Source organism: Ursus americanus, chromosome 6 (assembly GCF_024610735.1).
Source record: "Ursus americanus isolate L20-20 chromosome 6, mUrsAme1.1.p, whole genome shotgun sequence".
NCBI classification, from domain to species: Eukaryota; Metazoa; Chordata; class Mammalia; order Carnivora; family Ursidae; genus Ursus; species Ursus americanus.
The window spans coordinates 2070004-2141376 of record NC_142132.1 but is presented as its reverse complement, the minus strand read 5'-3'; the positions used below and the strand labels follow the sequence as shown (position 1 = coordinate 2141376).

The 71373-nt window shown below is 54.6% G+C and overlaps 1 long non-coding RNA gene across 1 annotated transcript; it reads right to left on the bottom strand.

Moving 5' to 3' along the window:
- Nucleotides 1-34190: 34190 nt before the first annotated feature.
- LOC148109749 (uncharacterized) lies at nucleotides 34191-43666 on the bottom strand. Its single transcript, XR_015724658.1, has 3 exons — nucleotides 43587-43666; nucleotides 39665-39783; nucleotides 34191-34959 (listed from the first exon to the last, which is right to left on the bottom strand). It is a non-coding gene; the product is annotated as an uncharacterized LOC148109749 (long non-coding RNA).
- Nucleotides 43667-71373: the final 27707 nt, after the last annotated feature.

Sequence of the window (71373 nt, the reverse complement as noted above, 5' to 3'; positions counted from 1 at the left end):
CCCCACTTTGAGGACGGTGTTTGGCTGGGGCTCTGTGAAGGGTCCACGGTGAACGTCAATCCTCTTGCAGGTGTCAACCTGAGGTCTGTGCAGGGACGGACTGCCTAACGCAAGAATTATCTTCCAGGAGGCTTGTTTCTGCGGGAAAGGAGAAAGGCGAGGGGAACCAGAGCCGGGCGCCGCTGCGGGAAGGAGTCTGTGGACAGAGGTGCGGGGCAGGAATGACAATGGGGAGATGCTGCCGTCCCTGGAGCACAACTGGAGCAGGCTTGGGATGGGAAGGACGAGGCTCGCCCAGAAGGAGGGGGCAGAGGGCCCGGCAGGAGGGCCTGCGGTTAGATGCCAGGACACTGAGGGTCCCCAGAAGGAGCCCCATGAAGCCACACTTGCATTCATCATCCCACAGCCTGGCGGGGGGGGAACCCCAGCGGTATGCTCACATGCTCACGTCCTTTTTGTAAAATTTGTAAAAGTTCTGCCGCTCTCCCCGTGCCGTGTGACAGTGGTGGGTCAGATGTGCAGACTGCGGGATCCAGCTAAGGAAGAGTGAAATTGGAAATCACTAGCTTAATGAGGCATATTTGTGGACTTACAGTTAGCTTCTGTCCTGGTGCCCGGATGGCTTTGAGGAAGTGGACCTTTCCATGTAACGAGTGCTCAGGTACGCGGACACCAAGGTGCAGGGCCGGGGTTCAGGGCAGCGTCAACATGGCTCATGGCACCCAGCGCTGGCAGTCTGGTTCGTGGGAGAGGGGAAGATTAGAAATGTACAGAGACAGAAGCTGGTCTGGGGGTAAATCCCCCAACCACCATATGGGTAAAACTCTTAAGGTGAGAATCAGTTTTCATAGACACCTAGTGAAGAGGGGAGTTGTGTCTTGTCAGATTATCTTCACTCATTGAGAACACACAGTAAGAGTGTGCCGTAGAGATGTGTTCTCTATCGATGGATGGATGGATGGATGGATGGATGGATGGATGGATGGATAGATGGATGGATGGATGGATGGATGGATGGATGGATGGATGGATAGATGGATGGATGGATGGATGAATAGATGGATGGATGGATGGATGGATGGATGGATGGATGGATGGATGAATGGATGGATGGATGGATGAATATATGGATGGATGGATGGATAGATGGATGGATGGATAGATAGACTATATTTACTCTCTGTACGTATTCCATTTCATATAATTTCAATAAAAATAATTATGTACATAGTAGATATATACAAACCTATGTATGAATAGAAAAGTATAATTACTTTTGACTGAAATAACATGAAATATAATTTTTTTAAAGATTTTTATTTATTTATTTGACAGAGATAGAGACAGCCAGCGAGAGAGGGAACACAAGCAGGGGGAGTGGGAGAGGAAGAAGCAGGCTCATAGCAGAGGAGCCTGACGTGGGGCTCGATCCCATAACGCCGGGATCACGCCCTGAGCCGAAGGCAGAGGCTTAACTGCTGTGCCACCCAGGTGCTCCAACATGAAATATAATTTATCAAAATTCCGATTCTACAGGACATGAATTAGCAGGACTACACTCTACTTGTATAAAGCCTCATTATCAACCTAATACGTTATATTCATGCAGTCGTATAAAACCACTGGGAAAATAGTTATGTTCTCTGCTTATTGGACAATGGAAGGTTTATATCGGTGGAGAAAACATAAGACCCCGGCCACAGGAGTCAGTGACACACCAGCCAACAGTGTCAGTGGGTACTTGAGATTAGTGGCTGCGTGGGACGTGTGAATGCCCCAAAGTACCACAGTCTGCATGTGAAAGAAGCCTAAGGAGACTCCCTAATTGAACAACGGTCCTAAAAATGTACATGGCATCCCCAAGAAGTTGAGAAGCTCAAAGTAATGTTTCTAAACTACCATAAAAAAAGAAACAACAACTTTTGATCCACTGTGCGAGAGAGAAGACAGATTCATTTTTCTATTTCCGTAGAGAATGTCTTGTAAAGGCACGTCAGCTGACACGCAGGACTACGCACCAGAAATGCAGTGAAACTAAGAAGGACCATGTAGGTGTCAGGCAGCCAACACACGCATGACGGATATTTGGGGGAGAGCGTGGTGTTTGTGTTGTTACTGTTTTTAGATTTGTGATCTGTTGCCATTTGTCATTATACATACGCACTTCGGTACACACCTTATATTTGTAATTTATTGTCTTTCTAAGAGGCCTTTCTTTTTCCTCCCCTCCCCACTGCCTGGCAGGTGATATAGGGGCCAAGAAAGGACACAGCTTTTCCTGGGCAGTGAAAGGGCAGGACGCGTGGCTCAGACAAAGTGACGTGTTGCTGGTCCCGACTGGGTGGGGAAGGATGTGAAGACCAGCAGAAGGATGGAGGACCGCTGGCCCCAGTGGGACCCAAAGGGCAGGGTGGGAGCAAGGACAAGCAGACAGAGCTGCTAGGACGTGTGGGGCTCAGATTTCAGAGCTGCCAGTCCCCCCGAGACAGAAGTGGGTGCAGGTGGCTCGCGTGTGATGGATGGGACCATGGACAAGGCGCTGGGGCCAGGGTTAGGATGGCTCCCTCATAGGGACGGGGGCCCCCCGGATAAAGGTTGGAATTATGGCCAAGAAGAACAATGTCAGCCAAATTCTAAGGTCTTCAAGGTGACTGTGAGGAAGGGTGAAGCTTCTCATACGAGAACCTGAGATTCAAGCGGGCAGCAGAATTTTGTGGTTGCGTGACGTGGGAGAGCTGTCAGGAAGGAAACCAGACATTGTCTTCCCTCCTCTGAACTTGGACAAGCAGTGAAGGACTGTGGGAGATGCGCTGGTGTCGAGTCACCTGCTGGCAGCCCTACCGCGATTTTGGCCCTAGCAGTGGAGGGCAGGCGGTGCACGTGGTGAGGGAGGCTCGTTTGCGCCCTGAAGCACCGGGCACAGCGGTGGCTGAGGCCCCGGCATCAAGGGGACATCACCTCCGCTCCCCCCGAAGGGCAACCCCCCTCTGCTGGGTTCTTTCAACCCATGCACAGGGCCCTGCACTGCAGAACTGACCCCAGCACAGTCCACATCTCCCCGTCACTCTGCGGCATGGGGCGGACCCTGGATATGAGGCCGGTCCTAAGGACGGCCCAGCGCCTCTTGTCGGGCTCCCTGCCTGCATTTGCACAACAGGAAGGACACACCTGTTTTCACTTTAAGGAAAAGCAGGAACTTTAGATTAAAGGGTAAATTATCTTCCTGAAGAGTTTGTGTTCCATCTGCTTGTTGGAAAAGCCTGCTTCTGCTCCCTGAGCTGAGACAGAGCATTGCCAGGCCAGCCCCATGGTAATTCCGGTAATTCCATTAGCATCACACACACGGTAATGAGGCAGCTCCTGTCCCGGGTTGCGCCCCCACTGAGTTAATCTGCTCTCCTGCCAATAGAAGGACACAGCCAATGGGCCCAGCGGGGCTCAGGGGAAGGAGGGTGGGAAATAACCCTATTTCTTGATGACTTATCCCTTGTGCTTGGATGACTCCGGCTAAAGAGACCCTGTGGGTGCTGCCCTGAGCTGTGTGGGGGCCTGGTCTCCCCTTCCAGGGCTTTCCTCTGGCTCCTTTCTCAGAGCCTCTCCTGGTCTGATTTTTCGTAGCACTTCACAGAACAAAAGAAATTGGACACAATAGAAACAGCACGATATCTCGCACTTGGGATGTGATGATGTGTAGGGGCCCCGGGCGGGCGGCCCCAGCACCGGCCACTTGGGCAGGAAGACGATCCAGCAGCCGCAGGACCAGCTCTTTACCTCCCCCTCAACCTCCTAAGAAGAATTCCGATAGAGGACCTGCTCCGGGAGGAGTGTGGCTGGCGTGGGTGACCCGCACTGTGACGGGAACCAGGTCGGGGGAACGGGGGGTACCTAGGGCCTGTTGGATCCCAGTCCTCAGGGTCCCATGGCGTCTCGGCGGCCGCAGATGTCTGTGAACCAAACACTGACTTTCTCACCCTCCTGGGCATTGCGTTCCTTCCCTCTGACGTCCCAGCCCTTTCTCCTGAGCTCACGATGACACAGGGACCTCCTCGTGCCCAAGTGTCTCTGGAATTTCCACACTCATGCCATTACATTTGATTTCCTCCTGTGAATCTGTCTCATGTCAGTGTGACTCTAGTCTGGCCAGAAGGACCTAGAAGGGGACGGGGAGTCTTGCTCCCTGACAGATGCAAAACAGATACATCATTTTTTTAACATTTCTAATAGCCACTTAAAAAAAAAAGGAAAAAGAAATAGGGGAAACCAATTTCAATAATACTTAGTCCAGTTTATCTAGAATGTTCTTGTTAAAACACGTAATCAATATAAAAGTCACTAATAAAATGCTTTCCATGATTTTCATACAGAGCCTTTGGACTCTAACATGCATTCGAATTCCCTAACGCATCTCTGCCTCCCCTCCCTGCCCTGTCCCAGTGCCCCGCAGCCTCAGGTCAAGGCCTCACTCACCATGACCCTGTCCTCCGGAACCACTGACGCATCTTTCCCTCCTCAGAGTTCAGAGGGTAGATTGTGGGGTCAGAGCACCCAGGTCACACCCTCCCCTCCTCCTCATTGGCGGGTGACTTTGGGAAAGCTCCAAGGCTTGGTTTCTTCATCCATAAAAATAATGTCTCAGTAGTATTTCCTTCACGGGTACAACAGGTCATGGTACTTCTCAGAAGTGCTGAGTGAACACTCCCAGAGATCATGGTGTGTGGACACGTCTTGGGGTGGGGACTTCAGGACAGAGCCTTGTCTGGCCCCACACCCTAAACATCAGCACCACCTGCTACTTCTCTCCCTCCCACCCCACCCCCTCAGCCATCTTTCTCACCTGCTGGTCTCCTTCTCCACCAACATGATCTTTCCGTTTCTGCCCAAACCTCTCCTGAGCTTTCCGTCACCATATTGAATTCCTACAATTTTCCTTACTACCTCCTTATTAAGGTGCTCACTATAGCACCAAAAAGATCTTCCTCTTTTCTGAATTGCTCTGAAACTTGTTGATGGGATCCCACCACCAAATATTGAATCGTCTGTGCCACATTCTCTGTGTATTTTAAACACACGCATCTATTTCCAACAAGAGTGAAGGGTTCGCTACCTTCCGTATGTTCCAAGGACTCTAGCGGGTTCCATGTTACCAATTACTGAGGGGTAGAATGGATGATGTACACAGGGCTTGGCATCATGGTTTCATAAGTGTTTATTGTTCAGGAGAGATCTGGATCCCACGCTTTAGTCACTTGGAGCACATGAATCCAGACAACTGCTTCATTGGAGACAAAAATCGTCACAGGCGGATGCACGCTGCGGTTCTGGGGCTAGCAGTCTAGGGTTAGTGCAGGTGAAGGGCACGGTGCCCTTGCTTCAGACGCCAGCTGCAAGTTTAGGGGTCCCCAAAGCCCACCTGTATGTCCAACCAACAGGCTACAAATCTGAGTGTTTCATTACCTTCTCTGTTGCAATAATTCACTAGAGTGTCTGACTTGAAGAACTCAAGCAGGTGCCACACGGATGATCAGGTTTTGTTATAAAGGATACAGATCAGGAGCAGCGTCCTGAAGAGACACATGGACAAGGTCCGTCAAGGCCCCAAGCATGGAGCTCGTCCCATGGAATCAGGACATGCCAGCTTCCTGTCTGGTGATGAGGGTGGTGAGTTCACCAACCAGGAAACTCCCCTCAGCCCAGGTATCCAGAGTTTTTATTGGGGTTTTGTCACAGAGGCATGATTGGTTGAAACACTGGGCACAGGATGGAACCCCATCTCCAGAGCCCCTCCTTCTGCCCACATGGGGCAGCTGTCACTGGGTAGGAGCCCCAACCCCATCCTCATGTACTTGGTCTTCCAGCACGGCCAGCCCCACCCCGAGACTATCCAGGTCCCACCCCGAGTCACCTGGTTAGCAGGTGCTCAGATGTAGTCCCAGAGCCACCATGAATATCAAAGATGTCCACGCCTACCACTCGGAAACCCAAAGTGTCTGAAGCTCCCTCCCCACGCCCGGGGATAAAAAGCAGACCCATTATTTATTATGAACAGCCTGTTATTCAAAATGCATTGGAAATTGATTTCTTGTTCACTGTCATTTCTACTAAATCAAGAATTATTAAGTTCTCGGTTCTCTCTAAAATTATGAAATAAGTTTTCCACAGGAACCCACACTTCGTACGTATTAACGGCGATACTCCCAGAGTCATGGGGCGAGCGCAGTCCGCACAAGGCAATGGAAGGAGAGAACGCTGCACCGCTGACGCAGGTGAAAATAAGGAAACCCACACGCACGCTTGTTTACAACAAACACGATTAATCTGATACAGAAAACCCTCTCTGTGGATATATATTTTCCAGCCTGAAGGTACGAATTTTTCCCCGAACCGTGCGTCAGCCTGGGGAGAAGACGCGTCGGCACCGAGGGTAAGTAAGACTGTTCTCGCGGATTAGCGGGTGAGGTGGTGAGTCGGGAGGTCGTGGTGCTGTCTTTTCTCACCGCGACCACATTACAAGAAACGCGAAGGAGGGAAGAATGTGTGCTGGAAGTCTGCAGCTTTCCCCCAGATCGCTGCCGTTTATGGTCTTCTTGTTATTAGGATGGAAGGTTGAATCAAAAATCCTCTGTAACCTGGAGGCTTCCTGGCAGGGCGGGAGACTTCAGACCTGATGACTGTGATTCACGTGCGGAACGTCGGACGTGCTCCACAACTGCCTTCGCTTCTGCCCGAGGCTTCTGTTGACCACGTCCGGGACACAACACGGGGTTTTCAGATTCCGTGACACAGCCCTCTCCATTCACAACTTCTGCTTTTGAGAGAAAATAAATAAGTCACTTTCTGGAGGCTTCCGTTGATTCGAGCTCTGTTTCAGGCAAGTTTATCGAGGTGTACCAGCATCACGCAAAAGAAGAAAATGGGGGTGTCTGGGGGCTCAGTTGGACAAGTGTCTGCCTTCGGCTCAAGTCGTGATCTCAGGATTCTGGGAACGAGCCCCAGGTCAGGTATCAGATGACACTCAAACCCCATCAATAAGCTGGAAAATGTCTCGTCTGCGATCGTGGAATTATCACATTCATAAGAGGTAGACGTGGATTACCACCTTTCAAAAGAGTTTTGACGAGATGTGGAGGTAGGACATGAGATTTTCCTCCATGGAAATCCTCTGCTTCTTGGAGAATCTGGGCTTCACAGGAAGCTTCGCGTCGGGGAGAAGGAGGCGCAGGCCCCGGGGGCCATGTGACAGGGAAGACGTCCCTCATGGCTCAGCTCCGCCACTGGGTCTTGCTGACATGTGGGCGAGGCGAGCCCTGTGACTAGAGGCCCTACTGTCCCTGTGTTGGGTGCAGCTGGAGAGCTTTCTGGGGAAGAGAGGCTCGTCCTGCCGCGGACACCTCGGGGCTGCCTCTCACGCATTCCTGCAGGTGGAGTCCGGTGGAAACCAGTGGAAAGAGTTCTTTCTATTTCTCTTTGAAAAGGAATCTGAGGCCTCTTCCTGCACGATGGAATCGTTGTACTCTTCCCCGCGCATCCTCCAAAGACGACTAACAACCCAGACGCTATTTATGTTGCCCACAGGGAAGACTCTCCAGGAAAGAGAGGAAGGTGCCCTGGCCAGGCCTCTCAGGACCTAGGAAGCAGGCAGTGCTGAGCACTCTGGGGTTGCTTTCAGCCTCACACACTCCCACTTGGAGCTGAAGAAGCCGGGGTCCCACTTCTGCTTCCAGGCCAGGTGGGGAGCCTAGACGTCCATCCTCACTTGGCTGCAGGGAGGCTCCCCAGCCCCACCAGGGGTGTTACAGAAGGCCAAGTAGGGAGCCAGACTTCCAGCTCACGGGGCTGTCCCCAAGCCTGCCCCTCCGTAAGGTGTCAGCGGAGGCCATGCCTGGTTGCACCCCTTCCCGGCCCCTCCTCACTGGAGTGGTGCGGGAGGAGGTGTGCTGGGGAGGCAGGACTTTAGCCCCCACCAAAGTGTGGTCAGTGGGGGTCATGAGGATCCATCACAAGGGATTCCTCCCCATCCCAGCCACGGAGGAACCGTGAAGACCCAGCAGGAGCCAGAATCCCACGCCCCTCCAAGCCGTGGTAAGGACCCCACCTTATGCATGGATGGAGCCTGATGGGAAATGGACTTCGGTCCGCACCTGGCATGAACGAGCTGGTATCGCCTCCTTCTTAGCTGCTCGGGCAATGTCGGTGGAAACCAGCCAACGCGGAATATTTAAATAGTATCCAGAATCTCAAACATAATAGCCCAGTGGTCAGGCCAGTAGAAAACCATTCATCATACCAAGACCCAGGGATCTCTCAAACTGAATGAGAACACAAAATCAATAGATGCTGAGATTGAGGGGCACGATGTTCGCGTTATCGAAGATTTTCAGTCAGTTGTCGCAAATAGGCCTCGATGAGCTATTAGGAGCACACCTCAAACAAATGAAAGAAGAGGACATTTCAGCAAAGAAATGGGTGATTTATGGAAGAAACAAAGGGAAATTCTAGGACTGAAAAATACGAGACAAAGCGAAACTCTCAGCAGCATCAGGGAGGGGACGGAGGGACCATCAGGTTCTATCGTACCTAGAAGTTCTGTGCAACGCAAAAGCAAAACAGTGCAGTCATCTACAGTGAATGACAGAGAGAAAAGAGACAGGAGCCTTGCGCCTCGGGGCTCAGGACAGTAACAAAGCACCAGCTCGGGGAGGGCGAGCTGGAGAGGCGCTCAAAGGAAACAGGGCTGAAACTTCTCTAATCTGTCAAAAGACAAAACTGGAGATTTAAAACCCGAGCACATCTTGAATGGGAAAAACTGAAAGAAATACGCATCAAGACACGTCCTGGTCCAACTCAGCAAAATTGAAGGCCGTATTTTGGAAGCAGGGAAGGCCGGTGGACATTTTACACAGGAGGGCGTGGGAAGCCACTGGGATGAGCAGGGTTTTCCTCCAGAAGCACCGAGGCCACAGGACGTGGGTGTTAAGTTTTCCAAACCTGACAAGAAAGAACGGCCCACGCAGAATCCACTCCCAGCAAAAACATCCTTCGAGAATGAAAGGCAATGAGCACCTGTCCGTCCCAGGTGGTGGGACACGGAGAGTGTCACCCCAGCAGAAGGACTCAGCGATGTCCTCTAAACAGAAAGGGGATGACAAGAGAAGAGCGTGGGGTCCGGGGAAGGAGTCAGAACACGGCAGGGAGCATATCCGCACAGACGGCGGACTGTTTGGCAGTTTCTCTGTTATAAAAAGGAAGGCGAGAACTAAGTGTGTAGCTCCCACGTGACCCAGCGATTTCGCTCGGGGACGTCAATCCCAGAGGTCCCCGTGTAAGGCTGCACACGCACGTCCGTGGTTTCCCGACACGGACCCAGACAGGGGGCAGCCAGATGTGCCGGGTGGGCGAACCGCGGACACACCGTCCCCTCCGCACGCCGGGCACGTCAGCAGGGAGCTGGAACGCACTTTGCTGCACACAGCGGCCAGCGTGAATCCCCAGGAAATCCCGCTGAGTGGGAAAAGAACACCGACCCCCAAGGGCAGGTGCCGAGTGGTGCAGATTCTGGGCGGGGGGTTGCCAGGGGCTCGGGAGGGGCGTGTGGGGTTTGAAAGCCTCATGTGAGCTGGATCTTTATGGTGCAGGAACCGCTCTGCGTCTCAACTCCATCCACACTGGTGTCAATTATAATTGTGCAAGATGGGAGCTTTGGGAGAAACAGGCCCTCTGCGTATTCAATCTACCACTGCCTCGAATTAGAAAGCGGAACTGAACTCGGGGGGGGGTCTGTGTTATTCTGCCGAGCTCGGGCGAGGACCGTCCGCTGGCTCGCACACCCTCCCTCTGCACGCGCTTCTGAGACGTGGGTCCCCAGCCTCGCGCCGGCCAGGGAGGTGTCCTCACTGGTGAGCTCACTGACCGGTCCCCGCACTCAACTCCAGGAGCTCCCTGGCTCCTTGACAACAACAGCCAAAATTAAATTCTGGAAATGTATCACGAGTGGAGGTTTTCGAGAATCAGCGTTTTTAGCATTTACTGCTGTAAGATGAGAGGCCACAACAGCTGGATATCCGAAATGACAGGTCACCGTGCCCACGTGCTGCCTCCTGTCCGAGCCACGGGAGCCCAGCCAGGGGCCTTCTCATCCATGCCTCCTGCCGGGCACGCTTAACGTTCGCTTTCCTCTGTGATTTGCCCAACTAAGATTTGTGTCAGTTATTTTGCGTGAATTGGAAGTCCGTCTTGGCATGAGAAAACCGAGGCTTAAGGACATTTCGTACACGATGTCACCATTTGTCTTTATCATCAGGTCCATTTCCAGTACGACCAGGCACAACCGTGTGCAGACCACTCTGGGCGTGAGTCAGGGGACCAGGCATTCAGCCCGGTCTCAGACGCTCGCGCCAAGCAGAAGTGACTGGAGGACCACTGAACTCTGGGGCTGGAATGACGTCTTTTCTCAGATTTCCAAAAAGGAATTCTCTGTAGAGGATTTTTTAGACTTGCCTGAGTGTGATGTGCTTGGAAGGGAAAGGGGGCGAAGTGCTGACGCCCTTGGAGAACAGAAGCTATGTGTCGGGTTTGGGGCAAGTTTGTGCCCGGAGGCCCAGGCGTCCCCACTCACTGTGTCCCTAAGGCGCTGCCCTGGTCCCCAGCACTTCCTGGCCCACACGCGGCTCTCCGAGAAGCCCGCATTAGTCTCCCTGTAAAGTGACCCAGCTGTAAAATGACAGGAACTGGAATGGGACATCTGGGCGGCACTGTGGGTTAAGCGCCAAATCTTGATGCTGGCTCAGGTCATGGTCTCAGGGTCGTGGAATCAAGCCCTGCGTCGAGCTCCATGCCCAGCAAGGAGTGGACTTGAGATTCCCTCTCCCTCTGCCCTCCCTCCCCCAGCCTGACCCTGGGCACTCAGGGTGCCCTCTCCTCCTCCAGCTTGGTGGCCCCTTTCTGAGATCTCTGCTTCCATGTGTGGGAACACATGGTGCAGCCCACAGCAGCCCATGTCTCTGTCCATGCTGCTTGCTCTGCCTGGGACTCTGGCCTACTTCTTGTCCACCAGGAAAACTCCTGTGCATACCTCAAGACCCGCTGCAAACACAGAAAGCTTTCCTAGATTTCCTCAGTGCCTTGGTGTCCTCCTCCTCTAGTACAGGGCACGTGGCTCACACCCTCACAAAGAACATTCTTGAAGACAAATATCTCTGAGCATCCTGACTCTCCCTGTGAGAGGGCCTCTGGGGGAGGGCCCCCAGCAGCTGGCGTCTGGCCCCTCCACAGGAGGGATGTGGAGTGCTCTACAAAGGAAGGAGGAAGGAGTGGAGCGTGGCTGGAGGCCACTGTCCACATCACAGGGACCAAACACAGAACAGCAGTGGCCAGCACAGGCAATGCCACTTAGGCTGGGGACAGTGACCGACGCTTCGGCAGCTGGAGGCACCCCATGCTGGAGAATGCACAACCTTGCACCCACTCCTTGGTTCCAGTAGGACCCCCACCTTCTGCCTGTCAGAGCCACGGTGCAGATCACAGCTGTGGGAGGTCCCGGCCTTGTGGCTGGCCCCTCCTGGTCATCTGCTCCCCCTGCAGACGGGGAGTGAGGGCCCTGGGGGCCCTGAGGTCGTGGGGACAGGAGGGAGTAGCATGGGCTGACGGCAGTTCAGCTGGAGGGGTCCAGAAGCAGGGTGGGCCCCTGGGAATCAGTTTCTGGCCTTCCAGAGAGGTAGCTGGCCTAGGCCCCCTCCCTGCTCCCCCCATGCCCCGGCCTCCCGGGAGAGGGCCTGCTGCAGGGTTCAGTGGGCAGGATGATCACAAGTCTCTTTCAGGAGCCAGCCCCCAGGGTCCTTGTCCTGAGAGGTGTCTCTCTCCAAAGGTCACACAGAAGCCTCCAGACCCAAAGAGCTCGTTCCCCTAGTAAGTCAGAGCGGAGTGTCCGTCATCCCTCGGCTGGACATGTGCGCTGCATGCAGGAGTCAACGGGCAGCTTCGATTTTGTTCCCCAGAACAAATCACAGCGGCCTCATTTTGGTCTCCACTGGAGCCACTGGGACACCATCTGGAATCCCAGCAGCCACACTTCAGAGATTACAAACCACGTCCCATCCATGACCTAAGTAATCTTCCTGGCCATTCTCTGCACTTCACAGGTGGAAACGGCGGCTCTCGGCCACTGTCCCAGCCCCACAATTGGCTGTCCCTTATCTGGATCCGGGCATGGCTGGCAGGTGCTGGCAGGTGCACGGAGCAGGGGGCGCTCCCTCTTCTGGACGCACCCAGGCCCTGGGTTCTCAGGAAGCACAGTGCGAGCCCCCAGACGGCCAGGATCAAAGCCCCCTCGTGGGACAGGACTGAGTCTCTCCTTCCTCCAGAATTGCCCCTCGCGAGATTCCATGGGCCCCGTCTGCCTAGTGGCTGATAACACGTCATTTCTACGGAGAAAAAAAAAAAAATGCCCACAATTGTGTTTCGATCATAAACATAAAATAAACTTAAAGGGGGAAAACTGCCCGGAAAATTAAGATCTATAAATGTGTAATGTTGTATGATGAGAAGCTTCTGTAGTCAGCAGAGAACAGGACAGAAATACTTGATTTTTGCGGGAGGCTGATGACGGCTGCTCGTTGGGGGGGCCCATTTGCAGGGTGACTTTGGGGGTTTGAAACTCGGGGAGGCTCCCTAGCTCAGCCGTGGAGCCCTCTGCTCTCTATGGGAGGCGCTCACTGGCTTTCTCTGCCGTCCTATTATTTTTGGAAAGTGATACACACTCGTGAGAAAATATAAAGAAGAAACATGTTTCAAAGACCTGCGGTGCCGTAAGCCAGGGGCAAGCACTGTTCGGCTCATCTGCATTTTCTTCTGGTCTTATGCACATATATTTACATAATGGAGATTATACTGCATGTGCAATTTTATATCCTGATTTTTTCCACTTAATATTGCGTAGTAAAATTTTTTACGAGGCGTTGACAATTTTCAAGAATTATTTTCGTGGTTATGTAATTATCTATTGTATGATCTGGCACACTTTAATTATTCCCCTATTGTGGGACATAGGATTTTTGCGTTTTTTCACTGTGAGGATAACATTGTGATGAGCACCTTGTGAAGAGGTGTTTGAGGGTCACGAAGTCGGCTTCCTGAGAGCAGATCCTGAGACCAGGAACCTCTGAGCCACATGGGCTAAGTCAAGGAACACGGCCAATGAGGACTCCCTGCACGCTTCCCTCAGGGTCGTGACTATTCCCACTATTTGTAAACTTTACTAATTCAGTAAGTAACAAATGTCTCGCTCTTGGGATGAATTGTCTCTCCCTATTCACCAGCAAATTTAAATAATTTTTACGTGTGTTTCTCAACAATCTCCTTGTAAGTAATCTACTCATTTCCTCCGGCTACTTTGCGGTCGAGGAACACGAGAGACGTTTAATTTGTTAATTGCTCAGGAGTTTTTGACTCTTGGAAAAGTGACCACTGTCTGTGTTTTTGCAGATCTCCTCCCCGAGCCCTGCCCCCGGGATCGCAAATCATTTAATATGCTTTTAAAATAATGTTTTAAATATTCATTTAGTCATACCCAGAAGCAAATAATTCTCTTATGATTTTTTTTATTGTTTACATACTTCAACCAAACACACATCGAGCAACAACTTCCTACCACCCAGATCTCAATCTCCTGGAGCTCCTTTCTTTTCCTTTCCTCTGGGCTGTGTGTCTACGTTTCACCCAGTGGAGCATTTATGTTCTATGACCACAGAGTGTAAGAACCCAAAGGACCTTTGTTTTCTTTTTTTCTTCTCTTTTTCTTTTCTTTTCCTTTCCTTTCTTTTCTTTTTTCTCCTTTTTTCTTCTTTCTTTCTTTCTTTTTTTTTTTTTTTTTTACAGAATAAGGAATTGCTTGGTGGGGTACCTGACAAATGCATCCCTTCCCAACTGATTGGTGGTTCCCACTGCATCTGGAGCCCTGAAACAGCTGGGTCTTTTTTTTTTTTTTAAAGGTTTTATTTATTTATTTGACAGAGATAGAGACAGCCAGCGAGAGAGGGAACACAGGCTGGGGGAGTGGGAGAGGAAGAAGCAGGCTCCTAGCGGAGGAGCCTGATGTGGGGCTCAATCCCATAACGCCGGGATCACGCCCTGAGCCGAAGGCAGCCGCTTAACCGCTGTGCCACCCAGGCGCCCCTGAAACAGCTGGGTCTTAACCTGTTTCACTGACACACCAGTTCTTTCAAAAACATCACACTCTACGAATCATTACAAGATTATGACATCTGAAGATCTTCTCCCCAGTGGTCCCAGCTCTTTTCACTTTTTGATTGTATTCAAACTCGTATTGTCTGGCAACCAGGTCTAAGTAACTATCTGGGGTTGGGGTTGGGCGAGAACAAGAAACGAACGTTGCCCCTCCCCTCGCCTGGATGGCACTTCACGGTGCACTCAGTCACATGGAGTGCGGTGTCGGATGTGGGCACGTCTGTCCAGCTCTTAGACCACACCCCACTCGAAGCTGCAGACTCGCCCCTGCCCTGCCCGTCTGCCCTCTGCCTGAGAAGGGCACCGTCCGTGGACACTCTCTCGGGGACCCAGGTCTGCTCTCCTCCCCTGGGGCTCCCCCATGCATCTGCCCACGAGCCCTGGAGTGACTGGGGCAAGGCAATGCCGCCTCTCTGAGGACATCTCTGAATCTAGGGAACCAGGTCTGAGAGTCACAGTTTGTGGGACAGAAGCTGTCCAGGTGTGAGATCTCTGCTGCTGGACAATCTTTTTGCTTCTTGGGCCTTCGATGTTGGGTCCCTGAGGGTGCCTTCCAAGGACCGGAATCAGACTTAGAGCACCTTTCTTAATCTAGCCAGTGCACGGCATGAGTCCGGACAGTGAGAAATGTTATTTCTGATACAGAAAGCAGTGAGAGTGAGAACACACATGCAGAAATCGTGCTAAGGATTGCTGAAGTGTGGATCTTCATCGAGAAACCTGGACACTCTGAAGAAATCAGCAGTGACGTACACCCTTCTTCTGTGCCCTGGCTTCCGGTCACGATGCGAACACGATAACGCCAAAGACTAGCAAACATGCAGATAAAAGGTGGCCAGTTTAAAAAAAATAGGAAAGAGATTGTATATTGTATGTGTGCCCTGAACTGAGTTCACAAGAGGAAACTTCAGGCTCGAGCAGTGATAACACATTGAAGAAACTTTGTTGAGAGTTTTAAAGCAAACCTTCTGAGAGGAACACAGGAGTCAGAGTGTGTTAACAACTCAGAATAAAACTGTACCGACTTCCTTCCGAGGTAGTGCATGGCTCTGGTCAGTGGGAACCCCCGATTCTACTGTGCGAAGGAGCAGAAGAGAGGAGCCCTTACCTAATTCAGATTGCTGTGTACAGAAGAGGCGTGTTGCTTACTTGCTGGGCTCCCCAGCAGAAAGGGGGGTGTCTGCTATTCCACACAAGTTAGGGATGGAGAAGCCAACCACATCTCCATGAACGACCCCCCAGAACCCGCAGGGCTCCCCAACCCCCAGGACCTCCCTGGGTTGTGGGAAGACACCCGGGAAAGGGGTGTCTGGGTGCCAGCGACTGTGTGGGGTTCCCAGTACTTGGAATTCCACCTCTCAGTGTCCATAGAGCCGTGGGGCCAACCTTGAGACCCCACCGAGGCGAGCCCCTGACATGTGGCTGTCTTGTGGGTCCTGTCCCGTTCCTCTGAACCACAGTTGCTGAGGCCGTGTCAGCACAGGACAGTCTTCTCTCCAGGTTTCAGTGGATGGGGATGCTGGTCAGACGAGGAATGGTGCTTCCTGAAAGGTCCCCCGGACGCTCGCAGCCCCTAAAGGGCAGGTGCAGGTCAAGAGTGCCAGGGACACTTTCTGGGCACTCCCTAACCCACTCTTGCCACAAGCACCTGCTGTAAGAACAGTGGGTCCAGGAAGGAAGGTGAGCTTGCCGTAACACAAAACCAGTGTGCGGCACCGAACCTGGGAATTAACAACATAGCTTCTGAAGAGCTTAACCCCGACCCCCAGTGAGTGAAGCTGGAGCTTAGGCTCACCGGGCATAAGCCTGAGGGCGATGCACACCGGGGGACGTGGCACCCGAGACCTCCTCCCATCAAAAGTCTCTGTAGGACCTGTGCGTCCCTGGGACACGCTTCCATCCGAGCGTGTCCACCGGCCATGGGCAGGGCCCACGTGCATGTAGGACACAGACAAGCTGCCGTCAGTTCCTGCAATCTTGTACCGCTTTCCACCAGGTGGGCCCAGGCCCCCAGGACCAGTTCATGATCGACGCAGCAACAAAAAAAATGCTCAATTCAATAGGAATTGGTGGTAATATCCTGACATGATCAACTATCCTGCAGTCCCACAGCCACGCTCAGTCTAACGAGGGCACCTGCTAAGACAGGTGTGCCCCGCGCCCTCGCCTGGGGGGCCCGGCGCCAGCCCGAGGGTCAGGAGGGAGCCACAGAGGCATAGGAAGGAACCTCCGTCTGCAGCGACCAGACAGAATCCCTGGGAACCCCAGCAGAATCGAAAACGAAGTTGAAGTCACCAACACTAAGCTAAAGCCAAAACGTACAAAAGCAAACAAATTAAATAGTAGCGAAGTTTCAGGATATAAAATTAAAATAATAAATAGCCTTCACAGATACAATGACTACATAGAAAAGACAGTGGATACGAAATCATTTAAATAGTAATAAAAAGAGAAAAAATACATAAAAATAAACTTAACAGAGCTGTGAACTTACAGGAGAAAAACTTTTATATGTCTCTTAAACAATAAAGTTAGACTTACCTACATAGAGAGACACCTTGTTCTTGGGCAGGACTATTCAAAGTTATGAAGACACCTGTTTCCTCAGGTTAACATATAAATTACTGGGATACCAATAAAAATGCTAATTAGGTTTTTTTCTGAAACCAAACAAGTGGATTCTAAACTTCACACGGAACGCAAAAGATCTGAAAAAAAAAATTAAAAACAGAGCAATGAAGGGAGACTTATTAGGTATTAAAAATATGATAAAGCCTCTGTGATTTAAACAGTGTAATACTGGGACATAAATCAACAGACCAATAGAAGAAAACAGAAATCCATAAATAAACCCAATTACACGAGGAAATGGAGCGTGTACCAATGGCAGCATCTCCAAAAGCCCTGGGGAAAATATAGGTGTTTTTCGGGGTGCGAGGGACCTGAGACCCCCTTGGGGAATGGGCTGGTTCCTGCAGGACGGTCCGACAGTAAAAATGGATCCATGGAGTGTGAGGAGAGAGTGGGGTGAACTCCTTTTTAGCCTGGAGGTCAGAGAAGCTTTTGTACTTGAAACTCAAGACGCAGAGGCAGCGAAACAGAAGATTGAGAAATGCACTGGCGGACTTCTCCGTTCTGTAAAATCACTACAAAAAAATTCAAGGTAAATAGGAAATATTCACAACTTTACTCATAATGGAGAGTAACGCCGTAAAACCACAGGCCACCCCATTCGTCACCCCACAGAGTGACCCTCCGGGTGGCAAGTTGGCGTCTGGAGCACCGACTGTGGCCTCCCCGGGGAGGGGGGCACTCACACTTTGGGCCAGAGACGCACTTGTAGGAATTCCCCTCAAAGAGCAACGTCCTCTCAGGGGAGCCGCACCTGCACGAGGTGGGGACTACGGGAGGCACCCCGGGCCCAAGGCCACGCGCAGGGACCGTGGTGCTGATTGCGGACCGTGACGAGGACCCTCTCTCCACCCCCACTGGGGATGACCCGCTTTACTTTTAAGGGAGGAAAACGACGTGCGAAAGAGCGTGCATGGTGTGCAACTGCGTCCTTGTACAGACGGACCCGCGGAAAGCATGGGGCGTGAGGAGCGTGCAAATCGGTGGCAGGTGGGGCTGAAGTGGGGCTTCTCCGCTCAATCTGTGCTGCGGTTTTGGAACTGTGTCAATAGTGCACACATGCAGGAAATGGTAATCAAGAACGAATGGGGGGGTGCTGGGCGGCTCAGTCGGGTGACGGCCTGACTCTTGAGCTCAGCTCAGGTCTTGGTCTGAGGTTGTGAGTTCGAGCCCCACATTGGGCTCCGCTTTAAAAAAAAAGAGAGAGAATGAGAGAAAAAAGCAAGCCATAAAACTGAATTCAAAGGGAACTACATGGACCCCAGTGTATATCAAATCCATGAGGAAAGTTACACAGAAAAGTCACATAATGCCTGTTAAATTGCGTGCTCTGTTTGCCCCTAGCGGGACATAGTCTGGGAACAGCAGCAACAAAGTCTTGGATTTTAACGAGATTTGTTGTTGAAGGGCCAGTGGTGTTACGTGGTATGTGTGGCATTGTGCGATGACCTGGGAAAGGGGGCGCTTGCTGGGGGGAAGGGAGATGAAACGTGGATGGTGGAGGTCTGGTGTGAACCCGCCCTCGGAACACAGGGATCAGTGTGAACCATGATTTTAAAGATACACTTTTGAATTAAAAAGATACATATGGGGCGCCTGGGTGGCACAGCGGTTAAGCGTCTGCCTTCAGCTCAGGGTGTGATCCCGGCGTTATGGGATCGAGCCCCACATCAGGCTCCTCCGCTATGAGCCTGCTTCTTTCTCTCCCACTCCCCCTGCTTGTGTTCCCTCTCTTGCTGGCTGTCTCTATCTCTGTCAAATAAATAAATAAATAAATAAAATCTTATAAAAAAATAAAAATAAATAAAAAGATACATATGAAATTCCATAATTAGCTAAAGGAATTGCATGTATGTCCACACAATCCCCTCTATCTGCACAGTAAAAGGAATCAGGGTTCCTGGCTCCCAGCCGTGAGGGCCTTGGGTGAAGCCGAGACATCTCATTATTCCCGAAAAACCATGACACATGGCGAGAAGACACAGATGGCCACCCCGAGAGCCTCCCACTGGTCAAATCTGGGACAATCTGAGCACCACAAGGAATGCTGGTGACAGTGGCCGAGGCCACAGATGGACGGGCCTGGAACTGCCCCGGGCTCCGCGGGACCTGGAGTCTCTCTGGGCACGTCGCCGAAGGCCGTGTCCTCTGCTGGTCGGTGCGGCGTCTCGTGTCCCCATCGCGCCTGCCCGCCTGCCGTCCGCTTGCCCCTCTGTCCCCGGCCATGCTTTTTCTTCAGTGCCCAGTAGGGGACTCTTCAGAAACATTCACCTCCTAAGCCCAGTCCCTTGGGAACATATGCTGGTAATATTGTTCAGCGCGGATCCACGGCTCAGGACCCCGTTTACACAGCAGCTACACGATGTTCCATGTTTATGTGCTCATTACATAAAACATTATGGCAAAATAAAATTAATATTTTAAAAGGACATTATGCATTTAATAATTTCTGTGCACAAATGATCTCACACGCATTTTCCAGCATGTGTAGGTGTGCAGAAACTACGGGGGCTCTTGTTGCACGAACACATGCCCAGGCCCTGCCACGCCACTGCCTGCCGTCCGGTCTTGTAACCTGGTCCTGGACAGATCGCCTGCCCTGCGGCACCCTTGTTCCTTCCACACACTGATGTCCGTAGCTCAGACCGTGCCGTGAGTCGCCACAGCCTCTGTGCTTTCAGATCATGAGAATTCAAAGCACCTGGACCCAGGTCCTTGGTGCCAGTGGGACAGTGGTCCCTGCACCCAGACAGCCTACACCCAGCTCGAGCTGCCTCCACCCGAATCCACCCAGCCCAGTGCCCAGTGCGGCCCACTTGTCTAGGCTACACTTGTTCAATGCCGTCCAGGTAGTTGAGGAAAGCAGAAGAAGATGGCAGGGATATGGGGCTCATGGCAACAAGGCACGAGCGCCCCAGAGCAACAGGTCCTCAAGGACAGAAATGGCCCTGACCTTGTGGGACAGGTCCCGTGGGTGAAGTTCTGGGGAAGTGGGGCCTCAGAGCCCCACGGAGCAGGTGCCCTGCCTGTGGCCTCGGCCTCCAGTGACTCTCTTGGAAGGGGAAGGGTGCCCCTGCATGTGTCCCTGCAAGACAAAAGAGACCCCTGTGGCCTCCGAGGACTGGCTCCCAGGCTGTCCATACCAAAGAAGGAGGGAGCCCAGAGACAAAGATTCCACCTGGAACCAGGCTGGTCCCCTGCATGCTCTGGGACGGGCCGGGGCAGCCTCAGAGGCCATGTCTGTCCGTGCATGGGACCCCTGTCTCCAGACCACACCCTCTGGCTTTACTCTGTTCTCAAAGCATTTCCAGCTCCTTCTTTCCAAATTCCACAGCAAGCTTCTGTCCTGACGGGGAGACAACTCTGAGCACTTGCTAACAAGAGACCCTGGTCACAGGGAGTGAGGGCTGGCATTACTGCAGATATCGAAGGCTCCTCACGGCTGGCGCTGGGCACCCACCTCCGGAACCCTCCCCCAACCCCAACAACAGGCGGATGCAGCCCTGACCACAGCGCTGGCACATGCAGGCCCCGGGGTGACCTGGGAGGCAGCCTCCGCTCATGTCCAAGTGCAGCCCTGTGGGCTCTGAAGGGCCGAGCCATCACAGGGGCTCAGCAAACCCTGGATGCAGAATGATCTACCCCACAGTCCACTGGAGACGAGAGCTCTTGTGTCCAGGGGTTTAGGACTACGCTCTTCCTGCGTTCCTAACTCCGGGCTGACCGAGAGAGCTCTCGATGCATTTCTCGTGCAGAAAAAAAAAAAAATCTTTCAATCAATCAATATTTTGTATGATGACTCTGCTGAGGTTATCAATAAGCATGTCTGAAGATGTGAATTCTGTCCTAATTTCATTATTGGACTTTCATCACAAATTCATATTTTGAGTATCTGATTCTAAAATGAGGAAAACCACAGGAAGGCTGGCTGACCTTGAATGGCGCAGGTCAGGACCCACATGGCCAGGCGGCGTCTGCACCTGCTGAGTCTCGTCTTCCCAGGGTCCCAGGTGGCAGTTCCCCACCAGACTTCACCTTGATGACAGCTAGTCTACACCGCACAAGAGATCTGCAGGAAGGAAGGTGAGCCAGCCCTTGCATGAGGACCCGGCCTGCCCAGCACGATGGGTTTCTGATGAGCTGTCTCAGACGCCAGCTTGCAGCAACGCGGGCTGGGCCCAGCGACCATGTGCACGGCTTTGCTGAAAGGTGGTTAGCCCTGTGACTTCTCTGAGCGAAAGTGATGTCTGGGCTTTGGCACCCAGGACACGACGCCTGTCCCCAGAGCAGCTCCCAGGTCCTGCAGCTCCTCGCGGCCGGTGCAGCAGGGCGAGGCAGCAGGACCCTCCCCCTTTATGTTGGGTCCCCTGTGGACAGGCTTCTCCACTCTGAGACTCCAGCAGGCACCAGGGAGCTAGAGCCACAGCCTGAGTCACGCCCCGGACTGTGACCATGGTGCCTCTCATGAGCTCAGTGGCGTTCTTCTGTTAGCACTGACCCTAGAATCCAACGGCTGGGGGTCTGAGGTCCCGGACCGCACAGGGAGGGGAGTACTCGCGGGACCCAGCTTTAGAGTCTGGTGGCTCCTGATGGAGGCTTGGGTGTCTAGGGGTCATTATTCTCGGTCCACTCTCCCATGTGTTTGAAAAACTCCATCTGAAGGCCCTGATTCATCGTTGGCCAGAATCCCACACCCCCACCTAAGTACACCGGAGCGCTGTTGCTCTGAGGAGCAAAGGATAAAGGTCCCCGCGCCCGGGTGTCCCCGCCCCTTGCATCCCTCCCCCTAGTCTGGCTCCTGCATGAAGCCCCTCATAGGTGGGCAGAGACTGCAGGAAATGCACGGTCCGGGCGGCTCCATCAATCACAGGGCTGGCCGACAGTGTCCCCTCGTCCCTTTACTGCTCTGTTTGGTGCCGGGACGGCTGGGAAGGCAATTCATGCATGAAATTCACAGAGGCTTCATCAAGCCCCAGGACTGTCGTGGGGTGGAGACCTCATCTGCTCCCCCAGAGTGTTGCTCAGGGCCCCACGGACACACGCCACAGCATGGCACCCACAAGGACCTTGGGATCTTGGCCACCTGTGGAGCTCCAGGTGCAGCTGGGCTCGGCTGTGCCCAGTCCTGCCTGCGATGGTCACCTTGCCTCGCTGGGCCTCCTCTGCAGACCAGGGTAGGGACTAAATCAACACAAAACAAAACCAAATGAGGGGACAGTGAGGGAGAGGTGGGGTGGCCTCCGTGTAGGGCCCAGAGCCAGGTCGCCATCCAGGGATCTGAGTTTAGGGCCCGGCCTGGACAGAGGTGGTGCAGACAGTGGGTCCGGCTCTCCACACCCGCTCCCAGGCCCAGGGGAGCTCAGGATGGGGCCACTGCTATGTGGCTGGGAGGGATGTGGGTTGGCACCATAGACGGCCAGTCCTGGCTGGCTGTGGGGTCAGCCAGCGCTGAGGCTTCTGCAGTGCCCCTGTGACCCAGGGGAGGCCAAAGCCGGGGACATGTGTGAGTCAGGCTCAGCCAACACAGGTGGAGCCTCTGGAAGTGACAGGGGGGAGCATTTCTTACAGGAGGTTGACCCCACAGCCGGGGAGGCTAGGCAGCGGGGCAGGGAAGGTGGGCAGTGGGGCAAGCAGATGCCCGGGACAGGCCGTCTCTCCACCTCCAAGCCCCCGACCTGGACAGCAAGTGAGCGCACGGTGTGGAGGAGCTGGAGGAAGGAGCCCGTGTGAGCCGGGAGTCCTCAAGGTAAGCCAGCAGGAGCCTGAGCCCCAAGCCGCCAGGGGCCCGTGCAGGCACCTCCTTCTCTGAGGGGACCCCAGGGACGCTCTTCCAGCCCAGCCATTGGCACAGTCACTCTCCCCACATCACTGGCTTTGACCTTGGCAGAGAATTCTGGAATTCAGAGCGGGGGGCTTAGAATGATGGAATACAGACCCTCACCCACCGGTGCCCTCCAAGGAGAATGGGGTGCTGCTGGCCTGTGCGCTGGTGTGCAGGGGGCTGGAGAGGCCGAGCACGCCCGCGCTGCCCACAGCCACCAACACCCCATGATTCGCCACGTCTAAGGAGCCCACCCTGTAACCAGCCTGCTTTCTCAGCCTGTGGCCAAAAGGGACTTTTAAATCCTAAATATTTTCATGTAAATTTGTCTTTAGACTTAAGCTAAAAATACAATGATGTTGGAAGGGAACACAAAGCTAAGAGGCTGATTTTTTTTTTCCTGAAGATATTTTCATTATTTGATAAGGATTTAAATGGATTTTAACGACCTCCCCAGATAGTTCTTTTTAAATGTTTTAATTTTAAGACCTCCCCGGCTTAATACATTATATGGTGCATAATCAGGTTATATATTCTCCATCCTATCTCAGCCTGAATAATAGGAAAATGGGATTATATGAATACCTCTGCAGGGGCAATTACATGCGGCAATCACTCTGTCCCCCTCGACTCGCCGTCTCCCTGCGTCCCCCATTCCCCCTCCACCTCCATGGGCGCAGGGCACCAGCCAACCCAGGACAGCCCAGAGCTGAGAGCCCTTTCCCGGGAACAAGGGTGTCAGGAGCGAACAAACACTTTCCCGCCGTGCAGGTGGGGTGGCTCGAGCCCGTTCTGTGCAGCCGTCCACACCCGCAGCTCCTCTTGCCCTGAGGGTTCCCACAAGAGGGGAGATGCTGTTTTGCAGCAATGAGCTTCTGAGAACTTCAACAGCCGGCCCAAGCTCACCTGCTGATCCCCAGACTCTGACCCCACGGGTTCTATTTAAACAATGCTGACCATCCGTCAGCCCTGGAGGGAAACTGAGGTCAGGCGTGGGCTAGATCTGCGGCTCTGAGCAGACTTCTCCTGCCTGAGGATATCCTGAGGGTCTTATGGGTGCTGGAGGAGACATAGCAGGTAGGTGGCTGGAGCTCTTAGCTCAGAGCCTCTGCTGATGTCACCTGACATCCTTACTGCTGGGGTCCCATTGAGCAGTGGCTAGACACTGGACTTTGAGGCAGCCTGCCAGTGCCCCTGTCCCAGGCAAAGCGCTCACTGCTTCTCTGACTCAGTTTGTTCATCTATAAAATGAGGGCAATGGTCTTGCTTCTTCCATGGGTCCATGTAAGGATTACATGAGTTGGTGCCTTGAAGCAAAATGCTTGGCAAGAGTCTGCAGTGAAGACGTGGGACCTACACTCTCGCCTTGAGTGTCATCCCACCCCAGAGCTTGATGCGCTGGGCCAGCCTGGTTACCTTCCCTACCGCTGCCTGAGCGCCACCGTGAGCTCCTGAGCGGGCAGGGGCTCTGTCTGCCCGTTCCTTCCCCCGGGACATAACTTAGTAGGTACTCAGTATTTGTCATTCCGCATCCCGACGTATGACTTGCTAGTTCTACCGTCCATGGGTAGAGACAAGGGGTGCTGGTGGGGTGTTCAGCAGCCCGTGACCCCACCGAGCCAGGAGCCCAGGATTTGCTGCCCTGACCTCATGGGAGAGCCCCTCGGCCACCAGGGTTCAGGCCGGCTGAGGAAGTGTGAGTTTAATGAATCAGCACGAGAAACAATTTACTGCAAGCTGCCCGCGCCCGAGGCTGCCAAGCAGGGGCAGAGCATGTCGGTCCTGCTTCCCAGTCACTGGGCGATGTTGATGCGTTCATAACAGAAGCGCTGGGGCCTTTATGGGCCATTTCCATTTCTAAAATATGGCTTAAGTTGCAAAGTGATAATGCATGTGGCAAAAAATATTTATTATGTGTAGGACTGTGATAAATATTTCTTTTATATCCTAAATAAAACCCCCAAATCCTGAGTGTTTAGTGGCCCTCTTTTATGTCTTCCCATTATGGCCCTGGCCCTGTGATTTAGCCAAAATTTAGTGGCGCGAACATGAGCTATGTGGAGCTCTCTCTGACCCTGGCAGTCGTCAGCCCTCCGCGCCAAGAGCCGGCTCTCCCGCCTTTGTCTGGAAGGAAGCCCGGCTCGAACGGGAAAGTGTCGGCCGCAGCACAGGGGAACAGCCTCACCAAACCTGGGGCGCTGGCCGCGCCGTGCGACGCGCCGCACTGTGCACTCAGGACCTGCCCCACAGTCCGCCTCTTCTCCTGTCTTGGAAGGCAGTGTAGTAAGCTGTAGTGTATAAAACCGAGAGCAGGTGAGGGCCGTAGGTTTGCAAATCCATTTGGATCCAGAGGGCATTTCAATTCTGTTAGTCTGAGCTGCAGAAACCGGGGGCCGCGGATCTGACGCTGGTGTTCAATGTGTGTGGGGGGAGGTCGAGGACGTCCCAAGGGCAGTAAAAGTGACTCATTGCTCGACACAGCTTGCCCGCAGATGCACTGAAAGCAGCACGTGGGAGCCCCCATTTGGAGACTTGTGGACAGAATCAGAGGACTGAACAGAGAGACTGTCTCGGATGGACGTGGTGTTGAATCAAGCGACATCACCACGGACGCCAACGCCACACTCTGAAAGAATGGGAAAGTCATCTGTCCTCTCCGGGGAACGGCCACCCTATGCTTCCATCCCCTCGAGGTAGTGGTCACCTTCCAAATGACAGTCCACATAGGCCCAAGACCAGGTCCCACATCCAGAGAAGGGCACCATGGAGAATCAGAAACGTGGATGTTCTCCAGCGTTTTATGGAGACACTCACGGTCCGACGGCCTCCGAGGGCAAGGCCGTCTGTGTGGGGGTGAGCGGGTGACAGAAGGTGTGGACAGAGGGAGACTGTTTCAGGCCGCACTCTTCACCAGACACACGTGTGGGGACCCACGTGCATTCACAGCACACACACGCGTGTACACACACGCGCCTCGGTGCTGGCCCCGGTGGGGCAGGACGGAGCAGCTGTGCCCGCTGGCTTATCACCATGTTCCTGAGGCCGTTGGGTTAGTTCCGAACTCCCCCATCGGGCCCTGCACACCCACACAGCTCGGTCCCAGCCCCTGTCTCAATACCCCTCAAATGCCAGGGGGACGTCGTCTTGAGAACTCAGCCTGACTCTACTGAAATGGAAACATTTAGATTTCTTCGCACCGCAACTGGCCTGCTGGTCCTCACTTTGCCTCCTCTTAGACGCACACCCGGCTCCCCGTTCCAGGACGGGGGACAGAACATGGAAGCAGGTGGTGAGGAAGTCTTCCCCCGGCGCCGAGCATGTCCAGCGAGCTCCCCTGCTAGCGGCAACTACGTCACAGGGGAGCTGGCCGGGCAGCAGAAGCAGAGAAAACAAAAGGCCACAATGAAAAGACAAGACTCCCTTCCGAGGGAGTCCCGAACTGGCCAATCCGCACGAGGCGCGTGCGCACAGCGTGAGGGGAGCAGGGGGCTCGGTGAAGGAGGGCATTTGGGGATGCCGGAAATGAGGACTGGGGCCCCACAGAGGCTCTCCCAGTGTGGCAGCTGGAACCTGACGCGGAGGCCGTTGGCTTGGCCTGGCAGTGGTGTCCACGGAGGGCAAGGCTGCCAACGTAACCCCTGCCGTCCTTGTGGCATTGCCCAGCCTGGGAATAAATTCGGGATTGTAAGGACGGGGGCAAAGTGGAAAAATACCGTCGTTCTGGTTTAGGCCCAACCTGTTAATGCAGGAGCGCCCACGTGGTCCCTAGACCCTGCCTCAGCTCCCCCCACACCAGCAGTAACCTGGGCCAGTTCTAGAAGCCTGTGCTCGGGCTTCAGAGCAGCTGCCCACACAGCCCATCCAGACGAAGCAGCACGGGGCCCCATCCCAGCTCTGCGGGGGTGGGGGTGGCACGGAGGTGGGGCTCCGTTTCTCTATTTCTGCACAACTTCTGTCGCCGACGATTCCGGCAGCACCCGGAGGCAAATGCCTGCATTGGGCTTCGAAGGGAATGAGTTGGCAACGTCATCGGATCACAAACTTTTATGTGTGGAAGAGAGGCAGCCCCAGAGCCCGAGAGCAGCTGTTTTCACTTGTGGTTTGCAAACTGGGGTCACAACAGGCTGAAGCATTGGGGCGAGGGGACGGGGCTGGAAGGAACGTTTCATTTCAGGCTGGTCTCGGCCACGCCGCAAATTCACACACCGCCTGACACAAATCGCATCTGGAAAGTCCAGGGCCTGCGTGCGAGGCTGCAGGGAGACTGTCCCGCGAATGGGCTTCGCGTTGCGGCCCCGCTGGGGGCCCGGCTTGCTCGGACCAGGAAAGGAGTTCAGCCGCGCAGCAGAGCCCGATCCTGGGCGGTGGAGGGCAGGCAGAGGACAAATGTGGCCTCACACACATGAGGGGTCAGAAATGAGATGTCGGGGTCACCGCCCGAGAGGTGATCTGGAAGGCGTGGCTCCCGCGTGCTGGAGGTGTCCCCGCTTCTCGAGAACAAGGGCTGAGGTGAAGTTCGGCAGATTTGGGCCGAAACGGAGCCCACCCAGATGTGCTCATTAACTCTGTCCAGTGGAGAGACAGAGGCCCAGGGCCCGTGGAGAGGGATGCCGTCGCAAAGGTGAGCAAGGCGGCCCAGTGTGCCCCGGGCTGACCGCGCAGCTAGAGGGGCCCTTTGCTCCAGGCCACACCTGCCAGAGAGCGCTTGGTTTGCTCTGTCTTCCCAAAACCTGCCATAGCAGGTGAACGGGCGTCCTGCCCCGCAGAGCCCTGGTCCCGGGTGGGCCCCGCCCTTCCTGCGCTGACAGCCCCACCTCCGAGGACTGTCCTCAGAGCACACGTTCCTGGACCCTCTGCTCTGGCCACTGTCCCCTTGGTGACACTCCCCAGACTGACCGTGCCATTTGCACGTTTCTGCTGGTCTGCCTTCCCTGTGCCAACACCCAGCTCCCAGGGGCAAGGGCCCGTCTGTGTGGCTGCCTGTTGTGTCCTCGGAGGGGATGACCGTGCCTGGCACTTCCTGGGAGCTCAGCAATAGCTGTCAGACAAATGCCTGCAATCGTTTACAAATGTTACCTTACTCTCCACGGACACCCGCCTGACAGACTGCCCAGAAGCCCCCGGGGTCTGCATCACTGTTCCAGCCGCTCAGCGTTTGTGCCTCCAAGGCAGAGCGGAGTGTGGGTCTTCTCCGGGGAACACGACCCTGGAGCAGGTCCCTGTCTGTTGGGACGTTGCTGGCCGTTCCCTGGGCACATCTCCCTCCCTGTTCTCTGAGCTTCCACGCATACTGTTCCCCCTGCCTGCACACTCCCACCCTGGGCGCCCCCAACCCGGGCCCCCCACTCCAGCTCAGCCTCCAGACCTTCCTCCTACCCTCCTTCTCTCCCCCACCACCCTCAGCCGAGCGCTCCGTGGGGGCTCCACCTGCGTTAACGGCTTGATCACGGGGCTGACCTCCCTCCCGCCTGTGAGCCGCACAGGAGGCTTCCTTCCAACAGAGCTGGGCACTCAGGTGAGTCCCACGTGTCCTGGGGGAGCCTGGGGGGGAGCTGTTTGGAGCGTAGATTCCGGAGTCAGACTGACTCTTGTACCGTCCTGGCTGCCCCAGGATCCGGGCGACTTTGAGCAGATTGCCTATGCCTCCAGACCTCAGATCCTCCGTGAACCGAGAAGTAACAAACTCCCCTCGGGGACCGCTGCGGGCACGCAGTGAGGCAAGGAACAGAAGCCGACACAGAGGGAGCACTCATTAGATGATCTGTTGTCATTAATATTTCCGTTACTTCTAGATCAAGCAGCACGGTTGCTCGGAAAGCCGGGCTGGCCCCAGTTCCCCAGACTGCCCGGCAAATTCCCAAACCCGCTGGCCTAGAACAGGGCACGTTTTGTTCTGCCCACGGGCCTGCCGTTTGGGGGGGACCAGCGTGGGGGGAGCCGGCGTCTGCTCCCCTTGGGGTCCAGCCAGGAGCTCCACGTTGGGCAGCTGATGCTGCTTGTCACCCGACACCCCAGCCGGGCCTGCCGACCAGAGCGCCTCCATCTGACCTTCCCGTGTGTCCCCAGAGCCCCGGGAGGGTGTCCCGAGCCAGGACGAGCAGAGGCGGCCCTACCGTCACTGGGGCCTGATCCCCCCGAGTCCCACCTCTTGTTTCTGCCACATCTGTGCTGGAGGCATCTCAGACCCGGCCCAGCCCCACCCCTGTGACAGGAGTGTCAGCTCGTGGTGGGAAGGGCACGTGTGACCGTGTGATTCCGTGTGTGGTTGTTTGCGGGAGGTCCAATCTACCACAAACTTGCGCCAGAGCGGAGTGGACACTGCTCAGCACTGTGTCGGGGAAGAGCCACAAAAGCCCACAGTGGCTTTGTCCACGTGGCCCCTCGCTTTCCTGCAACAAGCACACGTTACTTTGATGATCATTAAAAATCACATTTTTTAAAGTGTAATACAGTTTTTACAGACTGTTTCTTGGAAAACAGTAAGTGGGGACAGAGGGTTATATCACATGACAAACATTTCCAAAATTCCATTGAAACAGTTCTCTGTTTGCCTCAAATTCCACTCCCCTCCAGACCCGAGCAGGCATCAACCCCCCTCCCCCCCACAGGGCGCACCCCGCCGCCTGACCGCCGCTCCCCGCGTCGCCCCCGCCAGGTCCGCCCCCCTCGCCTCCACACGGCCTGGCCCACCCAGCGCGGGGTGTTTCTGGACGCTTCCTCTTCAAGCACATTCTCCCACCACTGACTCCCCCAAAGGCATTATTACCCCAGTATCTCAACAGAATTTCTGGAGTAATCCTGAGGCTTTAAACTGGGTCACATTGCAAATACCTTACAGGGAAAATGGAAACCAGGTTTAAGTATTTGGGGAAAAAAGACAAATGAACCACTTTCTCCCACTATGGTTTCTGGATTGCTTGATGCCAATCAACCAAATGAGGCCTCAGGAAAAGAAGCCGAAGGGACGATACACACTTAGTAAGGGAACAACCTCTAGCCAACCCGGGAGAAGGGATTCGTCACAGCCATCGATAAGGAAGCCAGCGCGAATGCATCCAGCTCGGTTTGTCCTCTTTGCTGACTCACGAGCTCCACCCGGATCACTGCTGCCGGGGCCTGGGGCCCAGCACCTTCTGAGGTCCCTCCACAGGGCAGGGCCAGATGCAGGGCTGAGTCCCAGAGGGACCTGACCCTGGGCCAGAAGTTCTCCAGGCGTGGCACCGCCAGGAAGGCGTTGAACACCGTCAGGTGCAGAGGAAGACGGGTCACTGTGGAAGGAGGGACCGGCAGACTAGGACCAGGTGCGGCCGTGCCAGGGTGGGCGGGAGAGCTGGGTGAGGGCTCGGTCCAGAGGCCGGTGATGGCTGCGTGACACTTGGGGAGATGAAGAAAGGGACAGGCTGGTCAGAGGCACGTGCCCTGGCGGTCGGGGTGAGGACTCAGGTGGGGCTCAGACTGGGAGGCTCTGGCCTCTGGGACACGAAGGTCTAATCCAGGCATCGAGGACAGACAACCCGTCGCTCCTGTGCTTGCCCTTCGATTGGAGGCAGTTACAACTGATGGACAGGCTCTGAGTTTCCTGCTGGATTTTCGCAGCTCAGAGGTCACGATGGAGTTAACCCAAGTTACCTGGTGGCATTTAAAATGAAAGGTAAACGTGCAAAAATGAAGCAAAGCTACCGTTGAAAAGACGTGTCATCTACTGTCCTATAATGTCTTCCATACACGTGGGAGAGTGAAGAAACGGACCATCTGCGCGGCCTTCCCCGTGGGCAAGCACTGGACATACAGACACGTATAAACCAGCTGGGTCTGCGGTTTCTCCTTGAGGTCTTGCTGGTTCCGCCGCAGTTCCCCTTTCATCTCCAGCAGCTTGCCCGCCGATAGCTGGATAGAGACGAACGTGATGGTGGATGTCGATGGATCATCTGTCTACGACTGTAAATAATCTAATTTTCTTAGATTCAAAATCACAGTTATGTGAACTAAAACGGAATTCCCCAAATATTTGGGTGAATGTCTAGAAATTTCCGTAGAGGCGGACGGGTGCCTGTGCATCTCTGAGCACTGAGACTATGGGTGTTTTCCACCTTCCTCCGGCAGAGTTGAGGACGGTATGACCCCCTCTGTGCTCCTCCTAATATCGTTTCTGATGTAAGTCTGTGTCGTTGTGAGCTCTGCATAACCACTCTTTGAGTGGTGATGGTAATGATGATGGTGGTGATTAAGTCGCGCTGACAGCAAACAGATGGCCTGCGGTAGGAATGACTGGGCAGAGCCTCACGGAGGGGCGATTAGGATCACAGGAGCAGAGCTACGGGTTAGCACGCACGGCCAAGTGCCTGGGACAAAGCTTCACGGGGGCCACCTCCCGTGGCCTGAAGGAGAAGGACTGGAGCCTGGGCGGAAGCTGTGGCTGCAGGAGGGGCTGTCTTCCCCTGTCCCTAAGCTGTGCCCACCCAGACTGAGCTCCAGGAAGGAAGCTTGACAGTCATGGTGTGCACGGGCTCCGGGACCACTGAGCAGGGGAGAGGGGATCAGGGAGAGAGGCCACCCTGGACCCTGCAGGGTGCTCACTGTCATGGGTAAAGACCACACTTGTGGCCCCAGCGTGGCCGACCATCCAACCAATTCCCCCATCTTTACGAGGTGAGGCTAGTTAATTCAGCCACCTGTCCAAAACCCAGAGACTATGACAGTCACTGACCGCACAAAGTAACGGGGCAAGGAAGGGAGAGGAGAATTCCTGTAAGAACATGGTGCTCCGGCCCCTGCTTCTGGAGATAGTCATGGGACCTCAGCTGGGGCTCATGCCTTCAGCCGACCGTTCTGTGTCCTCCACCCACTCCTGGCACTGCAGACCCTGGCCTACTCCCCACAGGCCCTCGGTCTTTGGTAGCCCCAGCTGTGTGCTGAATGGCACTCCAGGTGCCTGGGGACGCCCCTGGGCTCCTGACACTGTCCCCCATCCCCATGAGATACCAGAAGCATAACTTTCCCTCCAAGAATTGGGACACGCGCCCCAGCAAGCACAGCCACCATCTCTCTCCCCATTGTTTTAGTGCCACGGGGAGTCAAAACGGCCAGGATCCCAGCTTCTATGAACCGGACCAAGATGGTGGGTTCTGCCCAGTGGCAACAGGGTCTCCAAATTCACCAAGCCTGGGGTTGTAGGGATGAGGGTTATTGGGTATGATGAGAGGGGCCGCTCGCACCTCCGCTTTTTGGGGACTGGAGTCAAGCACCGTGATTCCAGGGAGACAGCTGGTTTGAGGCCAACAGGTGACACCCCCACAGGACACCACCCAATGTCACAGGGCCTGGTCCCGCAGGTGCCGCCATGCCTTTGACAGGCTGTTCTAGTGCTTTACCAGCCAGCTGCTTCCGGGCGATTGCGTTCATGGGAGTGCCAGTAAGTTTGGAGGGCATGAGCCCATTGTGGCAACGACTAACCCTTAAAATGAAGGTCTTGGTCGAGAAGACACTGTGGGAAGTGTGTGGTACATCAGCATTCTGTGAGAGCTTGGACTGTGATGATGGGAAGGGAAGGAGAATCTGCCTCTGGGAGACTCATTTTTATGAGGATGAATTGCTCCCCGTTGACAATGAGAGGATTTCATAGGATCGACCCAGAAAGGGGGTCTGTGTAGGACACCGAGCAAGAACCAGGTGGTGAGGGAGACACCGGCTGACATACCCAGGACTGCTCATCTGGTGACCTGGTTATCAGAGCTTCATAGGAAGTGCATGGGGCATGGGGCTCCCAGCTCTGGGCCCACCCATGCTCCCCTAACCTCTTCATCGCCCTTTTCTGTCTTGTGCCTTCCAAACCCCCGACCAGTGGGCCACCCCAGCCCAGCCCACAAATCAATGTAGGTCCGTACCCCAGGCCCTCCTTTCTCTCCCAGGAAAGTTTACAGAACCGTCATTCAGGTTAGACCCCGCTTCCCTAGAGACACCTGCTCTCACCCAGGGCCACCCCTGACTCGGGGAGGGGTGGGCTGAAGCCAGCACACCCGGACCTGCGACCCCTCCTCCAGGCCTGCGGCTTTCCCCCCAGCTGATGGGTGACCAGGAGCTCGGCGGGCAGCAGGGAGAGGCATCAACCAGGGAGGCAGGTGCCGAGGGAGCACGGGTCCATGAGCAGTTCAAGAACTGCTCGGGCCCAGTCTTGCCTGCATCGTTCCCATCTTCAGCTAAATGCTGCCGTGTGTGGGTCCAGCAACAGCTCAGGGCTAGCAGGGCAGATGCAATCATTCTGTATTCGTGGCCAGGCAGCAGCCTCCACCAGGGCAAGAGGAGAGTCAACTGCTTCTAGAGTGGACAGTCCAGATGGGCGGAGGGGCATTGACTTTGTGCGAAACCTCCCAGTTGCCAGAAGCCCCTACTCCATCTCTTTCCCGGCTTCCCATGCTGAGGTCTGGACAGCCAGCAGCCTCCCCCGGCCTGACATCTCTTGGGGTGCTGCTGGGCAGCGTGCCTCCAGTGTGACACTGCCACACGAGGGGCTTCCCCAGCACACTGGGGGCGGGGTCCCAGCTTTCCCGGAGCCATGGCCACACCTTCTCCAGCGAGCTCCCCATCTCTGCACGGGTGGGTGGGGGCTCGTCCGTAGGTGCCTCTCTGAGCCCAGGGGTAATGGCCGTTACTCAGGTTCTCCGGACTACTATACTCACTAGCCTCATTGCTCCAATGCCCCATTGTATCTAGTAATCCTTTCCATTTAATTTCTCTGTTCTGGGAAACTCTCTCCGCTCCCCTGCCTCTTTGGGAGCTTTGTACTATCACTCGATAAACTTTGCTTCACTGTCACTCAATAAACCTTGCTTTGCTGCCCACCAAAAAAAAAAAAAAAATCTCTATTCAATTTACAAGGCGTCTCTGCCTCCAGACTTGACCCTCATGGAGGGTCTGGCTCCTGGCGTCGGCCTCCTGCTCACGCCCTGGATGCCCAACCCCACGGGGTCCCAGCTGGCCCGGAGTGACGGCCCAGCCCCCAGAACCAGCACAGAAGCTAAGCTAACAACACTGTGCCAAGACCAGGGCGCACGCCAAAGAAGAGAGAACCCTGCTTGCCCAATTACATCCTCATACGTGGGATGGAACTGACCAAGGACCGGGCGCGTGAGGACTGGTGTCGCCGTGCATGGGGCCACCTGCAGTCCCTCTGAAGAGAAGCTTCATAAACCACGCAGTGAACACTCAACAATTTAGAGAATACGACAATTAGCTGGGGTATTAGCAACGCAGCTCCACCCAGACCTGGCAGGTTGAAAAGCAAGAATTTTGTTTGTACTTATGCGGCCTTTATGTGTATTCACAAACATCCTTATGAATCTTTCAAAACAGAGTGTCTAAGCTGAAACACATTTTTGCCACCGAAGATTGTGTCAAAAGTCTTACCACAAAACCACACTGGTTTAAAATATTTATTAATTAAAAAAAATTTAAAACTCTTTTTATACAAAGATGATGAGAAAAATCTCATGCAAACTCTGGGCATACAATAAAAATAACTCAAATATTAATATGATGATTTTGTACAAAATAATTCCATTTTAAGTAGGACTTCCGACAGTGCAGCCGCCCTCTCCGGGCCCAGCGCCCCTCGGGGACGAGACGACCCCCCTCAGGCTCCTGCAGGGGGTCCAGGGCCCACGCACGGAGATGCTCATGGTCGTCACTATGACTGATAATGAATATCCTATTGCTACTACTCAGAACACGGGACCGAGACCTAGCACACTCGCGAAAGGAGCTCAGAACCGAAGGGACGCACAAAGGTTTCCAGAAAAGTTTCAGATAATCGGCTCAACTCATGAAAACGCCTGGAGATGGTTATAGATGTTTCTGCTTCGTTACAAACCTGCAGTGGATTGATAATTTGTATATATTACAAGTAATTTGCATAATTAAAACAATGAAGGGAGCGACCTACCATGGCAATTAGAAATGCATCAAACTCGGAACGTCGTACAAAAGAGCGCTTCAATATGAAACAGTAATCCTCTGAGAAGTGCGCGCAGCCCCCTCCCGGGGGCCACGTGGACGCCCGCGCCCCCTCGCCGGGCCCCCTCTGCTCTGCACCTGTCTTATTGCACTCCTTACACACTCATCTCATTCTCCGTAGCCTGAGTCTGTTTTCCTTGTCCCGTTTCTTAAGAATAAGGATGAACTGGTTGAAAAAATGCTCCTGGTCCTTCTTTTTTTGAACAAGTCGAAACCTCTGATCCCGGCCGTACTTCTCCGCAAACTCCTTAAATGTGGTCCTGAAAAACAAGAGCTTTTCTGAGACCCAGCCCCCGCCCCCGCCCCAGGAGCGGGTTTGACGATTCCTGAACACCGCAGGCTGTCATCAGGCTGGCATCACCTGAGGAGCGGACAGCCCCTTCCACCAGACCTGGCTGTCGTCTGGACATGGGGCAGGTCGTGGGACAGGTGCGGGACACGAGGCAGGTTGGGAAACAGGGGAGGGACATGGGGCAGGTCGGGGGATGGGACAAGATGTGAGGCAGGTCAGGGGACGGGGCGGGACATGGGGCAGGTTGTGGGATGGGGTGGGATATGGGGCAGGTCAGGGGACAGGGGCGGGACGTGGGGCAGGTCGGGGACAGTAAGACATGGGGCAGGTAATGGACTGAAGGCTGTAGCCGTGGGCCTCTCACACCTGTCCCACCTGCTCCTGTGCTGGGCGTCACTCCCCAGGGGGCCTGGCGGGGGACTGACCCCACCGCTTATGGCGCCATTTCACCAGCCTCTGGAAGTGAGCCAACTCTCCTGCCTCTTCGTCCTCCATCACTCCCAGCTGGCCACCACCCACCTGCGCCCACCACTGCTTTGGCCACGCGGGTCCCCTCCTGTCCCCAGCTCTCACGATCTCCTGGTCGCCATGGGCTGCTCATGCCGCCCCTTGGCCCAGCACGCCCTCCCTTGCTTCTGCACTCACGCCACTGGAGGTTGGCATGTCTTGTTTGGGGAACCTCGCCCTACAGACAGGGTCGTTCACAGCCCTTGTCACGGTCACCACCGTAGTAAGCCCTAAGTATGCCATTTAGCCACCCCACCCCCATTCCACTGGCAGCATCGTTACCAGCTTCCTTTCCCACTGAGGGTCCCGATCGTCTGGCCCAGTGGCCAGCGTGGAGACATCCCCAAATATCAACCAAATGGATCCAGGGCTGCGGGGCCAGGGAGTCTGACACAGGGGCTGGGGCAGCTCACAGGGCAAACAGGGGACGTCCCTTGCAGGGACAGAGGGCACCTTGGTGAGCACCGGGTCCACCGCTCTCCCCCCTCCCAGGCCTGAGCTCACAGCAGGAACAGGCCGCGGAGGGCTGAGCGGCAGGGAGGTAACCAGGGACACTCTGATTCCCCCATTACTCCTGGCAGAGAACTTTATGTCCCATTGTGGACATTAAATTGTATTAAATGATTATAATGTAACAGCTTTTTTATACACAAACAGCAAGGTTGCTCTGACAGGGCTGTTAGGACCTGGACTCCTCCCCTATGGTCGCCAGCCTCCCTCTTCCTCCTCAAGTGCTGCTGTGTCCATGGTCACGCGCTGGGGTCCTGCCTCTCATGGGCTCCTCAGAAAGAAGTCACTTCTCTCTGGTGTTCTCCTCCCTTCTTCTCTCTTTCCTCCTTGCTATGGACGGAAGGTGTGTGCCTCCCAGAACCGTATGTTGACCTCTCCTAACCGCCAGGTGCTGGTATCAGGAGGTGGGGCCTTTGGGATGAGGGTGGAGCCCCCATGATGGTCTGACTGTCCTCGTAAAAGGGACCCCAGATTGCTCTCTGCTCCTTCCCCATGCGGGGACACAGAGGGAAGACAGACGTCTAGTAGCCAGGACGGGCCTCACCAGACCCCGCACCACTGGAGCCCAGATCTTGGATGCCCAGCCTCCAGAACTATGAGAAAGAATTATTGTGGCTTAAGGCCCTGGGTTTGTGGTAATTTGTTAAGCACTCCACATGAATTAATAAGACCCTTTTCTTTTCTTCCTTCCAAGATGAGAATCACAGGGGCTTGTTACTTTCCTCATTTGTGTGGATAGCAGCCTAAGCATTTTCCAGTTAGGAGCTGGGCAGAGATCCTGTCTACAAGGTCCTACTCTGGGCACTTCCGAAAAGAGGCGTCCCTGGAAAGAAAGGGAGAGTTACAAATCTGTGGCCTCACGGCCATGCCTGAGGGGACAGCCTGGTTTCTGCTGGCCCTGGTGAACTGTCCAGTGGGCCTGGGGAGCCCTCTGAGTCATGGGCACAGCATTCCCATTTCCCTCCCGCAGCTGGGGACACAGTCCACCTATCCGTGAGAGAGGGGACCACCAGGGCCTTCAAGAAGGAGCAGAGTGCAGATCCCGTAGCCTGGCTGGTAGCCCAAGTAGAGGTCTCCTGCGGCTCCTGGCCCCATCCCAAAACCCCGAGAGCTGGACAGGGCTGGGGGCTGGCTCTGGCTGCACCGTGGTGACAGGGTCCGAGCTGTCGAGCACTGAGAGGCTGCCTCGAGGGACGCTCAGAGGGCCTGTGTTTAGCTCACCCAGCCATCCAGCGAGCAGTGATGTGAACTGCACGTATTCTACTAGGGCACCTAGGGAACTGTAGGGAGGAAGGGTCAAGAAGTCTGGAACCATCTTGAGAATGTTGCAGAATCAGCTATTTTGACATAAAAACAGTTCAATAATCATAAAAGAACATATGCACTGTAGTCACTCATTTTCCCTGAGTGCATGTGTCAGTGTGTATGTGTGTGTGTGTATGTGTGACCTTTCTCCTAATTGCTCAATGCATTCTGAATCTTTCCTCCATTGTCTTCATAATGAGGGGGGGAATGTGTTGGCTTATTTACATTCACCAAAGGACAGACCAAGAATATTACCTAAATGTTGATGATGATGTTGGTGATGATGGTGGTGGTAATGATGGTGATGACGGTGATGATGGTAATGGTGGTGATGGTGGTGGTGGTGGTGGTGATAATGGTGATGGTGATGGTGATGGTGGTGATGGTGGTGGTGATGGTGGTGATGGTGATAGTGGTGATGGTGATGGTGGTGATGGTGGTGGTGGTGGTGATAATGGTGTTGGTGATGGTGATGATTGTGATGGTGATGATGGTGATGGTGGTGATGGTGATAGTGGTGTTGGTGATGATGGTGATTGTGATGGTGGTGATGATGGTGGTGGTCGTGATGGTAATGATGGTGATGATGGTAATGGTGGTGATGGTGGTGGTGATGATGATGGTCGTGATGGTGGTGGTGATAATGGTGTTGGTGTTGATGGTGATTGTGATGGTGGTGATGGTGGTGGTGATGATGGCGGTGGTGATGATGGTGGTGGTCGTGATGGTAATGACGGTGATGATGGTAATGATGGTGATGGTGGTGGTGATGATGATGGTGGTGATGGTGGCGGTGATAATGGTGTTGGTGATGGTGATGGTGGTGATGGTGATAGTGGTGTTGGTGATGATGGTGATTGTGATGGTGGTGATTGTGATGGTGGTGATGGTGATAGTGATGATGGTGGTGGTGATGATGGTGATGGTGATGGTGGTGATGGTGGTGGTGATGGTGGTGGTGGTGATGGTGGTAATGATGGTGATGGTGATAGTGGTGTTGGTGATGGTGATGATGGTAATGTTGGTGGTGATGGTGGTGATGGTGATGGTGATGGTGATGGGCATCCCCTTCACAAGCTCCTTCTAGCTACCAGATGCTAGGTTTGCTTCCCTGACTGCACCCCCCCAAAGAGCCTGCTGTAGCTGTGCTGCCTGAAGATGAGGCCAGAAGCTCAGAAAGGTGTAATGCCTCACCCTACTACAGGGCTGAGGAGGGGCTGAGCAGGCTATGCCCCGAGCAGGGGCTCCAGACCAACTCCTCTCTCCTGGGGTCACCATGTGGGAGACACAGAAAAGCCAGTGTTCTTATCTCTAACAGTAGAAAATCACGATTTACAAATGTTTAGATGCACATTTGCTTTTCTAGATTAGCGTTTTGTGTTGGGGCCGATTCATGCTACATTTTCTCCCATTCAGAAAATATCTGCCCTTTAAATATTTGCAGTTTTATAAGGACCATGTACCCAATATCCAATTACTGACCAGGAACACCGAACAATTATCAATCAAAATACGGGAGCCTAGGTCTTCATAGAAAGCAACATCAGTTAACATCTATTTAAAAAACAATGCTGTGTTAATACATTATTATTAAAATACTAACAATAAATGTCCATTTAGACATAATATCCCAACCCCACATAAAAATAAACCAAAATCATTTCTGCATATAGAAGCCATAGTTCTGTAATTCTAAAAGTAGTCACGTTCATTACTTCTTAAATATCAGTCAGTGAAAGCTAATTTGGAAGAACAGTTAAGTCCATGTATTTTTCTAATTTCTGACGTCTAGTTTCCTGTCGGTTTATTGCGTGGGAATAATGCCGGGTTACTTTAGGTGCGTTTTGGCCGCAAGGTCACTTGGCCCATTTGCCCCAGTGTGTATACCTTCTCTCTATCCCCCGGCCGACCAGGAAGGTGTCTCGAACCAGCGGAGATGGTGGGGTTCATGTTACTGCTGCCGTTTCTGTTCTGTATGTTTAGTCCCTGACCCCTAGATCTGAAATTAGACCTCCTGAGTGCTGACCTACCCATTAGTTATTTAGACCGTGGAGTCGGGGCTGCCAGGCCGGAAAACCAGGCGGCAGGACAGCAGAACAGAGGGACCGCAGTGCAGGTGGGGGCGAAGGGCATGGGGCGCCACAGCGGTGGCAGGCAGGGCTGGAGGTCACTCACCCCAACACGGGAGGAGGCGGGCTTCCCTCCCCAGAGGGTCTTCGCTATTACACTTGTGGTGTCTAGGGCATGTTAGGGCACGCAGTTTAACGGAAACAGGCTGTAAACGCCCTCTTACAAACGCGGGCAAATTTCCAGCCCTGGAGATTGCCTGGTGTTGGTTTCTGTCTCTGTACCTGGGTGACACTTTAGATTCCTCCAGAAGTTTTCTGAATTCTTCTTTGGCTAGCAGCAGTTTGCTTTTCTTTTCCTTGTATTCTTCTTTTATCCTTGTCTTGACAAACTGTTCAAATATCTTAAAACACACACACAAGAAGCGTATTACAAGGTTGCATATCAGAAATGAAATCTTGGGTCTCAAACACAACACAAAAGAACAGCGAGAGACTCTGGTTAAGCCCTTCTCTTCCGTCGTGGCTGGGGCTGAAGCCACAGCCTTTCAGCAGAGGCACTCTCAACAGCATGAGACAAGTGTCTACATAATTAGTCAGCCCTGCGCAGGGAGGCGCGGGGCGGGCGCACAGTCCTCCCCGGAGGCTGCGGGAGCTGCTGATGGTCTAGGCGCCCGGCTCCGCTGCCCCACAGTTCTGGTTTGAGAAACCACAGTCACGCATTGTCTGGCCGACCGTCACATCGCCACTGGCTGTCCCAGTAACATGTGAGATGGTGTCATCTGTTCCAGTCCATTCCTGTCGTGACATAATTGGCATTTGGGTCTCCAAATGTGATTTTACCTTGTGAAAAGAAACTCGACCTGGCATCTCTGGTTCCCCACCCTCTAGTCCCCAGGGAGACCACCTGTGAGTGTGGGGGTCTGCTCATCGGGGGCTCGTGCAGGGCAGGCCTCTCCTGGGCGTGTCCAGGCGCCTCCAGGTGAACACACCCAAGGCAAGGCCCGTCACTGCACTAACCAAGTCTGATCAGAAGTGGGTTTTGAAAGCTAACCCCATGGGAAAACCCCATGCCCTAGCCTAAAGGGTGTGGGTGCTGCCTGGCAGGCAGGTGTGTCCGTGACTCCGGGATGGCATTCCTTGCAAACTGGCAGCAGACACGAGCACATGACACCGTGCAGCCGTCTGCACCGTCCCTGGAAGTAACCTCCCTCACCGGGACGGAGGCGGCTCATTGCTCTAATATCAGAAGGTTGTCATTTATAAACCAGAGCCTAAAGGAGGTGGAGACAGCTGTTTCATTCCTAATGCCATCGGAGCCTCAAGAGCATTAAAAAGAAAATACTGGAGATGGTATAAATGTGTGCGCAAACATAAATAAAAAGATGAATAAAAACTGCACATGTGAACCTGGAAGGCCAGTAAACAGCACCAGCCGGGTCAGTGGCCATGGCAGGCATGAGAGCCTGACCCGAGGGCTCCGGGGGTCTCCCACACGCCTGCCCCGGGGCGGGAGGTGGGACGTGCCCCCAGGGCCACTGCAGGAGGCTGCTCTCTGGCTTGGCATAACCACTAGCTTCTAGGGTTGTAAATACCAAATGCCACTCTCCTCGGACGACTCAGCATTGACATGAAGCACCGGGAACAGGACTTAAGCGGAAAGGGCGTGCACATACATTAAAGTAAGAATAGGGTCTGCTTCTCACCTCCACTGCACGTGGTGTGCCAACTCTCCAGTCGTCTTATAATTCAGACTCATAAAAGAGGTGAAGGAAGGGTCATTATCCAAATAAAAGCATGTGGCTCCATCATTAGTCAGAGTTTCGCTCTATTAATTTTAAATCTGGACAGAAGCAGCCCTGCCTGGCTGAGGGGTCGGAGGCTGCGGGGGAACCCGCTCCTCTGATGCCTGAACCTCTCGCCCATCGAACCCATTCTCTCCTCTCCTCTGCTGCTCTATTTTTTACGCTGCTATAATTTAATGTAGCAGGGTTTCCTTACCTCTTTGACAAACTGCGCTACTTTCATTCAAAGTGGGGCATGACTTTTTAAAAGAGATACCATTCACCATTACCTCCTTATGGTGTGATCTACAGTAAGAAAAAGGAAACACTATCTGTTACCATGGAAATGGGCATCATGAGCGCTGCCCGCTCTCTACTCCGCTTGGGCTCGCTCACTCCTCCTTTGCAGCCCCTGGTGGTGGTATGGTGGCGACTAGCTCACCAGGAGCTTTAGCTCCCCCATGAAAACACCACCAATGCCTTTGTAAGTGGGACTGGGTGTTCGGATGGCCCAAACATTGCTTCCTTCGCCAGCACAGATCCAGTACCAGTGCTCACAGGAACCGCAACGTTGGCCCCGATCTTACAGACACAGGCATTTCATCGGAGGGCTCTCTGGCGCTGCGTGCCTGTGCTCCCAGCGATGCCACTTCCCACTCTCCCTCCTCGGGCCTCTGGGGCCAAGCTGCAGGTGGGCGACACAGGCCTGCAGTGTCCTCTGGGTGGCTTCCCAGGGGTGTCCAAGGGAGTTCCGGGTGGCAGCTGATGTTCCAGGCTGACCTGTCTGCAGAGTGCGCGTCCAGGTGTGGGCGCGAGGTCCCAGCCCAGACAGGCTCAGCCCCGCCCGCTCGGCACCTGCTGTTCTTGCCAAGGCTGGAAGTAGGGCTCTGCAGCGCCCCCTTCAGGAGCAACCTAAGCCCGTGTATTCCACTCACACAGAGATGGAACGTAAGCGAAAGATCATACACGGGCTGCTTCCTTGGGGGGGAGCCTTACTTCCTCAGCTTCCTTCAAAGGGGCTAATGGCCTCTAAAAACACCCGTGCACTGGCGAGGACAGTGCTGACTGCGACAGTCGGCAAAGCAGTCCACAGACGTGCTGCCGTCAGCAGGTGGTAGTCAGCACGCGCATTCACCACGGAAACAAGCGAGCTTCTCACGTGCTTCCGTAGTCGAGCAGTCGGACTTTTTGGTCGTTCATATTGCAACAAAAGGGTGAGATATGACTGATGATTAACGTCTGCAGTTTTCTTTGGATTCTACGTGTATGATCTATTCTGCTCTGACTCTGTTGTAACTTTTTTTTTTTTTTGAGCCACTGCTAGCACATTTCGCACATTTTCAAATACTTCTTTCTAAAAATGCAGCTGAGCCGGAATGCAACAAAAGGATCGTTAATTCTAAGTTCTTGAAAAATCCAAGCTCTGTATTCTAATGTGGCCAATCTAGGACCATCCTGACCACGGCCTGTGCTGGGGGAGGGGCTCTGCCATTGGAGGGATCGTCAGGGTCCGCAGGCTTGAGGCTCTGACCGGTTGGTGCTTCCCTGATCGCCCCGGCGAGGGCTTGAGGGAACTTCTCGCCAGGACAGAATGGGAAATAACAGCCCTTTCTGTCCTCCTGGTCCCAGGCCTTCCTAGACTCTGTGGTCCGACCCCATGCAGGCCATGGGGAACGAGCCCACCGCTCGTTCTTCCCTGCTTTCAGTGGCTGTTCTTGATGACCCACTTTCCATGTGCATCGTTTCTCACTCAAAGGGCAGAGGGAGGGAGAGACAGGACTGGCACAGGGACCAGAGACACGGAAATCCGGATCTTCCGGAACTGATGTCAGGGCCCCTCTGGCCAGGCTCCAGGGACCACCCAGATCCCGGCGGGGCTGTGCAAGCTTGCACATCACGGCTTCAGCTCCTCCCCTGGCAGTCAGTACGGCCTGTCCCTCTGTCTGTCTACCTCATCGGGGAAGCAGTATTAGCTCCATGACCTGCTCTGTCAACAAGCCAGGGCAGATCCGTCAGGTGACGCTGTCCTCTGACCCACCCCTGCCCTTTCTGGGACCTGCTTTCTAGAACCTGCAACCCTTACATGTGCTCCTACTGTTCCCCGGGCCCTCTTCTCATTCATGGTGATCATGTAAGGCCTTACGTCTTCTGAACACACCCATCTGGGGTGTGGTCAGTGTTCCCAGCACAAGCACTCGCATCTTGGAATGGAGCATCTGTCCTGCAGGGTCACCACCAGATGGTTTGCTACAAGCAGGTAGGGGATAAGCTTCCTCCGCCCTGGTCACCACCCCCGGGCGCTAGCTGACACGCGATTGCGTGCTCCGGCGGCAGCCTTCCCCTGCGCATCAGCACCCATCTCCGGCGGCGTCATCCTGGCACTGTGCGTGCAGAGCCCGCCGCCACGCCTCCCACTGCGTTACCTGTTTCCGCTCCTCGGAGTTTAGCAGGAGGTAGCGTGGGTCAAACACGATTTTATGTAATTCTTTCTCCCAGGTAGAAAACGCTGACACCTGAAGAAAGATATTCAATAGAGTTGCTTTTAGCATCTAAGGCTGAGCCTGAAATCATGCTGAAATGATCAATGGTGGAAAACAGCATTAAGGTACCATGGACTCCACGATGTGGCTTGTACGGAAGCCTCACGCACGTCAAACTCTCTAGGAAATCGATACTTAGAGCATTAGAAAATTTAATTTCTACACTCATGACACTGCTTCTTCCTTGGATTTCTTCCAGGGCCACATGCCTCTGATCTGAAGCCCTGGTTATATTCGTGGAGCTGGGGCATTCTGGAATGTCACATCTCGAAGGAAGAAATATTTGTAAGACTTTTCAGAGCACCATGGGCCGTGACAGGGGGCAACCTCTTGCAAACAGTCTGAGTTTAGCATAATTTTAGTTGATTTCTTAATCAATATTTAAACCTTTTAGGTATGACCTTTTTTTTTGAACGAACTAATTTACTTTACAATAGTTTTAGATTTACAGAAAAGTTACAAGAATATTACAAGGTGACCCCATGTCCTACCCAGTTTCCCTACTGTTAACACCTTAACTGGTATGGACGCTAGATTCGTCTACACTCGGTAACCAAGGTTGACGCTTCAGACTTCTTTTGTTTTCACCGATGTTTTTCTCCCTAGGGTCCCACCCAGGACACCACATGACAGGTAGGGTGGCCCCTCTGGGCTGTGACCATTCCCCAGACTTGCCCTGCTGTTATGACCTGGACGGTTTTGAGGAGTGCTGGTCAGGTAGGTTGTAAGATGCCGCTCTACTGGACTGATCTCAGCTTTGCTCACGATTAGTGGCGGTTCTGGGCGAGGAGCCCAGAGCCAGGGGCCACGGTCGCCACATCCCCTCAAGGTGCTTACTGTCACCGCGACTGCCAGCAGGTCAGTGTTTGCCCCGACCACCCGAGCTTGCATTTTCCAGACTTGTCCTCCACAAATTCATTCTCTGCCCCCTTTCCGTGCTGCGCTCCTGGGGGGAGTCACGTTGTGCAGCCCACCCTCAGGGCTACGCTGCACCTCTTGGGGGGCATACACAAATACAGGTTGTTTGGAATTCTGAATGGGTGCTCACCCATTCTCCCACATTCACTTCCTTATTCCATCGCTTATATGTATCACTACAGACTCGTGACTATTTATTTCATAACCTGGGTGATAACCCAATACGACTTTATGCTTTTGTTCCAGTGGGTCCAGCTTTGGCCACGGGAGCTTTGCTGGCCGACTCCAGTGTGCCTTTGGTACCCCATCATGTTGGGGGTGGGGCACTTCCTTATTTCCTGGAACTTCAAGGTGTTCCAGCCTCGTCTGGCGCCGCTCCAGCCTCAGCCCTAGAATCAGACGGTTCTCCAGGAATCCTGGTTGCTCCCGTTGGAGAAGGAACCAGACACGTGATCTGGTGCTGAGTGTGCCCGAGGCTGTGGGATATGCAGCTCCTAGCTTCTCCCCGCTGACAGAGCAAGGAAATGTGTAAGTCATTGACAGAATAATGCATTCGCTTAAAAACATTGACTAAATATTGACTCTGCCTTAGGCCCCGCGCTGCGTGCTGAGGACTCAGAGGAAGTCGAGGTCCCTGACACCAGAAGGCCCACGGTCTGGGCTCAGGCACAGAAGTAAGCTCACGGTCTCCTGGGAGGCATTTGTGTCATAGCGGAGACGCTCCCAGGGGCCCTTCCACCAGCCCAGAGATGAGTTTCCAGAGCACGGACTATTCTGGAACATGGACACTCACCAAGCTCCTGAAGGGATGGGAGCATGTCTGGGAGGGGCTGTCCGGGGTGCAAAAGCCAGGGTCGTGAGCTGGGGGAACATGGGAGCTGCAAGGTGGGGGAGCACAGTCGGGGGGAAGGGAGCCCAGCAGGAGCTGGGAAGAGGTGGGAGAGTCCCAGGCAGACTGAGGAAGCACATCTTATCTCGAGAGCCACAGTCACACGTCACGTGCATGTTAGGAAGGGCTACTCGGGGGCCTGGGTGGGGAATGAGTTCCTGGCACAGAGGAGAGGGGACCCGAACAGGCAGCTTACAGCATTCACCCTCTTACTTTCGAACACATTAAAGTACTCCCGGTAGAGATACTATTTTAATGTGCTTTACCTGGTACAGCATAACGCATGGGTTTTTTTTTAAATTGACGCCTTCTATCTTTCCTAATAAAAATAAAACTCCTTTTTAATATTCAGGATCTTCATTCCTGGGCAGGATGACCCAGGTTCCACGCAGAGACTTTCTTCCAAGGACTGAGAAGATGATAAAATGTGGACAAGCCACAGGGCCTGGGGGCGCGTGTTCCCTGGGGAAGCACCAGGCAGACTGACCCCGTGGCTCTCTGGCTCCTGACACAGCAGTGTGCAGACAGTCATGGAGAGACATTGTGGGCAACCTCAACTCAGCCCACACAAACCGGCTCCTGTCCAGATGGTCGGGACCGCAGCCGACACCCCAGTCTCGGCTCGCTAGGGAAGGCAGAGCACGGTTTAGATTCGGTTTTGAGGGTTTGAGCTCTAGAGATATAATGCAATCGTTCTTTAAAAATTAATAAGATCTGGTTGCCTCCAAAGGAACTTCCAATCTGTGTGTGAGGCATGAGACGCGTCTCTACAATGACTGTAACTTACAATGACAGAACAGGCATTGTCGTGTAACCTGAGAGCCACGCTAACAGCTGTGGCTCAAGGTCAGAGAACGGGGGCCGTGGGGGACAGAGGCGCAGCCAGCCGTGGGACCCGGGGCTGGGGGTCAGAGCAGAAGGGGAGGATGGACAGCTGTGCATGGAACAGCTTCACTGCCTGCAGGGGCACAGCCTTGTCCGGGAGACCCAGCTCTTCCCAGAGGACTCCTGACAACTGCAGTGAGGACCATGAGAATTGCTTCTGATAGAAGGCTGACCTCGCGGGGCCTGGGCCTCCCGTGTCCCCAAGGTCATGGCTTGGTTGGGAAGCTCGCTGGGAGCAGGGATGGAGGCCTCCCCTCTCTTGCTGGGAGCTGGCAGGAGCCCTTCTCAGCCCCAAGGCCACCAGTGTTCCCTGCCACGGCCCCTCCACGCCCGCGTGGCCTGCTTCTCCGCAGCTAGCAGGAGAGTCTGCCTGTGAGACTTGTAACGCCCTGTGATGTCCTCATGGAGGGACCACCATCCTATTCTCTGGCCTGCCCATCCTCGAGGGAGGGGATTATTCCAGGGTGCACCCTGGGGGTGGGGAGCTTGGGGCTGCCTTTGGATCCCGCCCGCTCACCAGGTCCAGGCTGGCAGCACGCAGCTATTCTCTCAGTGTAGCCTGCACTTCCCGGACTCTGCTGCCCCACATCATCGGGTCCTTGTGCAGTGGAATCCCCCAGCAATTTTAGATCCTTTCCTGCAGAGCACAGGGGTTCCTCTACAGCCTGGGTGGGAACTGTGCCCATTCTGACTCCCCTGCAGGGCCAGCTCTGTGATCCCAGACTCGTCTGAGCATCTCGGGGAGCTGGCCACCAGGACATCCAGAGCCACTGGGAGAGCCGGAGCTCTGCTGCCCAGGAGCGCTCCCTGAGGCGCTGTCCTAGGCCTACACCGCCTACCTCTCCTCGCACTCGTGCACATTCTTTCCTTCATCCCCGAGGTGTGTCCGCCCTGCCCGGGCAGCATCGCGGGCACGGACTCGACGGGTTACTGCGCGCTGCACCCCGGCCCTGTCTTCCTGCCCCTGCAGCCTCCCGCACCTCGCGTTCCTCTGGCACACGTGCTCCCCTCGTCATCTCTAAGGCCTGAGTTGCTATCTGTTTCCTGCCGTCCACACAGCGGAGGACGTGAGGCCGGTGGTTTAAGACACACACACAGAGAGGGCCCTGGCTGCAGGTCCCAAACTCTGGCAGATGCCGCCACTGTAACCTGTAACTGTCAGCTGGCATCAATCTCTGGGCAGGGGACAGAGGCGCCACGTGGCTGATGGCTTGGGGGTGTCCCTGTGTGCACATCTGCACCATAGATGTCAGTCCTGGAGGATGACAGGAGGGGCGAGGGGAGCCCGCACCCTCTCGGGGCCGCGCGAGCCAGGCCCTCCTCTTCCAGCACTTATCAATTGGAAACCCCAACATGTTCTGCTGGAACTAGTTACAAATGGCACCTTGCCACCGCAGCATGTGTACATGGTCATCTCGTGCCTGGACAATCTCGACAGTCTCCTAACTGTGCCCCGTCCTCCAGCGCCCTCTTCCTGGGACCCCTGGTGCTTAGCTTCCCAAGTGCTCCGTTTCTCGAGCTCTCAGACTGGCAGGCCGTTCACCCAGGGCCCCTGTGGCCTCCAGCCACCCTCCCGGCTTCAGTGTGGGGGCTCCCTGGCCTGATGTGCTCGGCGGCTGCTGGGCACAGGCGAGGCTGACTATGAGAAGCCCAGTGAAGGTGACCACAGTCTTGTGCACAAAGAAGAAAAATCTCCTGAAAAAATGATTCTGCCTACAGCTCCAGCTTCTCCGAAACCTCTCTGAAAACTGCGGAAAAGGCTCTTGTGTTGGGTTGTAGCTGGACCGTGAGATGACACGTGGGCTCAGGGAGGTCGTCACAACCAGAAAGGACCCCATGGGTAGGGCGTCCCGAAGGAAAGAGGCAGATGCTGCTTTTATCTTCAAAGCCAAAGGCCCCTCTGAGTATCTGTCAATCACTGGATCATAGCACAGCCGGGGACCGAAGGGCCAGGGGAAGGGAGGAAGGCAGCAGAGGATGGGTCCAGCCTGCCCTGAGTGCCGGGGGTCAGGGCAGCATGTGCCGGGGCTCACTCAGGTAGCGCCTGGACGCAGGGCTGCAGATGTGCCTGCGGACAGGTGACCGAGTCTGTCTGTCCGTCTGCCCTCGGCACCGTCCTCATCGCCTCCTGCCGACTCTGTCGGGGTCCCACCCCAGTGGCTGCTGTCTGGGCTCAGGAACACTGCTGGGTGATCTCGGGGTCTCTGGGGGGTCATCTCCAGCTCAAACACAAATGGACGTACTTTAGAAGCTACTGTTTTTGCCCAAATTGGACTCTCGGACACGCCGTATTTACTCTTTCCTTGCTGTGTGTGTGTCAGTGGTGACACGGAATCTGGAGTGGGGACTGCTGATCATGAGGGCGGCTTTTCCCTCCGGTTTCCATGGCTTCCCGTCCTGAGAAAGGCAGCGATCTCTCTCGAGCACGCTCACGGCTCTGCGACAAGAGCTCTGGCATCTGGAACGTGGGCACCACGGCTGTGGCCAGCACGCTCTTGTCCTCAGGCTGTGCCTGCCCCGGGGCCACAGGACGGCTCTGCGGGCCGGCTCAGCGTACAGACAGGAGCGGAGCTCTTGCAGAACACTCCCTTACATGACATTAAAAGTAAGAAAAACAGGCGAGTGAGACCGCTCACAGGCGTTTGAGGGGCGGCCTGTGCTTGCAGCTGCCCGAGGAGGGGGCTGGGCTGGGCATCGGGGACCCGTCCTCCGTCCCCGGCCACCAGCAGGGCCCCACACTCAGCTATCTCCAGTCCCCTGGCCGCAGGGAGGTTAACCAACACCTCCGTCGGGGCAGCAGGGGCCTCTGTCACCCGGAGGGAGGTGGGGAGCAGGGGCAGGGCTCTGAGGGGCACCAAGGTCACCAGGTACAGGCTGACGTGGTGCTTCACCAGCCATGCCAGAGACCCAGCGGCCCCTGAAGAAGGTTCAGGAACTTCCCTCCAGCCTGAGCCCACCCACCTCTGCCTCCAGGACCAGAGACTGGAGACGCGCCAGCCAGCTTGTCCAGCTCCCCTCCCCCTCACATGGCTCCCCCCACACCTGAGCCCGGACGTCCCCACTCCACCCAGGACTCCGTCAGGCCCCCACAGCCGTCGCCCACAAACACTGATCGCGCCAGGTCCCTTGGACGAGCTTCAGTCCTGAGAATCTGTGTCGCTGTCCTCCGTCCGTGCTCCACACCCCCCTCTGCCCTCCTCTCCTGCCAGCTCCTGCGGGCTCAGGCTGGTCACAGACACCGTGTTCCTTGTAATCAGCACTTACACGGGTCCCCTCTTCACCCAATCCCCTGGAACGCCTGCTGCATCTCCCGGAGTTCCTGAGTGAAGGCAGCTCGGGCAGCCGGAAGGTGAGGGGTGCTCCCCGCTCACCCTCGACGGTGACGCACGGGCATCCTATCCTCTAGGCTCCCCGTAAGCCGCCGAGATAGGGCGTGGGTGCAGACGGCGCACCTGCAAGGCGATTCCAGGCATACTGGAGACGGGCGTGTGGAGGGAGAAAAGCCAATGAGCAGGTGAGGACTGTGGCCACGGCGCCAGTCCTGCCGGGAGAGGACTCACGAGGAGCACACCTACACCTGCCCAAGGTGCCCCCAAGGACGGGGATGTGCGGCGACCTCCTGGTGCCCACCTCTCCTTCATCAAAAATCATGCACAGAGCTGTTCAATCCCTAACCTTCGAGGTGGGAGCGGTCAACGTGTGCAAGTCCTGTGAGCCAGGTGAGCTGCAGGTGAGTCCAGAGGTGAGCCGGGGTCTGCCTCCGTCCCCTGAACTCTGGGACATGTTGACTCCCACCCTCCCCTCCAGCACTCATACAATTTTACCAACTTCAGCTTTTTTCTTCTATTTTGATAGATACATAGAATTGTATGCTGTCATTCCAACAACATCCTCCGCTGATTTAATTTATGTTTGAAGGAGAGACAGAATCCCATTCCGGCAATGAGAGTGGGTGGTCCACTGTCCTCCCCAAGGGCATCTCCATGACGAGAACACGATCTCATCACTAATAAATATCATCCGAAGATCCGGATCGCCCAGGGCCATGGCAGCCCGTTCAGGAAAGGGGAACCACAGCACCGAAGCCGAGACAAAACATAAACCCAAGGAAACGAACAATGCGCTTCAAAAAATAATAAATATTTACAGTTCTTACTTGTCAGTGCTGGCGGGTGTGCTGGCAAAGCACACTCTCGGGAACTCTCCAACGCAGCTACGGGACAAGTACACCGCATGAAAATGACTTTTCTCAAAGCACTTTGGTAACAGAGGCCAAATGCTTACAGGCCGTAGGAAACAATCCTACCACAGTTCACACGTCAACAGGACCATCAGGGTGTTACTTAGAAGAGCACATGTGGAGAACGCGGTCAATGAATGAAAATGCCGGATTTTTGAATTGACAATGAATTGAGTATCACAACCTCATCCAAGACGTTTTCCGAAGGTTGACACTAACATTTGGAAAAAACGCTTAAAAAGAGGAAAAAGTATACAAATTTATAAATCAGGTTGAGCCTCATAAAATCGATCATGTTAAACAAAGTATTTGGTCGAACCATGTTCAATGACATTCAATCCTGGTTACACTATAAGACAAAAATATTTAGTATTGATATCTTAAAATCTATTTTTAGAAACACTAGAAAGAAATGTATTTCACTGAGGAAAATAATTCTCTCTTAGGATAGGATTTGGGGTGACTTTTTTTCCTATTGAGACTTTTTTTTTTTTGCACGTTTTCTTTTGCTGCACGTGTGACTTACACAGCACAACTGTGTGTTATCCGTGGTCTTCCATGTGCCCTGCAAGATGTGAAGAGTTGTCATAGGAACACGGGGCCTCTCAGCTCCCTGAGGAGCACAGAGTCACCGCGTGGAACAGACTGCAGGTAGCCCTGGCCTCGCCTCCAGGGCTGAGACCAGCTGCGGGCACGTGAGGACGACCAAGCCCCTCCAGCAGGTGTCCCGGCCCAAGGGCTTGCTGCAGTTCCAGAGAGGCAAAGCTGTCTGCGTGTCTGAGGGGAGGGGGACCTCAGAAGTCGGGGAGTGAGGTGAGCCTCCTAGCTGCGGGGAGAAGGCCTCCCCCACTGCCCTGCTGGCAGGAAGACACCTAATACCATTACTTTCTACCGACAGCCTCACGGTGGACACCTGCCTTAGCGCAGAGAGAGCCTGGTATGGCCCGGCGGGCATGCACGTGCGGCCCGTGAGTTCCTCTTTCTAACGGACTCGGATCTAAACTCCAGCAGGCTCACCTGCGTAGACAGCCACAGTGCCAGCCAGCCTCCCCGAGGCCACCCACTGTGGGGAAGCTGGCCAAGGGTCCCCCGCAGAGGGACCCCAGAGGGCACAGCAGGTGCAGGGCTCTCCAAAGGTCTTCCTTTCCTGGCCCCTGGGAAAGCCATTCCTACTTCTGAGGGATACTTGGCAGGAGGAAGAAATTCTCAATAAAATGTTTCTAATACATTTATCTAAATAGGCGGGATCACAGGAATAATATGCTATTTAATTAAACCTGCCCTTCACAGGCTGAGGGTTTTTTTCTTTTAAAGCTCTATTGTGGTCTGTATAGTATAACAAAATAAAAATAAAATCTTCCTTGAGCCATCAGAGACATACTACAAAACCACAAAAGCAAAGGCCCCTTCCCAATCCGTAATCTCCATGGAACTCCCCGAACCATGCCGCACTTCAGCTCCTGGAAACCCACAGACTGGCTCCATTGTTCTGTAAGCACATGAATTTCTGGACGGAAGCTCTGAACAAATGCAATAAAAAGTCTTATTAATCACTCAGTCCATGAAAAAAGTGACCTTTCTGTGCCTCATTTTCAAGCAACTAGAAATCCTACGGGCTTAGCTATCAAATTCTCTTGAGCATGAATGACTTATAAAATCTGCTGGCATATTTTATAAAGTCAAAAAGTCATAAACGGTGCCATTGCTTTATGACATCAGCAGTAATTGAAATTGACCCTTTCTATTCATGAACTGTGTGTGGGCTTCTTCTGAAATCCTCCTAAAATAGGGGTTCAGGCCTCCCCCCAGACTCTTTTTCCCAGGGGACACTCAGAACTCCGGGGTGGCACTCTCTATTTCTGCGTTGTTTTTGCTGATTCTCAACTACGTAAGATTCGCACGTAGAAGAATCTAAGAATCAAAGAGAATCACCCACCTCAATGAGGCACGAATGCACTGAAAATCTCATTATTAAAACTGCTCAACCAACACCATTGGGATAAATTCAAGAAGCCGTATAACCTGGCTCACCAGCAGCCTTGGGAGGGAAAAGTGGGTGCCTCGGGCAGCCCTAGGCTCCCAGGGGGTCAGTCTGACGCTGTGCTGGTGAGCTGGGCCTGGCTGGTTTCCAGAACAAGAGGTGCAATGGAGGCATTACAAAGATGAAATGAACGCATGCTTCTCTTTCTCAAAGGCTCCTGATGCCACCATGTCTCCTGCTGGCTGATTCAACTGCAACAGACTGGCCAGGGTGAGTCAAACGCTCAGAATTACATGCATTTCTGCACGTGACGAGGGCAGAGAAGCACCTGTGTGTCACCAGTGCCTAACGAGGGCCAAGACAGACGTCAGGAGCAGCCATGCCAACGGCTCCGGGGCAGAAGCCGCCTGTTTGGGCGACTTTGTGGGGAGAAGACTGCGCTTTCTCGCTTCTCAGGAGCAGTGTCACGCACCTGTCCTGCCCCGCCTGCTGGCAACGCTGTGTGCAGAGGAAGAGGGGACGACGGGGGCTTTAGAGGATCGGCCCCTGCGTCGCGGGCTCTGTGGCCCCCTCCAGGGTCAGCACTGGCCCGGGCCGTGAAGCACGTCATCCGTGCATAGACTGCCCTGCGTGGGTTCCTTTGGGCAGCTCTGTGCTTCCCGGCATCAGTGTTAATTCAGCCTTCATACACTGCATTGCAGTGTTAAGTTCATGAGCCTACTTCTCCTTCCAGTCCCTCACTGCCGAGGGCTGTATTTCATTTTTAAGTGAACAGCAAGATAGGGGGACGCACGCATTACCGCTCATGGGGGCCAGGAAGAGCACTCCCCCACGGCCGCACCACCTCTGTCCTACCTGTAATACTTCAGAGCTGAGACCATCCCAGTTTCCCTGCACCCCAGGGCCTCCCGCCAGCCCGACTCCAGGGATCCCTGCTCATCCCCCTGCTCTGGGGGGAGTGGGGTCTTCCTGACCTCTGGCCTCAGCGCCCACTGCAGCCGCTGCTGGGAGCGGCCAGCCCAGAGGCCCGGGGGAGGCTGCTCACTGCAGAGGGGATTTGCTCACGTTCCCAAGGTCACTACCGTGTTCGTGGTAATCACCAATGCACACAGGCTCCCGCTACCGCCCCTGCGTTCAGCCTTATTTTGTGAAGAAATCCAACTGGGCTATTATCGCTGGCTCATTTTATACCCAAAAGCCAAAGCTGGAAATAAAAGTCACTGGAAGGAGATTAGATTCTAACATGTTTTTCCCCCTAAATTCAAACGGAGGTTCAGAAGTCAACTATAATAAAGACATCCTAATTTAACTGAAAGTACTTGAACTGATCCATAGGCATGAACCCCCCCTCGACGCAAAGGAGCACAGGGGACGCCCCTGGGAGGTGTGGACCCCAAAAGCTGCCTGGGCTCCAGCAGGAAGCTCATCAACACAGAGGCTCTCTGTGCGCAACCCCGGGGACTGTCCCCTCCTGTCTGCCTCTCGGCGGCCTGCACGTGCAGGTGGGGAGAGCAGCCCAGCGGCACCTCCAGACCCGTGGAGACAAGTAGCAAGGGCTCCTTTTCATGCTGCTCTGGCTTCGAATGATCTGGCACCTGAATTTCACTCAGCCTGACTCTGTGAACTCAGGGAGGAAGGAAAAGTGTCCCCTGGGCTGCGGGGGACCATTACTCAGGGATTGGCTTTGGGGACAGCCATCACCGGCATGCAGGTCCTTACCCCTCGCTCCAGCAGCATGTCTCGGAAGTGGGTCACCCGCTCCTCTAGCGGCAGGAGGATCTGGGGCGGCGGCGTCCTGGTGCCCTTGTCCTGTCCTTCTGCCTCCTCTGGCCCAGGACTCACATGGCCTTCTGTCCTTTAGGGCACAAGACACAGAGAGTTAAACGCTATTATAGACCCGGCTGCCACGTCTGACAGCCCTCCAGGTAACACCCCAAGAGGCAAACACTCGGAGAACCTCGTAAAGCCGGGTGCCGGGAGCCCCGCAAAACGGGGTGATTTTTGCCCTTGGATGCAAAGCGCTTCGTTGTGTCTGGGGTGCAGCCGAGACCGAAGCCCTAACCCAACGGACACCAGCGGGGAGCGAAGGCCGTGGCGGGTGCACGCGAGGGCCGAGTGGGCCCACCGGGAAGGCAGCCCAGAGCGGCCGTTTCACTGCCTAGGCCTGGTGTCAGAGGACCTAAAGGGGTGAGCCTTTCCTCTGGAACAAACCACTGGAGCTCAGATCCGGTTCTGTTTTTGTTGTTTTGCTTTGTTTTGTTTCAGCGAGGCCTTCATTTTGGACAAACGCAGGAAGACGATTACTGGAGACTGTGCCATCAACACTCTGGGTACAGAAATGCTGTCCTGGGGCCTAACCCGACAAGGAGACGTCAGTGACAGCAGCAGGGACTGGGACCCCACCCCAGGCAGTCTGCACAGGGAAAGGAGCAGAGGGAGACCCCCCCAAGCCCTGGAGCAGTTCCCTCCCCCGGCCTGGGGGTGGCCACAGCCATGGCTCAGACACAGCAGGGCCGCATCGGGAGCAGGCAGGAGCCTGGGCCCAGCGGGGCAGCCGGGATCCAAGGAGCCACCTCCAGGAGGCTGGAGGCCGGGGGAAGGAGGGAGCCCGCTCTTACTAAGCACCGGATCGGCGCCCTGCCTTCTGGTCTCTGCTGCCCGTTCGACAGCTCTCCTTCTGTTCTGCACCTTATCCCAGCAGCATTGGGGGACCTGCTTCTAAAACATCTCAGTGTTCGCTGCTGGAAGTTCAGCCACCTGCAGACACAGGTACTCACATGACGCCCTCCCCTCCCCAACCTGGCCTGCATGGGAGCAAGCCCGTCCAGCCGCCGCTCTGGTCCCCTCGTCACAGCCTGTGCTGAGCCCCCAGGCAGAGAATCCACCTACACTGGCCTGGAGAGCAGCTTGCTGTGACCCCACGGACCCGTCTGTGGGGCCTCTTCCCGGCCCAGCCCTGCCCCACACTTCCCCATAGTCAGGTCCCACAGCCAGTGACTCCAGCAACGAGGGGGGCAAATCAATTCTGTCCTCAGACCACCTGTTTTCCCTTTCTGACGGCGCTGTGGTCAAGTTAGGCTCCCAACTCCCCTTGCCGAGCAGCATACCTTGGTGCCCCCCGCACGCCCCCCAGCGCCCTAAGTTCTTGGGGATGTACGAAGAGCAGAGAACGTGCATCTGAAGAGCATGGCACGTCCCTGCTTCTTTGCAGCGTCTCACCCTGGGAATTAGCGGGTCAAAGGCACTCGCGCCACACACACCCGGGCTCCCTGACACAGGCGCAGCACAGGCCCTCGCCCAGGGCGATCGTGCCCCTGGAGACGTCTGGTGGCTCTTGGCCACAGAGAGGCAGAGACCAGAGGTGCTGCTAAGCGCCCCGCACAGATGCCCGCAGAGGGTTACCCGGCAAGTCCGCACAGTCCGTGCGTCCGGGGAGCAGGAGGCGGTCTGTGCAAGGTCACACCATCACTGAACCCAGCTGGTCCCTGCCTCCTGATGCCCGCTTTTTCCATCACTGTCCCTCCAGGACACCGTGGAAACCCGTCAGTTACCAGCTGTAGGGTGTGCTGAGAAGACGCAGTGTTCTCTAACACTCTCCAGTGGTGGGGTGTGGATTAATCCAACCTAACACAAAATGTACAAAGAAAAAAAACAACAAAAGCGTTTGCTCAGCCCATTAGGGAACCTTATTTATAGACCAACTATTTCAGGAGAACTTAAATTCTTTGCTGCTTATGTGATTATGTGGATTTTCAAAAAAAAGAAAATCACCAGTGGATTTGCAATTGTATCCTATTCCAGAGGGTATAATTAGGATTTCTTTGTAATAAATTTTCATTAGTTAAAAATAGAAGTGTGGAAACAAGACCTGTATTGTTGGAACTTGAAATAAGATGAAGAGGAACGTTACAGGCTCAGCGATGATTGCGTATAGCTCGTTCAACACACTTTTATTCCGAGCTGCTGGACGCCTTCCAGGATGGGAAGCTCTCTGTTCAATCAGAGCTGGTCAAGAGTAAATGCAAACTTGCTAAATATATTTTTAATATTCTTATGGCTGAATGAGTTTGGTACCTTTAACAAAAGGCAAATTCTAATCCTTTCAAGTCCCAAATACCCCGGATGACAGGCAGCATCCGCAAGGGCACAGACACTGGTACACACAAGTCTTGCCAGCTGGGTGGGCGGGAAAGGCCTCTCATCTGGAAATAGGTTTACTGCATGGCAGATGCCTCACCAGGTTGGCACCCTGCTCTGGAAATTTTTCGGATCAAGTGCATAAGTTGAAAGGGGCTTGGTCTTTATTGCACTACTGGGTATTTACCCCAAAGATACAGATGTAGTGAAGAGAGGGGCCATATGCACCCCAATGTTCATAGCAGCATTGTCCACAATAGCTAAACTGTGGAAGGAGCCGAGATGCCCTTCAACAGATGACTGGATTAAGAAGATGTGGTCCATATATACAATGGATTATTACTCAGCCATCAGAAAGGATGAATACCAAACATTCGCAGCAACATGGACGGGAGTGGAGGAGATAATGCTAAGTGAAATAACTCAAGCAGAGAAAGACAGTTATCATATGGTTTCACTCATTTATGGAACATAAGAACTAGGAAGATCGGTAGAAAAAGAAAGGGAAGAAGAAAGGGGGGGTAATCAGAAGGGGGAATGAACCACGAGAGACTATAGACTCTGGGAAACAAACTGAGGGCTTCAGAGGGAAGGGGGGTGGGGGAATGGGATAGACCGGTGATGGGTAGTAAGGAGGGCACGTATCGCATGGTGCCCTGGGTGTTATACACAACTAATGAATCATCGAGCCTTACATCAAAAACCAGGGATGTACTGCATGGTGACTAACATAACATAATAAAAAAATTAAAAAATAAAATAAAAGAAAAAGAAAAAGAAAAGAAAGGGGCTTGGTCTTGTCCAGCCTTTACCCCAGAGCAGGGGTCCCCAAGTCTGGGCCGCAGCACTGGGGTCCCTTCAGTCTGGGGGACAGCATGCTCCCTGGCTCCGGTCTCCCATCCTCTGGGAGACATTGTGATGGCCACCCCCTACCTGGGGCGGGGGGCTCTTCTCCCCCATTCTGCCCGTCACCTCAACCCTCGGACCGCGACTCAGCTGGTTCAGCCGAATCGCGAGTGGTGCGTGAGCACGTGCGCACGCGGTGTCCATCCCTGGGTGCCAAGTCGAGCACGAAGTTGTCCCATTTTGCTCATGTGCACAGGGCAGCGGGTGATTGGTAGAATTCACTAGACTCCTACTCAGTGCAACTGGATTCTAGACACAGCACGTCTGGTTGCTAGTTTCCTTTCTTGGATGACAAACCTTATTTAGCTCATCTGAGGCTGAGAGAATTCAGGGCACTGGACTTTGCACACCTGCCCTGCCCCCACAGGTCACCTCTCAGACGCACAGACATGCCTCTTCCCAGCTCCCCAAACTTTCCACGGAGAGGAGGGGAGAGACAGATTCAGAACACCGCACTGTTTCATGGCAGGCGCATGTGAGGGGCCATATTTCTCAGCATTTCTGAGGCCTCCCCCTCCTCCCCCCCATCTTCCCCTCCTCCTCTTCCCCTCTTCACACCATCAGTTGAGAGGCTGAAATAGAAGACAGTCTCTATAACCACTGCAGAGCATGAGAGAGGAAGAGATAAGGGTGACTCAGGCTGTGATGAGTGATTCCATCTCCTGTGAAGAAACGCTGGGGTCTGAGCGAGTGCCTGGTTCCAGAGAGGAAACCACGCATGGCTTTGTGAAGCTCAACTGCTGCTGAGCCCCCTGGGGACAGCTTGCTGCACAATCTCGGGCAACTTATGGAAGCTCTCTGGACCTGGTTTTGGTAAAACACGTGGTTTGGATGAGACGATCTTGAAATGCCTCAAGGACCACCATCCCGGGATGCAAACGTGATCCCCTCCATTTAGTCCTGTTGAAATATTCAAACGTCTTGATTCTGCCATCGACTCATTAGCTCTGCCTCCCAACGTTGCAGTTCTCAGAATCGGATAAGCAGGACTCCTGCAGCTTCGTCCACCTTGCTCTTAAATCATTGAGCAGGAAGAGCCAAAGGCAGTCGCCTCTGGCCTCCCCCCAGCCCCTCCCACACGTGACACCGTGCTCTGCTAGGCTGGCGACAGGTGGGGCGGCCTCGGTGTCCACGGCGGGGTGTCCTGGCAGCCCCATCCAGCCTCCCCCAGCATCTGTGTCTGCACGTGCCACGGCCACCACCAGGGGTCCCCGCCGATGGCAGGCCTGTGGCGCCCCTCTCAAGGGGCTGCTGAGTGACTCTGATTTTGTTTAGACCATCGTTCTCTCCCTCCCTGCCCTCGGGTTCGCTTCCCCGGTGGTGGCAACTTGGATGGCATTTCTGTTTTACCGCCATTGTCTGCCACCAGTGAGCACTTGGGGCCACACTCTGCCCACCGCCAGGGCCAGCTGGCCGGGCGGTGTGCTGGCCAGAGTGGTCCGTGGGATAACAAAGGCTGTGTCTGGCCTTTGTCCCTGATTCCTCTGTGAATATCCTGGGCCACAGGGGTGTCCTTGTTCAGAACCCTCTTTTGGCCCCTCCTGAGCTCAGGGTGGGCACTTAGTTTCCGGGGAGGGCCTGGCCCACCAGAAAACAACCACGTGGTCTGAGGGCTGGAACCCTCAGGAAGGGACAGGGGTTAACTTGAGTTCAGTCACATGGCTGGTGATTCAATCCTTCATGCCTACGTACTGACACTGATAAAAACTCCAGACAATGGTCCGGGGGGGTTTTCTGGTGGGGGGCTTCTTGGTGCCCCAGGAGGGGGGGCACCCAAACTCTACAGCAACAGAGGCCCGGGTGCTCAGGAACCTTCCAGAACTCACCCTCGTGTCTCTTCCATTTGTCCGTTCCTGAGTTGTGCCCTTTATGATAAAACCATAACCTTAAGTAGAGTGCTCTCCGGAGTTCTGGGAGTCATTCTTGCAAATCACCAAACCTGGAGGGAGGTTATGAGAACCCCCAAATTTATAGCCAAGTCAGACGGAGGTGGGGATGGGCTGGGTACCCTACTTTCTGCTGGTGTCTGAAGTGGAGGCAGTTTTGTTTGGACCGGTCACCTCACCTGTGGGGTCTGCACCAACTCTGGGTGGTTATGGTCAGAGCCGGGCCATGGGACGCCGGGTGGCCATCAGGGCAGTGCCCTCAGAAGGCAGGGCACTGTCAGAGTCGGGCCATGGGACGCCGGGTGACCGTCAGGGCAGTGCCCTCAGAGGGCAGGGCACTGTCAGAGTCAGGCCGTGGGACACCGGGTAACCATCAGGGCAGTGCCCTCAGAGGGCAGGGCACCATCAGAGTTGGGCCGTGGGACACTGGGTGACTGTCAGGGCAGTGCCTTCAGAGGGAACGCACAATTGGGTTTTTTCCAATTCCATCAGCAGGTGTGCCCCAGGGCCTGCTGTGTAACCCCCAGCGGCCAGGGCAGACCGCGTGGCTCCGGAGCCCCTGGTTCGACCCCAGCAGACGTCCTCCCCTCCAGGTCTGCAACACTCAGCCAGGATCACCAACGGGTGCCTGTCAGAGGCTGAGAGGGAAGGTCTGTCCCCAGGCCTGCCGGCGTGGTGGCTGACCAGCCATCTCTGGCATCCCTTGGCCTGGGGGGTAATCATCCAGGTCTCTGCCCTCATCTTCCCACAGCACCCCTGTGTGTGTTCGTGTCCAGATGTCCCCTTCTATAAGGACACCAGTCATTGGCTTGGGGCACATTCTAACGACCTCATCCGAACTCACTACAGCTGTGACAACCCAGTTTCCAAATAAGACCCCACTGCGAGATTCTAGGGCTCGGACTCCAGCGTCCGAATGGAGGGGAGGCAACACAAGCCTGTAACCAGGACCATCCTCGCTGGGCGAGCAAGTGCCACGTCCTCAAGGACTGTCCAGGTCTTGTCAACGAGATAAGCAATGGGCTGCAGGTGAGAAGCCAGAGTTTTCCCTGACGGTGAAGTATGGGGCCGACACGTCCAGCCCAATCCAGGAAACACTGCACCAACCTCTCCCTCCCCGCAGGGACCGACCACCTGGGTCATGGGCTTTTTTCTAGAACATTCACACTGGTTTGTACAGAGAAGTCTCCACTTCTCCGGGACATGTTTCTAGTTGCCCGCAGCCCACGCTGGGCGGTCTCCTGAGAGCCTCTCGGGCATCACCGCAGGGGGCACACCCTGCAGTCCAGGCCACGTCCCTGTGCTGGTGGCCCCACGTGGCAACCTTTCCATGTTCTGTTCTAGCTGCAGACCCAGCAGAACGAGCTGGCAGAAGGGCCACATCCTGCCTCAGGTCCTCATTCACCCACCTGGTTCACTGGCCCCGTCTTCATGGCTCCCTCACCTCTGTGCCTTCGCCATGACGCTTCCTCTTCACGCCTGCCCTTCCTGCCCCTTGTCCACTCATGGCCAGCTTGGCCTCATCTGGGCACCTGGCCATTCCCCTGCAGGACACGGCCTACCCTGTGTGACTGAGCCGCTTTCTCCTCTGCACTCAGAGCGAGGGTTTCCTGCAGCAGGAGGGCCGGGCACACGACACTTGCCGGAGCCACGTCGGGATCCGCCTCTGTGACTGCTGGCTGTGGCCCTGAAGGCAGCTCCAGGCCTGTCCACGTGTTCCCCTCCAGCACGAGGCGCCGTGCTCGGGACTCAAAAGGCAGTGAACACATTATTGGCTTAGGTTCTGTGGTTGAGTTTGTTCCCTGCGATTCCCCTGGAGACACGGTAAACGGAGTGGAGCTCCAGGTCCCACCTTCTGAAGAGACAGGCGTCACGGTGTTCAGACGTCTTTCTTACCGCCACACCACGGTGCCCTTCTGAGCTACTCCTCCAGAACGCGTCTGCATGTCATTAACACAAAGCCTTCCGAACGCGTGGCTGTTCCGCTGAGGAGTTGTCGAAGGAATTTATAAACCAAGGTTGTTTTCCTAAACGTGCTGTGGTTTGGCAGCCCCTGTCTGTGCCACGTAAAACTGAGAGCAACACTCCAGGATCCAAGCAAACCCGGAACCCCTTCACGGCTCATAGTAGCTGTCTTCTGGATTCTCATTAACCTCTTCAAACTCCATAATTCCTATCGTCAAAATGGGAAGAAGGGGGGGAGGAAGAGGGGAGATCTACATTGTAGGGATGATGCAGGAGGCAGAGTGTTGGGCATTAACTGTTTGATCTCAATAGACTTGTCTTTGAACTTTGACTTTCACACAAATGTACTGTATTTTCAGGAAAATCTCATCATTCCACTGATTTTTTTTATCTGTAAAGTTTAAATTATAACATTTGCCACTTAAGATTTTTTGTAAGAATTAAATGAAGTAATATGAACACCAGATATTTGTTGACATTCTGTGTAAAACCCTATCCTCCTAGTTTGCCTATACATGTCATTCAATCCTTACCACAGCCCTGTAGGGCAGCCATGCTTATCACCCTCATTCTACGTACGGGAAAACTGAGATGACGCGTGTACAGTACGTAGCACAGTCGCTGGTCTGTGAATAGTACTGATGATGATAGTGGTGGCAGCAGTGGTGATGGTGATGATGGTGATGGTGATGGTCATGGTGGTGATGATGGTGGTGGTGATGATGGTGATGATGATGGTAGTGATAACAGTGATGACGGTGACAATACAGTGATGATGATGATGGTGATGATGATGGTAGTGACGATGGTGATGATGGTGGTGATGGAGGTGATGGTGATGATGCTGATGATGGTGGTGATGATGGTGATGATGGTGATGATGGTGATGGTGATGGTCGTGGTGGTGATGATGGTGGTGGTGATGATGGTGATGATGATGGTAGTGATAACAGTGATGACGGTGACAATACAGTGATGATGGTGATGATGATGGTAGTGACGATGGTGATGACGGTGGTGATGGAGGTGATGGTGATGATGGTGATGATGGTGGTGACGATGGTGATGGTGGTTATAATGCTGGTGATGATGATGGTGATGATGGTGGTGATGATGTTGACGACAGTTATAATGTTGGTGACGACAGTGGTGATGATGGTAGTGACATGATGATGGTAATGATGATTCTTCACCTTCACTATCTCTGGCAGCCTCTGACTATCCACACCAACCCTCCCAACACCAAGATCCAGGCCTTTGTTTGGATGTATGATGTCTCCTCTTTTACTTGATTTAATGGATAGGAAGAACTTGCTCTTTCTCCTGGCAAAGAAGGCTGGGAATTTATCATCAAAATACTGCCAGCGTATAACTCCAGTGTTAGACACAATATGAAATTCTGCAGGAATCAAAGTCTCTGTGAATCTCTGCCGTGTGGGGCCTCAGACATTCTATCATGTGGTTGTAACAAATGGCCCTCAGATGAGGCCAACTTTGGAAGTTCTGTTTTCTATAGTTTTTAGCCCTGACGCTGCGGTGTGGGAGCTGCCTCTGGCTGCTGTCAGAAGATGGGCACATCACTCAGGGTGGGCTCCAGGTCCCTTGGTGGGGCTGGGGCGCAGGGGCCCTGGCTCTGCCAGCCTGCCCTTCTCAGGTGGATGGTCAGGATTCAAAGCCAATGGTGCCATCAAACAGGATGCCTCCCTAGGAAGGAACCCCGCCATGGGCACGATACTGGATCCAGGAAGTAACAAGGAGCTGTGGGAGCATAGGGATATAGCTTCCCGCTCCTACAGGCAGAGGCAAGGCTCTAGGATGGACAGGGACATAAGGTCTGCCTGGAGAAGTGGGACTTGGGCTCCAGGCTGGGGCCTGGGGGGCCTGGGATCTTGGGTACCCTTCCCAGGACCTCACTGCTGCCCTGTGGTCTCACTGACCGCTGACCACCTGGCAAACCTCTGCCTGCCCTCCTTGCCCAGCTCTCCTTGCTTCTGGAGTTTGGCCCTGACCCCACCTTCTGGTCCTGATGACACCTTCCCAGAAAGGGCCTGGGGATCTTCAAAGGCACCCCAGCCTGCGGGGGCCGGGCAGACCTCTCCATGGTGGTGTGACCACATTAATCCTACCCCTTTCTGTGTACAAGGTTACGGCACATCAGTTATGACCCAGGGCCCATGACCTCCTACCACACTGATGGCCTTGCTGGCAAGAGCCTTTGGAGGGACCGAAGGGTGTTCCAGCTGCAGCTGCATTTGTCAGCTCCATGGCTGCCCCTGGGTCCAAGGGCCACGGTTCCTTCCATTCCACCTGCTACAAGGTGTTTGCTGCTAATGGCAGAGGACCTCCCTCGGGGCTGCACTGAGCTCCCCTCGGGGCTCAGACTCTCTGAGTCTCTGCACACAGGTCAGTTTTGTTATCGAAAGGGCAGGTCCTGACCCGCGTACCTGCCTCACAGCACAGCTCCGTAGGTGCCAGGCCGCCCTGTCTGCAGGGCTTGTCTTGGCTAAATCGGAGAGAATTCCAGCAGGTAGGGGACCTCAAGCACTGTGGGGGACCCTGTGCAGTCTCTTCATCTGGGAACGCACAAGGTCTCAGAGCCCAGGACGTGTTCTCACATGACGGCAGCACAAGGGACCCAGGCCCGGTCCCGCGGCATCGGGTTCTCCCTGTTCCTGGAGCAAGAGGTCCCTCCTTTCGTTCGCGGGTTTGAGGAGCTGGCCCAGGGCGCGTCCTCGGCTTGGGGGACATGGGCATGGTTCAGAGGCTGCTGGATCACTCGTGTTGCAACAGCAACAACAAAACTTGGGGGAACACTGGAGGGGACACGTCAGCCCATTCACGTGCACCTCAGGACCCAGGACTCTCAGGCTTTCAAGGACGTATACAAAAGCAAACCCGACACAAAATAAAGCAAAGGCAGAGGGAGGTTCTCAGTCTCCCCCAGTCCTCACGCTAAAGCAGACGGGCGGGGCTGTTAGGGTAACAGAAGAGATGCCCGCGGGCAACATCCCCACGAGCTAGAGGATGACGCGTCCCCAGGAGCTCACACCGCGAGTGGGCGCAGTCAGAGCCCAGGCACCAACGGGCCCTGGGTACCGGCGACAGCCCCAGGAGGCAGGGAGCTGGCAGGGGCACATCCCAAGACCCGTGGGCCCAGTGAGCTCCAGATGTCCTGGGCTGAGAGGCAGCCACTGGGCCGCGGCTTCAGAGTGGGCGGACGGAGGGGGTGTCTGCTGATGCTGGAGGGGCCTTCTGGGCTCCAGCCTCGGAGAACCCAACATGGCCCGGAGCTTGGAAGGGCGAGGTGGCCAGGCCTGGGAACTAAGGGCCCCTTCAGGATAAAACTCAGGAAAAATGCCAAGAGAAACTAGCGTGAGCGTATGGGAATTACACAGACATGCCAAGGAAAGGGAAGAGAAGGCGCAAGTCAAAGTGAGGGGCACCGCGGACAGGCTCCCAACACAGGGGCACATTCTTGTTTCTCGACAAGGAGAGGGAGTTCCAGAGCCTAGTGACCAGGAACGCCGTCTCGAACCACCTCCCCGTCACCACCTCATCTAAGCTCAAGCTGCAGGAAAAGGTCGTTGTCCAGTCCCATACACATGAGCAAGAGAACACTAATGCACAGAATAAATGTCCCCACGGGCAGAGGAAGGAAGGCCAAAGGACCGTCAGGACTCCGATGAAAATACAACCAGCTACTTGAAAATGAACTAACTTTCCAAAGGACATGGCAGAGGTTACAAAATCACAGGGTGTATTAGGATAGACAATTTAGGGGGAAGGACATGTTGGACCAAGTACACATCTGAAAAGACATCTGAATGATGTAAGAAATTAGAAACAAAAGGGGAAAATATTTAGAAAGGAAGATACACCAGAAGGTACGCAAACATGAACAGAATAAACACCATGGATAACGCCTAAAGGGGAACAGCTGAGGAGAGAAAAACCCAGAAGAAACTGGGAAAGAGACAAAAAGGATGTGGAAGCAAGCGGGGCAGAAAGACAGAGCACGCGGCGTACCTGGAGTGGCCGGCGAGGAGGCTCAGAGCATGAGAGGGCACGGATACCACGAAGTGACCCAACAGAAGGCCCCGCACAGAAAAGAGATGTTCACCCACATTTTGAAAAGCACACTTCAGACCCGGGACAGTCCAAGAACCACCACGACAGAGACACATGCGCCAACATCCGAAGGACAGAAGCAGTGACGGAAACAGACCGACGCGCATCAACTCTTTACGTCTGGGAATTCACGGCGCGTCCAGCTCCCACGCAGGATGCTGGCAAATCATCACGGTGTCGTGACAGCGAGTGAACGGGAGGGGATCGAGCCTTGTCCTGCGTCTTCCATCCGAACAACAACTCCAGGGAACCAAAGTAGATGAGGACGTTGCTCTCGGTGAAGTGCTCGAGCTCACGGGTGCAGGTAACACGGTAGGACCGGCACACCACTATTTACCAATCCTGAAGGAAGTGACGGTCCCACGCAAATCACCTGCTCACATCACAGGAAGACAGGTGACCAAGGTGCGAGGCCGCCTGAGGGCAGGAGGTCAGCACTCCTGCGAGGTTTTCTAGCCCAACGCTGACCAAACCCGAGCGGATGCAGCCCCTCCGTGTGGCTGAGTGCAGAGAGGCTGCAGGGGCTAGGAGCCTGGGACGCACTCCGGGGAGGGGGGAGAGCCTGCGAGGACACAGACGGCGGGGGGGGGGGGGGTGGTGGCTTCAGTTAGGGGAAAAATGCTGATTTCTTACAAAGCGAACGAAGAAAACCAAACCGGGCCAGGAGAGGAGGAAAGTGCAGGTTAACAGACTCGGGAACGGGACCCGCAGGGTGTGGAGCAAACCTGATGCGGGCCCGGGTCTGAAAAATACAATAGCGAAGAAAATAAAACAGCGGCGGGAACGTGAACGTCGGGAGGCGATGTGATCAGGGAATTACTGTTTGTGGCTTGTTTTCAGGTGTGATTACGGTTCTCTTTTAAAAACCCTCTATGTTACTCATGCACCCTGAAACATGGACACTTGAAATTTATATGAGATCTGGGGTTGTTTCAAAATAGTCGGAGCGGGTGGCGGGTCCGGACGAGGGACGCGCTGCTGGCGAGAGGCAGTGGCTGAGCCAGGACGGTGCCCGAGGGGGTGGACGCCCTACTCCGTCGTCTGTATTGGACGTGGCCACATTAAAAAGCTGGAAATCAGTGACTCTGACCTCATGTGTGGGGGACGTGGGTCATTGTGACGGTGTCAGGCCTTCTCTGGTGACTGTGCTGGAGCTGGTGAACTGGGGACCGCCTGGGGGGTCCTCCCTCACACCCTGGCCGCTCGGCTTCGCCAGAAATCACTGCCCCTGGGCCCTCTGCGTTTACCTCCCCTGCGTTTCCCCCCCCCCCCCCCCCGTCTTCGGCTTCGTCCTGTCCTGGCGCTTGCCTCTTATCATGGACCAGCGTCTTCAGGACGGCACGTGCTCTGTGTCCCCCACTGCCACCGCCACCATCGCTGCCGCTGCTCAGACACCCCTGCCCGCGTCTTCCAGCGGCACACTCCTCAGCATCCTGGAGCAGGGCTAACCAGTTATTTATCCTGAGTCTGAGGCAAATACGTGCTTTCTCGTGGCGACAAGACAAAAAGCTGCCTCAGTGGTCACACATTTACACTCCAAGGGGTGACGGAAGGAGCTGAACTGCTCGATCACCAGGCTTGTGCAGAGGGGGCAAGGTCGCCGTGAGATGGCCTCCAGCACTTGGCCGCATCTCTCGGCGTCCCCGCGGTGACACCATCAGAACTCTGGCGAACCGTGACCACACCGCGGATAAGGGTTAGCGTGATCAGATGGGCAGGCTGCAGAAGGCTGGCCGTGTTCTGGGGATGAAGCAGGGGGTGCATGCTGGTGCGTGTCCACATGCAGGCCACCTTGCGCCCTTCACCTCACTCGCACGGAAGTAACCGGCGACTCAGAAAATGTGTCCCCACTTCAAAGGCTGCAGTGATTTCAGAAATCGAAGTGTCGTTGCCACTGTTAGCCGGTCTCTGAGGATCGGCAGCTCACTCCCGCGGGACAAACAGCAGCCACAACACTTCCAGCCACGGTCAGCAGGACGGAGACGGGTCTGGGGCCAGGAAATTCCCCGGATTCCATTTAAAAGGGAGAGTTCTGAACTCGGAAATGTGAAGAAGAGGTGGAAACGGAACCTGGCTTCTCAAACCCAACAGCATCTCCAGAGACACTTCGGTGCTCGGCTCCCTGCGGAACAGGTAGTGGACGGCCCTGAGCGCAGAGGGCAGCGCCCTGGGGCCCCGCGCAGGACTGTCCCCTGCCTTCCCGTGGCCTGTCCTGGCCCGGGGGTCCATCGTGGTGGAGGGAGAGAAGGACACGTCTCCTCCAGCCCCCTCTTTGTGGGTTCCTCTTCCACTCCCTGGGGAAGCCTGTCGAAAGCATCTTGTTTAAGGGGCTCCTGGGCCGCTCAGTCAGTGAAGTGTCTGCCTTGGGCTCAGGTCATGATCGCAGGGTCCTGGGATCGAGTCCCGTGTTGGGCTCCCTGCTTGGGCGGGGAGTCTGCTTCTCCCTCTCCCTCTCCCCCGCTTGCGCTCTCTTCTCCCACTCTCTGTCTCAAATAAATAACTAAGATCTTTTAAAAAAATCCTCTTGTTTAAGACTCAACTGACACATCGCCTCCCTGACTGCCCGATGTCCACACGGCCTCGTAGGGAATCCCCGGACTGCTTTCTCATGGAAGGCGACACAGACGGGCCTCAGCTCTGGTGTGGATGGGGCTGGGGGACGCCCAATGCCGGGCCCTCCCCTCCAGGGCAGGAACTCAGATCAAACAACACAAGGAGCCCTGGAGAGGCCAGATGCCCACAGAGGGCCTGGAACTGGTTACTGTGCCCGGCCCAGGTGCAGGGGCGGCAGAAGATTCCGGTGCCAAGGGGAGGGGCCGCAGCTCAGTCGTGGCTCATCGTCGGCCTGGGAGCTCGAGCAGAGCAAGAACACGGGACTGCAAGTTCAGGGATCAAGGGCTACAGAGGGGATGGTGACACAACGACATGGGACAGCGATGGAGACATTCCTCTCCAACAAGCTGCCCCAGGGTGTCCCAAGCCAAGGAGAAACTACGGTCTGTCCAGTGGTGCCGCATCGCAGGGTCAGGATGCTGGGACCACCTGACATGGTGTCAACACTCCCTTCTCCTGGGCTAGAGCTGCCAGAGACAGGAAATGACATGCAACGGGCTATGTGTCCCCGTGGCCCCACACGGTGGGTGGCAGTTGATGTTTGCTCAACACGTGCCCAAAGGAGAAGGTGATCCATGGGGCAGAGTCGGGGATGGGTGACAATCTGGGGACGAGGCCCCTTGTTTGTCCCTCCATCTGCTCTGTCTGCCTTCCCAGGGCCATGGCCTTTCACAGACGGCCCAAGGCAGGAGATGTGGGCCTCACACTGTTCCAGAAAGTTCATCCCATCAGAGAGATGGGGCCATGGGCAGCTCCCAGAAGTGGACAGCCTGGACCACACTGTGGGGCCTGTGCACAGAGTGCACTGCATACAGCAGGTGCTTAGCATCTGATGGATTAGTGAGCCAGAACCTAGCCTATCTTTCCACTTAAGAGTGCAGCCTGCCGGCCTGCCTGTGGGTGGGTGCCACGTTGGACTTAAATGGTCACGGAAGGCTGGGAAGGCCCCAGAGCCCCTGCACACCCTGCATGTGGGCGTCCTCTTGATGGCACGAACGGGCCCCTCGTGGAAGAAGATTCTGCAACAGGCCCCTCCCCGATGCAAGGGAAGACAGACACATCGTGGACACCATGGTTTCATCTCAGAGTTCACGTGCCTGCTGCCAGCACACGTGGTCCCTGGGGACCTCCTGACCGGCCTCCTGTGCACCTGCTTCTTGAAGGTAAGCAATGATGCCAGGCTGCCAAGCGCCTTCTAGGAGCAGAGTCCCGGGAAGGAAAGGTAGGCTGAGAGGTCTGACGAAGAACCAGCGAGGGAACTTTGGGGGTGAGCGCTCCGCAACTGACTTGGACTGGCCTCCTGCAGGCCAGATTTCAGACGTCCATGTCAGTGCTGCCTGCGCGGATGCTGCTAAGGGAACTCTGCCTGCCCACCCAAGGCCAGGGGCAGTGTCCACGGCGTCTCACCATGAATGCTGACATCTGGTCTCCCGTTTCAGAAATATGTACGTTTATAATTGTTTTTGAACAGCAAATAAATGGCAGGAATATCTGTGTTTTGGTTGAAAAAGACCAACTGAAATCCCGTCACAACTGAGGCTTGCATGCTCAGTCCCAAAGGCGGCTGTCACCAGGTGAGCGGTGCAGGACGCCCTAACGACATGGGGCACAGACTCCGCACTGTTTCTATACACAACCCAACGATCAACCCAAATCAGGATTTGAGGACCAAGAATGACTTAGAGGGCAGGTGGGTGTGAACGACTTGTTGGCCACGCGTGACCAAGAGACGACGCACCATCCTATGCTACAAAGCCACCTGGAGAACGCGAGGCTCCCTCCCTGATGGAGCACTGCAGATCACTCTCATCCCACAGGGTCAAAGCAAAGAGACAATTTTACAGCAAGTGTACTTTAAAGTCCACTTATTTTCTAGCATTATCTCATAGCATTTCAAAGAAGCTATTCTCTGACTTTCTCAACAGCTCATTTTTCGGGGATTTGAGAAACCCTGTATATAGAAGCGGACGGAGCCTGCTTCCACTTGTCTCAGTGGTGTGTTGCCCTCCCCGCTGCCCACACTCACTGACCATCCCTTGCCTTCGCGCCAGAGATCAACAGTTCCTGACTGCAGTGAGAGTGTTTCCCTCCACCTCCTGCAGCTGGCTCTCCCTGCATGTGGGCTCAACTTGGGGACAGTCCCAGGGGCCATGTCCTCAAAACCTCCAGACTTTAAATGAGGTGCTTTTTTTTTTTTAAAGATTTTATTTATTTATTTGATAGAGATAGAGATAGCCAGCAAGAGAGGGAACACAAGCAGGGGGAGTGGGAGAGGAAGAAGCAGGCTCATAGCGGAGGAGCCTGATGTGGGGCTCGATCCCGGAACGCTGGGATCATGCCCTGAGCCGAAGGCAGACGCTTTAACCGCTGTGCCACCCAGGCGCCCCTAAATGAGGTGCTTTTTTTTTGTCTTTTGGATGGTAATGTTGTTTTTGTTCTAGATGGATTCGCCCAGCCCTCGGTTGCCCCTGGGTGGGGTACAGAACTGCAGGTGGACAGATCACAACCCTGTAACCCAGCCTTGTCCAGAGGACCTGCTAGGAGTGTGCCCTGGCCCCGTAGTTTGCCAGGAGAAGACTACTCAGGCCATGTTTGGAGAAGGGAGAACAATGACAAAGTACTTCCTGCTGATTCTGTGCTCACGTAGGACTCCAGCCCAAACTGCATCCGACCCCAAGAAAACACCCTGCTTGACCTGAAGATTTTATGGTAGAAGGTCAACTTTACCACTTACATCCAAAGCCATTGACTGGGCATCCCCCAAACTCAGAAACTACAAAATCTACAAACTTAGAAATAAACCATATTCCAAGCCAAGAGATTCTTTTGGTTGCCCAACAGAATAAGAAATCTATGCCAACAGCAAGGGTCCAGTGGTCGCCGAAGGAGCAAGGCCACCTCTCGTGACCCAGGGCACCATTATGTGCCAGGAATCTTCCAGCCTATCCACTGGCCAAGACTGGCACCTCATGGAAGGACTAGAGGCCACACGTGTCGTGGACAATTTCTTCTCTGATGTGTTTTGCACATAATTTCACTTTGAGTTTTAAACTAAATGCCTCACTTTTGCCAAATCCCTAAAATAGTTTTCAATTATCTGAAATAAATTCTAAGTTCTTAAA